Source organism: Misgurnus anguillicaudatus, chromosome 23 (genome assembly GCF_027580225.2).
Source record: "Misgurnus anguillicaudatus chromosome 23, ASM2758022v2, whole genome shotgun sequence".
Taxonomy (NCBI): domain Eukaryota; kingdom Metazoa; phylum Chordata; class Actinopteri; order Cypriniformes; family Cobitidae; genus Misgurnus; species Misgurnus anguillicaudatus.
The window spans coordinates 28,470,102-28,542,190 of NC_073359.2; the positions used below are offsets into that span (position 1 = coordinate 28,470,102).

Below are 72,089 nucleotides of genomic sequence, written 5' to 3' on the forward strand. Positions count from 1 at the left end.
GATCCATGTCCCTCGGTTGTAATTGATGCCTCTCGGCCGATTTCTATGGCTTTCGATGTTGAAACAAGTTTTCATTTCACCCTTTTCTGAAATGTAAGCATTTCCTGCAAAGTTAAACACAAGGGTTGCACAAAATGTAAGGAGATAAAGGGTCGAATTTTTGAATCCATCTTTTGGCTTTACGTAAACATCGGAATTTGAGCGTATAACACCTTTGGACCTGCAATCGTAACTGGATTTTGATGGCAAGTTCCAGCTTATGGCATAACTAACTCCACGCATACTCAACTTGATGATATCCATCAAAGACTTCATTCATTAATTTCCATAATAACGCGTGCCTGAATTAGCCGCCAGGACCGCCTAATTAGTTCGCGATCAGAAGCTTAACGCAAACGAAGCGTTGGACGATTTCTCAAAACGGCATAATTCAAAGCCAATCATCCTCTGAGTTCGCACTGAGGGGTGTCGGGGAATAAAGTGCTTCCCTGTACCGTGCCGGCACCTGTCACTCCCTCCCGAGTTTCTCCCCGGATTAAGGTGACATCATTGCTTAGCAACTGAACTGCGTGGAGTTTGGGATGGGGGGAAGACGGTGTTGCTAAATTAGAATGTGCTTTCCTTTAGTGCATGAATAATGCATGGTGCGAAGACGGACGTGAATTATTAAGGAGGTGGTAACGAGCTGAGCCAGAAGCCGAGTTTCAGAGGTAAAGGGTTGAGAACTCCACGCTCAAATGCACAGATGTGGGATCAGGAGGCATTTGGTCATCGTCTTGGTCTTACTGGAAAATAAAGAGGGAGAATAATTTTAATAAACTAGAATTAACTACACTGCCTGTTTTTCGAGAAAAAAAGCTAAGATGAGAGGTTGCTAGGGTGTTGTTATATGGTTGACAGTGCCGAAAAGGTGTGACGATACATTTACGCATTTGACCGATTATTTTGTCTTATTACATGGCTCATAGGAACGCTTGATTCTAATTGGCCAGTCGTGACATTTGCAGGTTTGTTATTCCCAGATAACAACCGCTCAAAACTAATAACACATGGTAACGCGGATGCTGCGAATCATTTTGACAGGTACAGTTTATTATATATGATATTAAAATTAACAAATAATTAAACCAAAAAGTGTTTTAGTGACATTTAAACATCTTATCATAAAACTGAAAGACTCGAATTCATGTCTGGTCATGATCCTACTGTCGGGGATTAATTCTGCGATAACAGCTGTATCCCTATATAATATACCTTAAGGGCTCATTATAGTTTTGCGTAGGTCCTAGTATAGCCTCAACGACGTAGGCTATGTGTTGTTTTTCATATATATTTCTGCGTTGTGGTCCATGTCAATGTGCAATTACGTAGAACCTACGTACGACAATAAATTACACTTTACATAGCAACATACAGTGCATTCAATCTATGTATATGTTTTATCCAACATGATCTCACAGAAAGTCGTGTTATAGTCACGCAAAATTTAAATAATTTATTCATGTTTATGGCACGAAATTCAGCTTTTTTTCGCGCCTTGAGCACGCATGTCTTTTTCGTGACACTTGCATGAATTTCTATAAATAGTTTCTCGTGTCCGTGGCACGACTTTCGTGTCATTTTATTTTATGTATTGCTTTCAAATCCCCCTCCCATTTTTAAATCATTGTCGTTTGGGGTTAGGGTTAGATTTGGGGATTGGGTTAGCATGTACTTTTATGTATTGGTTTCTACGTGGTTTTTATTCGGCTTTTAAAACTTTTCTCGCCTGGAGTTGGGGTTACAGTTGGGGGTTGGGTTATTGTAAGAAAATAGTAAAAAAACAATGGAAAAAAACAATACATAAAATTAAATGAAAAATAAAGTCATGTAACGCACACAAAAAACTGTTTCTATAAATTTCTGCGAGTGTCACGAAAAAGACATTCGTGCACAAGGCACGAAAAAAGCCACATTTCGTGCCATAGACACAAATAAATGAATCAAATTTTGTGTCACTATGACTTTCTATGAGATCAGTCTGGGTTTATTGCCTTTGCGCAATGCTCTTCCAGCTAAGCTACACAACTGAGCTACAGGAAGAATAAAAACCTGATTTGCATCAAGACGAGTCTGCTTCTGGTAACCAAGCAAAGGTTCACCAGTTTACGTCAGCAAGCCAACTCTTCTGAAACATAAAAATAGTTCTTGATATTCTTGAGTTTGCAGCCTACCACATTATATAAAACCAGCAGCTTCAAGGGCTGCGTCTTCATCACTGACGGTATATTTCTACCCTATGTTTTTCCTGTAATGGAAAGTCGGGCCATTAAATTAATGATTTAATGTGTTGATATGGAGAGATGGGCCTTGTCTATGCTATTAGTTTGATATGATCATTTACTGAGCTCCCTGCTCACAAAAATACATTGAAAGAGAGAAACACACACACACATATATAATATATTATAATAGTGAGGTTGGCACTTAGCATTGACTTAGCACTTAGCACTTGTTCTTACACAGGAAACAGATTATTTGAAGCCCATCTGAAGTTCAGTTCATACAGAAGTTCAACATAAAATAACAATTTAATGTTTACTGTTAAGTAATAAAGTGGTTACACAACAGTCTGGCAAACTTTTCCACACTGTCTTATTTGATCTAGAAACAAAAGCTGAACTGGAAAGAGCATTTTGACAACCATCCAACTTTGTGAAAATATATTCACACTTTATAACAGACCTCAGATTATTTGGTATGTCGGTCATGGTGTGAGGTATAAAACACAGGGTGAACACTGAGAAGGTTTTTCAGCACAACACGGCCTTGGGGGTCAACCTGACCCAATCAATTAGGATCCAACCGGGCAGAATAAAATCACAAGGTCAATTTTCAGCTTAGGGGACCCACTTTCAGTTCAACCCAATGCTTTCACCTGGAAAAGCCAGACCGCGATCCACGATGAAGTCGCAATTTTGTTTACACCTGCCTGAATGAAAAAGGTATTTGAGAATAAATTGCGTTTTGTAACCTTTTCATTGTGCTCTCTGCGTTTTGTGCTGTTGAAATCCTCATAATTGTGTGGTGCTTTTTGTGAACGGGCTACAGGCGGCAAAGCTGCAATCAAAACAGCTCTCAACGCAATTTCGTCTGTATAATATAAACCCTGAGAGTAGTGTTATTAAAATAGATATTAAAAGCCAGCCATGTCGCTAGGTGGTTTTAGTGTTAGCTTTAGCAGCTGTGCGACAGGATGGTGTATGTTTTGTGACAGATGTTCAACCATTTCGCCCCATGTCAATAAAACGGGCTCGCTGGAAAGATTCCCACACAGATGATAATTATTCCTCATTTCAAAACCTTGCTGCAGAATAAACCCATCAATTAAAATCTCTCTTGCTTGGATTAAACTCGCACGATAGCATTGCTTAGCATTAGCTTCGGATATTTTTCTGCAGTGTAAATAGGTGGTCACACTACACTTTTCATTCAATTGACTTCCATTTATATGTGAAATGCAAGCTTGTGCAAAGATATTTTGCTACATACCAAAGTTCAAGTCTGGTGATCTCGGCGTGATCTTTCTCTACATTATAAAGGAAAGATAGATGGAAAATTTTTCATTTTTGAGGAATGTTTGTAACCAAACCAATCAGAGGCCCCACTGACGTAGGAAGTAAGAATACTATGGAAGTCAATGGGAAAAACTGTGGAAAACTTTTCAGTTTTGGGTGAACTATTTCTTTAAGAGCTCCCAACATCACACTTGTTACTTTTGGACTTATTTGTAAAGCGTCTAGTTCTGACGCAAACTGGATTTGAACCTGTAACTCCCATAGGAAACACCAACGCTAAACATGTCCTGACCACGTACGCCAACCGCTAGGTCAGAGCTCTGACAAGCCTTTACGTTTGAACAAAAGCGAACTGCGAGGGAGTTTGGAAGCGGCGACTGTTTGGCGCTCTGCATTCAGGCAGATCCAAGAGTCGGTAGCCAGCAGAATTTGGCCTGAATTCCTTCACTATGGAGAACATCCATATCTCCCTGTGTGTTTCTTTGTCTTCAAACTCTTCCTCATTCCCACCAGTCGCTTAACAACACCTCTCAGTAGCTCTATAATCTGACACACGCGCTAACGAAATGATAAAATGGTCCAATATTCCGGCAGCGGCGGCGCATTGAGGAAATCCCCCACCGCAACCTGTCCGCATTTTTTTGTTTTATTGTTGTTATTTCAAAGTAATTCAGAGCACCGCTGACATCTGCAAATCCTGTTAGAGGTGAGGAGAAAACAATAACGTCTGTCACGAGCATCTAGATCTGCTGCTTGTTTTGCTGCTGTGTTGTGAGACGCTGGGGATAGACATCATTGAGATGTTATTGAGAACATTATACAGAGCTTAATGACATCTCAGGAGTTTTATGCTGCCGTTCACGTTGAATATTTTGGGTTACTGCCTTTGTTTTACAACACATTTATCTCTACAAAAACACACAAAAATAATAATTTAAAGAGTTGTCTTGAACTTTGGTTGGAAATGGATTTGCTGTATCATTAATAGCAATGAGACGCAATGGAGACTTACTGTAGGATCGGTTAACCCCAAAAATTAAAATTTGTAGTCATCTACATCAGTGTTTCCCAACCAGGGGGCCTAAGCAGATTTCCAAGGGCCTCAAGATGACTTAAAATTATAAAAAATTGGACAAAACAATTCAATTCAAATCAATTCAATTTTATTTATATAGCGCTTTTCACAATTGTTAATTGTTGCAAAGCAGCTTTACATGAGTAGATGTAGAGGAGAACACAGAAAATCAATAGATAATATAAGAAGTAGAATATAGCGGCTATAGATAAGCCAAAGTTGGCTGACTCTCCCTGGGACGAAAAAACCCCCTAGGAGAAACCCGGTGGGAAAAACTCCTAGAAGCACAAAAACCATTGAGAGAAATAGTGAATATACATCTGTTTAGTCATACCAAGTTCTATTTAATTTTATGTGGAAAGAAATTTAGTAAGTGGGGGGCCTTCAAATATTGTTGTGGGCAACTAGGGGGCCTTGAAGTGAAAATGGTTGGGAACCACTGATCTACACAACCTTATCTTGTTTCAAACTCATATACATTTCTTTCTTCTGTGGAAGACAAAAAGGATAATTTAAATATATATAAAATATAAAAAATGTAAATTCACTTGGGTTTATTGAATATATTATTAGAACATTATGAGTAAAGATCAAATGACAGTGAGAAAATCATAGCTTATAGATTTTTTCCACTCTTTTGGTGACTAAATGATCTGGTCATCTCACACAGTCATCCCTTGAGTTTCAGGAGGAACATAAACCATCTGTCCATCAATCTTAAACTCAAATGATTCGGTGTTCACATCATTCGGGCGTCTTTTTGTCAGTTTAAGCTGCACAAAAAGCTATAGGCCTCCTGTAGCAGTCTAATATGAAACTGCCTTGGCAGATGGTTAAAGGGGAGGGGCTTAAAATGACTTGGTGATGTCATCTGAAAAAATAAATAATTTCATTTTTCTTCTTGAGCTACAAAAGTGGATCTCTGAGCAATAAATGTATTTTCTATGTAATAGAAAATACATATGTGTATGAAATTATGTATGCATCTCAATATGAGACACTATTAAAAAAAACGTACACTGCTGCAATTTTTTACATTTAAAACTTAATCAGATTATGGAAGGTTTCATCAATAATTGCGTAACGCAAATAAGTCAGCATGCATTATTTTGACGCGCGTTTAGTATTTTAATCGCCTTGTTGTGAAAGCAGCTCTCAAGAGTCATACACCACGAGATATCAATTTAAAATAATTTCACATTACCTTTGTCAAGGGATGAGCCATTATTTAAAATAGGAATTTACAAATCCTTGGAAACTTTTTGGGATAATGTAAGAACACCACTGCATGAAATACAGTATTATAATGTAAATCAACTAAAATGCACTTTATATAACACTGTGCAATGGTTTTTGGATATTCTATTACATAAATCTTACATATTGTGGCTTTAAAGGAGACATATCATGAAAATCTGACTTTTTTCATGTTTAAGTGCTATAATTGGGTGCCCAATGCTTCTACCAACCTAGAAAATGTAAAAAGATCAACCAAGTAACTTAGTTTTGGTAAACCATTCTCTGCAAGCATGTGAAAAAATAGGTCATTGTAATTTGGCTCCCCTTGTGATGTCAGAAGGGGATAGTAATGCACCTTAATCTGCACTATCCAACCACGACAGAGATCAGGTCATTTGCATTTAAAAGGACACAGCTACAAAGTGGCAATTTTAACATGTTATAATAAATTATCCATGGGGTATTTTGAGATACACATTCACATACATACAGTAGATTTATTTGACACCGAAGATTTATTTGACATCTTTAACTCTTTCCCCGCCAGCATTTTTTATGATTTTCACAAAAGTTTAATGCCTTCCAGAAAATGTTCAATTGTATTAACAAACAATATAACAAATAAAAGAACAGACCCTCTGCTTTCAAACAAAAAAACCTTCATTAGTTCTCTTTTTATCACCTCTCAAATCTGGGTAGGTTTCTTTAAAAACACCCAATTTTGAGCAAAAAGCTGAAATAATTCAATTTTTTGAAGGACTTTTGATAGAGATCAGATGCAGAGTAATCTTTAAAATATACACAGAGTTCTTTCTCTTTCATGTGAGGCGCTACTTCCGAGTTGTATAAGTTGCGGATAATATTATCCTAGTGGATAATAGCGGTAGTGTGGAAAGCCGGAAATTCTCGTCATTGGCAGGGAAGCGTTTTCTTATAATTTATCTCGTCAATGGCGGCGAAACAGTTAAAAAGTCTATTGAAATGTCCCCTTTTAATAAAAGTCATTGTTAGGGTTTTGAAATGAATGACATAATTTCTTACATACTGAAAAATGCTGTGCTGTTTCATTGGGTGGGTAAAATATGCACAAACCCTACCAATGTTATATATTAAATAAAGATTCATATTAGACCCAAACATGGGTTGAAACATCCAAGCATAGGTTAATTTAAACCCAGCGGTTGATGCATTATAAAATATTACGCAATTTAAAATATGGGGTTGTTTGACCCAATCATGGTGAGACATCTAAAATCATCAGTTTCGTTGACCTGTTTTTGACTTTATTGTGGATAGACTGTGCCAAATTGATTATTTATGAAGAAATCCAATGTATTTGGGTCAACAATTTCTCTGCATTCATTCATGAAATATCGCCTGTTTTGTGTACTGCATTCTGGATTCATCCAGAAGTCTGCAGCGGTACAAACAGCAAAACTATACATACAACTCTGATTTGCCTTCACATTTTGGTTTCATTCTCTTCATGGCCAACGGTTTTCTAAATCTTTATAGTGTTTGCTTTAAATGCACAAAACCAATGATGACACATGGGCAAGACGAACAATAGAAACATTTCTTCGGTTATTCACAAGAATGCTATGTTAACACAATGCACTATGGGTATTTTTAAGAAACAAGGTCTCTGAGATATTTTTCTTCCATCTCTTTTGTTCATCTTTTTCTCTCTTGTCCTTCAACTGTGAAGTTGAAATAAATTACTCGTTAGGCCAAAATCATATCAGCAAACAGGTTTAATTATTATATACGCATGTCTGTTTCCAGCCGCAGTCTCACTATTGCAGTTGAATGCCAACTATTGCAACTGAAAAGAAAATCAATGGTTTCCATTCAAATAGTAAATTAAGTACACGGTCCAGCGTGAATGACCTAATATTGACCTAACCTTACATAAGCCCTTTTCACAAAGACATTACGGGAAATACACGGACAATGCATCCGAGATTGTTTGATTTTTGTTTCATTCACACTGCCAATGGTCGACTTCAACGTCAGCACCATAAAGCTTTCAAACTTTAATAAATACATTTAAAAACATGTTCCTTGATAAGGAAATAATCTGTGATTTTTTTGGGGGGGTTTGGGATTTTTTTTGGATTTTCAACCGTGATGACGTTTACAGTAGAAATCTGACAAACACAGAAAGCATATGGACAGGTGAAGTTAAAACTTTTTGGTAAAAGTTAAATATCCATATAAGCCCTCACTGTAGAGGAACAAATACCTCAGGCTCGATCGCTTTTAATTATGGAATATTTGATATTTGGCCGTCTAATGAGCTGTTAAAAATGCCTTGGCTGGCTAAAGTTAGAGATGTAAATACAGTACAACTTCAAAGGAAATTTAGCATCAGTGATAATGAGAGATGTTTCAGTCGAGGATTTAATAGGTAAACATCTAAGCCTGAACTGTCCATCACTGACACAGTGACCTATAACCAGTTAATGAACATAAACGCAAATATTTTTTATATTGGGTTAAAGGCATGTATTAATACCGAGTGGCAACCTTCCGGTCTCTCTGATGAAGCCAACACAGTGACTTAAACTGGAATTTATCGACTGGCCCCCAAAGGGATTCAATCCCTATAGACCTACATGTTAAAATGCTCAACTTTATACAAACTTAGCAGGCTGGTACAAAAAGTGTCTTTAGTCTATATAGCTCATTTTTTATAACTCATCCATTTAAATTAAGTTCCGCCTATTTGGCCATTTTCGATTATACAGGACTGGTAGGTGTTGATGCGTTTGCCAAGATGCCAACAACCAGCCCCACCCACTTTTCAGTTTACCTTCCTGCAAATATAGCAAGAGATCTTAAAGTCCCAATTAAATTGTAATGAAAAACCGTACTTTGTTTAAGAAATCTCCTCCCCTCCTCTCTTTACTTTCGGTCAAATGTTAACCATCCAATCAGATCTCGATGGACGAATTCAAATCCAGTTTCACTCGAATATACGTCACCCCCAAGGGAAAATAAGACAATCGCTACTTCCGTTTCATGGCGACTTTAATTGACCAGTAGCAAGGATGCTAATATACAGTAGCAGTGTCCTGTACAGGTGTGTGATCGAACAGCGGATGGATGCTTATCAATCTTTGCATCCTGTTGATAAGAGCAGAGATGCTTCAGAGAAGCTGTACGGATCGATAGGTAAACACAACACTCCACACGATTCAACCAATCAATAAACAGATGTCAGCTTGACTAGGGTGCACCACTTTTAAAAATACGGTAACACAGGAGAGCGGTTTAATTGAGAAATGGTTTATTATTAATGGTTACATACACTTAATAATGACAGATGATTTTTATTACAGATTTCCACTTATTAAAATAAAAACTGTAGTACATTTCTCCTGTTTATATATATGTATACTGTAAAAGTGCTGGGTTATTTTCAACACAGTGTTGGGTCAAAAAGGGGAAATGGATAAATTGACATTTATTGATATTGGCAAATATGCTTTACAATTTTAAAAATACATTTTTTGTCAGCGATGAAAATGAGAATGTTTACAGTATGAGGAAAAATGTGCTTCAATAAAATTCTGTAAAATAATGTCTCAACGAAGGTCAAAAATCTTTTTTAATTTCATTTTTAGGTAAATTTTACACAGACAGCTTTTCAAAAGTTTTTGTGAGATTCACGCCAAAATGGTCTACATAATTCAGATTTTTCCACTTACATAAAACACAAAAGCCAGAAACATAAATGTATTCAAGTGTCCTGTTTATAATGTGCTGTAACACTTACAAAAAGTAACCATGGTTTTACAGTTAAAACAAAAAAACATGGTTTTGCTTATAGTAATCAATACACCAAAAATCCATGGTTACTACACTTTTAAAACATGGTTAATTTTTGTAAGGGAAGCTAAAACAAAAGTGCTGTGTATCACATAATGCTGTCTGACCGCCTGAAAATAATGTGTATTTATCACCGCTGGTTCAGAGTTACGCCCCTCATTCGGCGAGTCTGGTATCCAACGTCAGATTCCAACCAAAATCCAACCAATATCCAACCAAAATCCAACGTCAGATTCTAACCAAAAACCAACCAAAATTTAATGTCAGATTCCAACCAAAATCCAACGTTAATCCAACGTCAGATTCTGACTAAAATCCAACCAAAATCCAACGTCAGATTCTAACCAAAAACCAACCAAAATTTAATGTCAGATTCCAACCAAAATCCAACGTTAATCCAACGTCAGATTCTGACTAAAATCCAACCAAAATCCAACGTCAGATTCTGACCAAAATCCAACATTAATCCAACATCAGATTCTTACCAAAATCCAACCAAAATCCAATGTCAGATTCTAACTAAAATCCAGCCAAAATCCAACGTCAGATTCTGACCAAAATCCAACGTTAATCCAAAGTCAGATTCCAACCAAAATCCAACGTCAGATTCTGACCAAAATCCAGCCAAAATTCAACGTCAGATTCTGACCAAAATCCAACATTAATCCAACGTCAGATTCAGACCAAAATCCAACCAAAATCCAACCAAAATCCAACGTCAGATTCCGACCAAAATCCAACCAAAATCCAACCAAAATCCAACGTCAGATTCTGACCAAAATCCAACATTAATCCAACATCAGATTCTGACCAAAATCCAACCAAAATCCAACGTCGGATTCTGACCAAAATCCAACATTAATCCAACATCAGATTTTGACCAAAATCCGACCAAAATCCAACGTCAGATTCTGACCAAAATCCAACCAAAATCCAATGTCAGATTTTGACCAAAATCCAACCAAAATCCAACGTCAGATTCCAACCAAAATCCAACCGAAATCCAATGTCAGATTCTGACCAAAATCCGACCTAAATCCAATGTCAGATTCTGACCAAAATCCAACCAAAATCCAACGCTGACCAAAATCCAACCAAAATCCAACGTCAGATTCTGACCAAAATCCAACCTAAATCCAACGTCAGAATCTGACCAAAATCCAACCAAAATCCAACGTCAGATTCCAACCAAAATCTAACGTCAGATTCCAACCAAAATCCAACCAAAATCCAATGTCAGATTCTGACCAAAATCCAACCAAAATCCAATGTCAGATTCTGACCAAAATCCAACCAAAATCCAACGTCAGATTCCAACCAAAATCCAACCAAAATCCAACGTCAGATTCCAACCAAAATCCAATGTCAGATTCTGACCAAAACCCAACCAAAATCCAACATCAGATTCTGACTAAAATCCAACAAAAATTCAATGTCAGATTCTGACCAAAATCCAACGTCAGATTCTAACTAAAATCCAACCAAAATCCAACGTCAGATTCTGACTAAAATCCAACCAAAATCCAACGTCAGATTCTGACTAAAATCCAACCAAAATCCAACGTCAGATTCTGACTAAAATCCAACCAAAATTCAATGTCAGATTCTGACCAAAATCCAACCAAAATCCAACGTCAGATTCTGACTAAAATCCAACCAAAATCCAACGTCAGATTCTGACTAAAATCCAACCAAAATTCAATGTCAGATTTTGACCAAAATCCAACCAAAATGCAACGTCAGATTCTGACCAAAATCCAACCAAAATCCAACGTCAGATTCTGACCAAAATCCAACCAAAATCCAACGTCAGATTCTGACCAAAATCCAACCAAAATGCAACGTCAGATTCTGACCAAAATCCAACATTAATCCAACGTCAGATTCCAACCAAAATCCAATGTCAGATTCAAACTAAAATCCAACGTCAGATTCTGACCAAAATCCAACGTTCATCCACACTGTCAACGTCAATCCAACGTCGGATTCCGACCAAAATCTGATCTCTTTTCAAAAGTTTTTGTGAGATTCACGCCGAAACGGTCTACATAATTTAGATTTTTCCACTTAAAAACACATAAAAAGTTTATAATGTGCTGTAACACTTACGAAAATTAAATATGGTTTTACAGTTAAAACAAAACCATGCTTTTGCTTATAGTAATCAATACACCAACAATCCATGGTTACTTCAGTTTTAAAACATTGTTAATTTTTGTAAGGGAAGCTCAAACAATGTGCTGTGTATCTCATAATGCTGTCTGACCGCCTGAAAATAATGCCAGCGAGCCTCTGATGTGTATCGACCGCCGCTGGTTCAGAGTTACGCCCCTCATTCGGCGAGTCTGGTACCTGCCTGCTCGTGTGCACACAATCCAAGATGACAGATTAAGTGCGTGTCCTTTGTGCTGGTTAATACGACAGGTCGGATTCCTCTTCTGCACGGAGCAGGCCGGTAAATGTTAGTGACCGTTTCAGAAACGGCACAGAACAGTGTGTTAAACTCAAATCATCAATCAACTTAAAGGTACAGTTTGTCGAAAATACGCAGGAATCAATTAAAAAAAGAATCAAATCTTTACTAACTGAATTGAACACAAGGGGGCACAATTAAAAATGTCTGTGACAGTATTACTGCCAGCTGTTTGCCAGTAACTTACTGTAAATAAAAAATAATAATTTTTGGTTCCTAGAATGCTTTGCATTAGGCTGATATTTTATAGTGTTATTCTGTTAAGATAAGATTTGTTAATGTTTAATGTTCATTTAACGTTGAACAATCTGTAACTAACATAAATTTAAATCTACAGTAAGTTACTGCCAAACAGCTGCATAACTACGGCAAATTACCGTTACTCAGCAAAACTATTTTTGGCCTTTTATGCTTCCTATACCAACATCATATTTTCTGGATTCTTCCACAGAGCCTCCATCGCTCAATCAAAGCTTAGACAGCTTCAATCTTACCAGAATTCAGTTAAAGAAAGCCAGAGAGCAGGTCAAACACAAAGCAAACACTTGTACGGACGCATTTGTCTGGACGCTTTGACAGTCGATGCCTGGGAGACTCCATCACCTTGACGGTTGGGCTTCACAGTAGAGGAGCTAATTGCTATGGGACTGGCATGCTTTCAGTATCCGTCAAAACATCCTACTCGCTCCATCCGCCTCCAGCATCACCCGACGCTCTCTTCCGAGACCCTGATGAATAACCTTCAAAACAACAAGGCTGACGCCCATCTTTTGGCTTCAAAGCAGGGCACCTCAATAATGGCTCACCAGTTTTAAAAGTCCTTATCAAAACCTTCACCGAACTCACTGTGCATTCTATTTGCAAGCATAAAAAGTTTGTTAAAAAATTTTTTGGTTACCCTAAGTTATATATATATATTCAGTGTTTTGGAAATTAAAGTCATCTTGAATATAAAAAATTATTCTATTACTTTTTGTGTAAATAGCTTGTCAATTAAAAACCTTCTTTAACACTGGTTGCATGCACATTATTAATGTGTGATTTTGCAGGTCAGTAATTCCTGATGCCACACAAATCAAAAGATTGCACTTTAATTGAATTTTTTTAGCGCTTCGAAAAAAACGTAATGACAAAAGCCGGATAAGATGGACACCAAACACGGCGAGTCTGTTCTGTCCTCTCATTCAGAAACAAGCCCACGCACCAGACTGCAGCATGGAGTCCCAGCATGGCGCATGTGCCCGTCAGACTGGGAAACACACTCTTCTTTTTATTAAAAAATACGTTCCCCTGCTGGTGCGCTAACAGACCTCCGTGATCTCACTTCCATCAGCTTTTGCGAGCGAGACATCCGGGTTTGTCAGGAGAACATAGCAAATGTTTCTCGCCCCAAGGCACATTTGTTTCACTGGATGAACTGAACTTTAGGGAGAAACAACGATTTGAGATTAATCTTCTCCAAATGATCATTTCATACAAACAAAACATAAAAAAAATGTATTCACCTTTATTTTATCCCAGCTCACTAGAACTGGAATGCGATCAATGTTTTAAAAAGTAAACAGGTCTATAAAACAACATATTAGGATTTGGTATGAATCAACAATTTATTTAATGGGGTCATATGACGTTGCTAAAAAGAAAATTATTTTGTGTATTTGGTGTTATGCAATGTGTTCACGCATTTAGTTCAAGTTCTTTTATTTTGTACCCGTAGGTAAATTAGGTTTCAGTAAACAAGTTCAGACAGTTCCTCATACATATAATAAAAAATAAAAACAACACAAAAAAGATAATATTAGATATTAACTCATTCCTGCCAGAGATTTTTTTGAAAAGTTGCCCGTCAGCATTTTTTGTAATTTTCACAAAAGTTTCCAAAAAAAAAACTTCCAGGAAAACTTTCTTCTAAAAATATATAAACATACAAATATATCAAATAAAAGAACAGATCCTCTGCTTGAAAACAAACAATAAACAAACAAAACGGGGAAAAAAACGTTTAATCCTATCTGTATATTTTTCTCTGCTTATAAACTCTTAAATATGGGTATTTTTCTTGAAAAAAAATTTTTTATCAAAAAAGCTGAAAAAATGCATTTTTGTGAAAGAATTTTGTTAAAGATCAGATTCAGAACGATTATCAAAACATACACGAAGTTAAAATGAATAAATAACGTTTTGCTTCAGTTTTTTGCTACCGCCATTGCGTATTACAGATAACCCTAAAAACTCATCAGTAACACCAATGTTTTCTCTTAAATGACGAAATATCTTGTCAATGGCGGGGAAATAGTTAAAGGGGTCATATAATGCGATTTTATGTTTAACTTTGTCTTTGGAGTGTTAAAAGCTGTTCATGCATATAGAAGATTCGTAAAGATTAAAGTCTCAAACCCAAAGAGATATTCTTTCCAAAAGTGAAGGTTCATCTTAAAACGCCTCATTTAAAGATGCAGTGGGTAAATTTTAGCGGCATCTAGTGGTGAGGTGCTGGTGAATTGCAACCAATGGCTCAGTTCACTGCTTACCCCTCATTTTTTAATCACATAGAGAAGCTACGGTAGCCGCCACCAGACAAACTTGTCATAGTAAACTTAGTATAAAGTTCCATGTAGGGGGACCCTCGGTATATGTAGATAAAAACGTCTCATTCTAAGTAATAAACACATAATGGTTCATTATGAAAGGTCTTTACACACCACTGATAATATAGTTTTGAATATTTTTTTGCATTTCTGTCAAGAGATCCTTCTAAAAATTACACACTGCACCTTTAAACACGTTTAAACGTCTGACAGAAATATGGTAAGGGGCGTAACCCTTAATTTGAATATTTATTACATTTTTTATATTAGCTTGGCTTCTTATATATATATGTTGACATTTTAAACAACGATAAAACATATCAACAAATCCCCTGCTATAGCGAGAATTAAAGATACACTTTCTTTCTTCGCGCATACATCTGGGCAACACCACGCAAACCTTCCCACAAAGCGATGTAGACATGCAGGGCCGTGTTTAAATGAGGTGTTTTAAGAAGAAATGGATCAACCTTCACTTTTAAAAAGAATCTCTTTGGGAGACTTCACAGATCTTCTATATGCATGACCAGCTTTTAAAACTCCAAAGACAAAGTAAAACATGATATCGCATCATATGACCCCTTTAAGATCCAACAATGACATCATAACATTGCACCTCACAGTGGTTCCTCCAGACCTGCTGGGGGCAGCAGAGAGACACATGTAGTTTTTTTATTTCTAGGTTTATTTTTGGTGCTTTATTCTCTTTTAATATCTGAATGTCATTGAGAAGAAAAATTTTTAGATATCGATCTCCATATGTGATAGATATCGGTTATACTCATCTTTGGTAACCTCCTCAGTAAAACAGCACATACTGTACAAAAACCTGAATGACGCAACTTGTATTACAGAACATGGATTAAAACAGGAAGACCAGGAAGTTTAATCATAAAACTACATCACTAAATGAATTTCTACATTCCTGCCCCAAAGCTCATGCGTGCAGGTCATCATCTACATTAATTACATTAACCACTCATGTAAAGATGTCCACGGCTTCTCCCCCCGGCAGCCGAGCTTCCCCATAACCTTAAAGAGCTCATATTGCAGTTATTATCTTTATTAATTTACTACTGATCCCAATTTTTTATACTAATTACACCATGCAATATCTAGAAACCAAAGACAACAGCAAGATTTATCATTCACGGTGACTTTCTGATAGATCTGTCATTTACGAGTTAAGCGCATGTGTTGAATACCAATGAGGGGCTAATGATGCACCACTTCACTGAAGTCTTACAACCAGTATTGAACCCTGATGCCAATTGGGATGCGTACATATACAGTACATAAAGAAAATATTTTACTTGATTATTTTTTGAAGAGAGATGGTTTGAGATTGTATAGTCACAGCAGCAATCCCACTGTTCTGCTTTTGATCAGAGATGATATCAGATTTATTCGATAAAACCTTCTGATCTCAAACTCTATTAATGAAGACAGATACTTGCTATACAATCACATTTGGTACCAGCTAGATTAGACAAAATCTCATTATCTTCACCCACATTTTACTTCTCAGACATTCACAGGTTGTATCCAACTGATTTAAAATGTAATTTAATTCGGTCTCGCTAAAAACCGTCTTCTGTGTTGTAATGAAATCTTATGATTTACTTTTCACAAGTCGCAGTGGTATTACTTTGTTAGAGCTTAGTAAGTAATATGTCATTTTTACTACGTACATCATAGGACGAATGTATTTTGTATAATTAAAAAACAAATATGAATTTGAGTTTTGAATTAAATGTGAAAAAAAAACTAAACAAAAAAAATTGACAATATTTTTAGGCATAATCAAACTTGCTGTGGAATTAATTTTTAGCTTACTGTTTAAACATTTTAATTAATAAGTTGCTCGCAGCTTTTAAATTTGCTAAATTTATTTTGATAAAAACTTTTTTTAGTGCGTCTGCCATAGATATATACACACATAGATACTGTACGCCATTAGTGGCTGTTTCAATGGGCCGCTATGCGCAAGTCACATAACACACACACACAGTTTCTGCAAATGTCATGTTAATCTTGTGTAGCTATAGTATTTAATTCTCCATTTTATGTCCAAAAAGTATTTTGTGTTGTCGGATTTATTAAAGACAGCGCAGAAGCGTGTGGTGGGAGGAGATAAAGAGTTACGAGTACAGCACAGCTATATTTTCATGTTGTTTACATTATATGCGCTGATTGCAAACAAAACACTTGAGATTAGATTTTGATTTACTTATTGTCTGTGGTTCCAACTCCTGAACGGGGGTCTTTTAATGTTGGGATTGCTCCATTACTCAGTTGTAAACGATTGGGAAATCCGGCATCGAACTGGGCCTTGCTTGTAAAGCATTCATCTCTGAAATGCAGGGAACAAACATAAACCCATGCGTAATTATCTTGCTTGTACAGAAAAAAACTAACTGCATACAGTGTTGTCTTAAGACAGGGTTACTTAGAAAGCTGAATAAGGTTTTCTTCGCTTTGTCCTTCGAAAACACTTTTTTTGTCGTGCCATTATTGATTCTTTATATACAAAACAATCTCAAGGCAAGTTGTGTTATAGTCACGAAATATTTGATTAATTTATTCCTGTTCATTGACACGATTTTCCGCTTTTTCATGCCATTGAGCATGAATGTCTTTTACGTGTCACTCAACATGAATTTCTATAAATAGTTTTTCGTGTCCGTAGCACGACTTTCTTTTTCGTGTCATTTTATATTTTGTTTTCTCATTGTTTTTTTATATTTTTAAATCATTGTCGGTTGAAAACAATAAATAAAATTACACGAAAAAGAAATTTGTGGCACGGACACGAAAAACTATTTATAGATGGTTTCATCGCGATACGCATCTGGTCGGAACATTACTTCCGGTTTCAGCTTTTTTAATGGTCTGACTAGTTGCTAACTGAAGTACCTCGTCGAAAATAACAAATGTTTTGGTTTCCTAGGTAATCTACGTGTTGTTTACTTTGCTTGTTATATAAATAAATTACGTTTAAAGTATTTGTTGTTATTTATTCTTAGCGGAGTTTATCGGAAATTACGTGTTGGCCAAGAAAGCTGTTTGTTTATGTTGTCCATAGAAATTCATGCTGAGTGACACGAAAAAGACAATAGTGCTCAATGGCACGAAAAAAAATTGTGTCTATGAACAAATAATCAAATATTTCGTGACTATAACACCACTTGCCCTGATATTGGGTTGCGATATAACAAAGTTGTCATGTGCAGTGATGCCTGTGACTTCTACTCAAAGAAACACTGCTAATGATAAGCATTCTCGCTCTCATTCTGATTGACCTGTGGGCGTGCATTTCCGAGGGAAGTGCCCATAAAAGGAAAAAGGGGTCTATGATAGGTAACAGTTATCCATGTTTTAAAAAAACTTTCTGAAGCTTGTTTTTTGACACTTTGCATTTGTTTTAAACTCTGTTATTAAGTTAGAAGATGCAGTTAACCCCCCCCCCCCCGCCTTAACCAGTGTTTCCAAGTCTGCAGTGATCATTTTAAAACTGGCTTTTCCTGTGTGGGTTCAATTTTGAAGGATTTTGTTTATCGGCTGTCAAAAAGGTAAGACTATTTTTTTAATGAAAATAAAGTGTTGGTATTAGCGCTGTGGTCAAGAGTTGGGCTAGATTTAATTAGCCATTCTGTTGGTTTGGTTGCACAAATCTGGCGACCTTGCCACGACGGTCCGTGAACACAACACTCGATAGCAAGTGACTGAGTGTCTGCCACCGTAATTATATACGTTTGATCAGATGTTGTAGAACCAAACATTATAATTGTTAAAGTAACATGATACACCAAGAGGAAAGTGTTTGCTAACACGACATTAAAAGTTACTATAGTTTAAAACTATTAAGTTAATACATATCCAAAAACAACACATTCTCACCTGAAAGGTGAAAGGTTAGCCCAATTTATTCGGGAATATAAATATATTTCGGAATCTGCAACGTTTACGAACCAGAGATTGCACAATGTCGTGGTAATCTGGAAAAGTGTGAGCCTGCATCCCAAATGTTTTTGCTATGGGAAAGTGTGTACATTTGAGTACTTAAGTACATACTAAATCTAATTTTGACGACTTTTTAGTACTGAAAGCATACGAATTGGGACGCAGGTTGACGTCTACAACTGTACAGCTCCAAAATGGGACCGGTCAAACTATGTATCTACAGGTATGCATTCATATCTGTGGTATCTACCACAAGACTAGAATTTAAATGACCTAAAAGCTAACAAACATGGATTCTTAAAATTACAACTGTGAACAATTCTGATTGGACATCAGCAATGCCTCCCAAGTCCCGCCCACTGAGCTGCAAAGGCTTGATAAAAGCTCAGACTGTCCTAACAGCCCTGTATCTTTAGCCATCTCTGTTGTCCTGATGTATTCTCTAAATAAACCAGTTCCTTTCCAGCTGATACCATCAGAAAAGATGGGACCAGCCAGATAGAGCAGATACCTCGCTGAAGCGAGCATCCCGGGACTCTGGCCAAATCATTCCTTCATCAAACTAAAGAAAAAATCTCATTCCCGGTAATGCCTACCCCTCCCTCCTCTCCCCCTCTCTTTATTTATCAACACAAATCCAGATGAACAGCAGCGTATTGAGACCGGAGGTCAGGCGCTGTCATGTTCGCGCCACTCGCCCGCATCGATACTAATTCCTGATTGGTCGATGGCCGGGGCTCAGGAGATCAGATGGGTCACGCTGATTCGAGGACTCTGAGAAATGCTCTTAGGCTGGAACATCAAACCTGCTTTTTTCCAGGTACCTGCTGAACAAAAGCCAGGGAGAGAGTCATACAAGGGTACGGGCCTTTTAACCTGCGTCACGGGGAGACGGAGAAAGACAGGCGGCAGATACCTGCAGTTCAGGGGATGGAGGTCTTATGCACTTTAAAAGCCAAAAAATAGCTCGGGAGAGATCTTTAGATGCCGCCGTCAGGAAACATTAGTTTGACAGACGTTCACTATTTGTCAATTTGCGCTGGTTTAAAAGTGATAAAGACACCGGCCACTCGTCTCGAGCGCACGTTTACTTAACGTTCTCGGCAAACGTGGCATTTAGGCCTGACGGAGAGCCGGCCGGATTTGTTAATTGGATTGTAAACATTTGGACGTGAGCTTGCTAAACATCCAGCCACGCGGGCTCATCTCACACACCAGGCCTCTGGAAGGCAACTTAATTGCTGACTCCAAATGTTAATTGGATTTCATTAAGTGTAATTTGGGTAGTTTTAGTCGAGGGAATCTGTAATAAAGAAGGACGGTGAACACCACAGAGAAGCGGCTGTGATTATTTCGCAATTTGTGAGGTGGTCGGGTGCCAACCACCTCAATCGACCAACATTTAAAACCAGTTTCAGTTAGATATGATAGATCAAAACCAATTAAGAGGCGAACAAATGTTTAATATAAGACAGTATAGCCACACCATACTGTAGCAACCACCCTAGTAACAAATATAAGCTGTGTCCACTCCAAATTCGAAGGCTGTGACCTCCGAAGGCCACATTCTCAGAACGGTTGCGTCATCGCAGTGCAACTAAAGGTTAGTATGACCGTCCCAATTTGAAGGATACTTACAACAATGCCGCCTCAAAATGCGTCTTTCTTTTCTCAAACCGCGAAAGATAGAACGAATGGATCCTTTACACCCGAGGTGATCCAGAGATTCATTGCGCCTGTAATGGCTGAACATAACAGCTGGATATTATTTTAAAATAAACATTTAAACCTTTGTTTAATAAATGTGTTTATTTAGCAAAAAAATTGTCACTGTTTTAGTTTTATTATGTTTTGTATTATAAGTCAGGAACGTCTCTGCTGTGTCCTGCTGACAGGCGCAGTTGGCGCGTACAGCAGGTGACGCAAATTATGGATCACCTGAAGGCTAAACTTCGAAAGCTGTGACCAAGTGCTTGCCTTCTGAGGTTGTGTTCGTAGAAGATCGCATCCTTCGAATTGGGACACAGCTATAGGTACTGCCCCAAACGGCGCATTTTACATGGAATTTCGGTCTCGTAGAAACGTCTCTGCTGTGTCCCACTGACAGGAGAAGTTGGCACTTACAACAGGTGACGCAAATTATGGATCACCTGAAGGCTAGACCATCTTATTTCAGTTCTCTTCGTAAACTTTGAAAGCTGCGACCTTCAAAGACCAAGTGCTTGCCTTCGAGGTCGTGTCCTTAGAAGGTCGCAACCTCCGAATTGGGACAGAGCTATTGGCCCTGTCTCAAATGGCGCACTTAATATGGACTTTCGGTCTCGCAGAAACGTCTCTGCTGTGTCCCACTGACAGGCGCGATTGGCGCGTACAGCAGGTGACGCAAATTATGGATCCTCAGAAGGCTAGACTAATTTCAGTTCTCTACGTGAACTTCGCAGGCTTTGACGTTCAAAGACCAAGTGCTTGCCTTCTGAGGTCGTGTCCTTAGAAGGTCACATCCTTCAAATTGGGACGCAGCTATATGCCCTGTCCCAAATGCCGCACCTCATGTGGACTTTCAGTCTCGTGGCCTTAAATCGTGCATGCTGGCTTAAGGGGATCGCCCACCGGCCGCGCAGCTCAGCGCCGCGCAGCTCAGCGCCGCGCAGCGCCGCGTCGCGCCTTGGAGAACTCGGAGGTATTGTAAACCGGAAGTGCACATTAAATAGCGCAAGCTTCGTCAGATAGCGTCTACTTCAAAATGTAAAATATACGTTAGCAGCCAATGTTAATCATTAATGATGTGGGACACTTATGATGTTATTTAATGTTAAACTATGTGAGTGCGATGAGATACAATGGGATGGCTGCCTCGAAGCTCCAGCTCTAAACAAAACCAGCAAGTCTGTCTATGCAGAATTAATGTGACTTCTTATCCACAGAATGGATAAAAAAATTACTCACATTCTTTGTTTTTTTACACTACACAATGTAATATAGATATAAAAACAGGTAAGACACTTTCACATCCTCGAGTCTGTGTGGGCTCTATATCTCGACTGAGTCACAATCCACCTCACCAACTCCTTGACGTCTCTCTTTTGTCTTCGTGACAGAATTATTGTAGCTTCACTAACAGCGCTGAAACGTTTGGCGACAAAGACAAATCAAGAGAAGTGGGAAGTTAAAACACTCGTCACCTCAGCCATATGAACATCTGAAGTATCACATACTGGTGTAAGACCATAAAGAATAAGTTTGTATGCCTTTCAGTATACTGTACCATATGATTTTAAAACAGACACATCTCTCTCTCTCTCTCTCTCTCTCTCTCTCTCTCTTTCTGTGCAAACATTGTTGCTATTTAGAATCGATTTCAGACAGGTGTTATTAGTATAAATTGTCCCAATCCTATTTAAGTGTTTTGTTTAAGTCAATATTGTGCCAAAAATTTGAATCACGTTGTCGTCTTTGTTATCGATTGACGTCACAAGGTCATGTAATTCTGCATTGTAAGACGTCGCTCTTTGAATTCCTCGGATGTCTTTCATGTGCACTGAGTGCCAGACAGAAATCGAGAAATCACATTCGCATCAGACGTCGGCTGCATTCTCTCCACTTCAAAGCAACAGAGCTCTATAAATAACAGCAGTGTACTACAAAGAACCAACATAGACTCACGTTCTCATCTTTGACATGGACAAACACAGTCAATCTAGCATGAGCATACATACACGTCGCCTGTCCATTGAAATTAAAAGTCTCATTAATATCTCTTACTGTTTCACTTAGACAGCAATCAAATGAGATTAGCTTGTGGTAGGCCTACTTGAAAAACGTCAGGAACAAAGCTATTAAAAAATGAGAACATCACAATAAAATATGAATGACATTGGGGAGACAATTTGTGGTGAATGTGTTTCCAAGTACGCGTACTGACACGCGTGAACTATATTAGCAAGTATGATTTTCTCAATTTCTCAGAGTCTCCTGAACTGAATTGCCGGGTATTTGAAGTTGTTGCTTAATTAAACATCTAGAACAATGTGAGCTAGATTTTTACATCTTATGAAGAAATTGTTAGTGGTGCAAAATTCAGTGCTACTGTATGATGGTAGCATGTTGCAAATGGTTGTAAAAGCGTTGACATTGCGTTGAAAATGTGTCTACTAGACAAACCAATGATCCAAATCCCCTCAGATGATAATTTGCGGTCTACGTATGGTTTAGGCCAACATGATCTCAAGGAAATTCGTGTAACAGTCACAACAAAATTGATTAATTCATTCATGTCTATGGCACAAAATTCTGCTTTTTCCGTGCCTTTAGCATGAATGTCTATTTCGTGTCATATAGCACAAATTTATAAAAATAGTTCCCTTTCAGTCGGTCACTACGACGTCACGTCGTGACCGACGAATTGGGAACCGCTTCGCGGGTGACCTATCTGCTTCGAGAAACCTTTAAAACGCCAATGAACTTGGCATGCAGATAATTGCATCTGCCGGCGCCGCCCCGCCGCACAGGTATTTAATGAGCGGCAGGTGCAGTTATCAAATCAGCTTTTTAGCTTCGAAAGCTGGCAGTGACACTGCTCACGAGAAGCTGCTCTACTGGAATAGATCTCTGCGTGTCAGTTGGTTGGGCGAAGGCACCACAGCGAGGCTCGCGAGTGTTTCCACCTCTTTCTTTTTTCACTCTCTTTTATTTGAGTGTGTGCGTTCTCCTCCCTGTGTGCTTCATCAACTACATAGCTAAAAGAGTGATTTCCCCTAAAAGAGCTGCAGTTGAACTTGCGTCTTTTTAAAGACAGCTGTTCACTGCTCACGGGCGTTAAAGCGTCTTTTTAAAGATCTCTTTTCGTCCGTGTTCCACTTCTGGATGCGGCAAGTACATGGGTCCTCGCGATGGACACGATCGTTGTCTCTCATGTCTGGGTCTCCAGCATGCTGAGGCGGCTTTCGTGGGAGGGACATGCTCCGCTTGCGAGAGCCTGACTCTTGCGGATCTGCGGGGTCGTGTGGCGTTTCTCCGGGAACGCCGCCCTCCGTTGCTGATCACCGCCAAGAAGGCGGCTGTGAAGCTACGGAGAGACGACCTCCGCCTCACGGTGCTGAATCGTCAAGCTGGTTCGTCCAGCGGCTCTCAGCCACCGGATCCGCAATCATCCGAGGTTCCGATGGAGACGGAGAGCGCGGGTTCTGCGTCGCTTTCTGCCTCTGTTGGACCTCCCGAGGATTCCCTGTCTGTCGTAACATCGGAGGGGGGGCCGTCATTTTCAGACGTGGATCCGGATCCTCTCCCTCCTTCGGGACGGGTTGCGGTTCCCGATCTCGACCCTGAGATGACGGCCATGCTCGCTCGGGCTGCGGAGACGGTCGGGTTGGAGTGGAGAGCTCCTCCCCCTCCCGTACCGTCCCGCCTAGACGATTGGTACTTTGGGGCTGCACCGTCCGTGTCAGCCGTCACCCCTCACCTCCCTCGATGGGGGGGCCGCTAAAGGGTATGCCGGTATCCCGACAGTGGAGCGTTCGGTAGCGATGCAGTTGTGTCCTGCCGGCGTCTCCTACTGGAAGGACCGTCCTGCCCTTCCCTCACGGGCCTGCAGGCATTCGTCAGCTCTGACGGAGTCTGCATACCAGGCTTGTGGGGAGGCTGCCTCAGCCATACATGCCATGGCTTTGTTGCAGGTTCATCAGGCTAAGGCTCTGAAGGATCTGCACGAGGGAGGTCACGATTCGGCGGTCTTTAAAGACCTGCGTGCGGCTACGGATCTGCCGCTACGTGCGACCAAGACCACCGCACAAGCTGTCGGTCGTGCTATGTCCACCTTGGTGGTCCAGGAGCGCCACCTCTGGCTGTGCCTTGCGGACATGCAGGATGCCGACAAAACCCGGCTTCTAAACGCCCCGGTGTCCCAGGCCGGCCTGTTCGGCGAGGCGGTGGAGGACTTCGCACAACAGGTCTCCGCCACCCAGAAGCAGACTGAGGCTCTTGCCAACATCATGCCGCGTCGGAAAAGACCAGCACCTGCCCCGTCGACGTCGGCACCTCAGTCTGCCCCTCGCCGAGGGCGTCCTGCAGCGGCGGCCGCCTCCGTTCCTCATCGGGGCCGTCCAAGAAAGCGAGGAACCGGCCGTCAGCAGCCCGCCCCGCCCGCTAAGCCTGGTGGAAAGCGAAAATCTAAGCGGCCCTGAGATGGGCGACCTGGAGGTGGAGGGGATCGCTCTTCGGGAGATGGTGAACGCACCACTCCCCCCCCGGAGGAGGACCGGGTGGGGAATCTTTGGTTTTCATTAATTTCCGTTCCGCCGGCTTTTCAGCCGGCACCCACAAAACCACAAAAAGAGCGAATTCTTCTTCCTCCTCCAGGTCATCAGAGGCAGTCGGGTGTGACGGATGGGCTCGTAGGGACGTTCTCCCCCTCCTCTCTCGCCAACGGATGTGTTAAGCGCACCGAGATATCTTCATCAGAGTCTTCCCCGCGCAGCCATCCATCAGCGGAGTCAGGTGAGTGCTCATTCTCACAGTACACATGTCAACGCAGCCCAAGAGAGCGCGTCATCGAGCACCGCCGTTCCGCTCGCCGCGGGTACTACGATTGTGCCGTTAATTCCCCTCGCCCGGTATCTGGAAGCTTGGCAGCAACTTCCCAGTCCGTCGCGCTGGCTTTTACGCACGATCCGTCTTGGCTATGCGATACAATTCGCCCGGCGACCTCCCAAATTTACAGGCATCCGTTTCACTATAGTGAAACCCGCCGATGCGCACGTACTACGTGCAGAGATTGCTGTCTTATTGGCGAAAGACGCGATTCAGCCGGTTCCTCCAGCCGAGATGAGGTCAGGGTTTTACAGCCCTTACTTTATCGTACCCAAGAAAAGCGGCGGGTTGCGACCGATCCTGGATCTGCGCGTTCTGAATCGAGCACTTCACAAGATGCCGTTCAAAATGCTTACGCAGAAAACCATATTTCAATGCATTCGCCCACAGGATTGGTTTGCAGCCATCGACCTGAAGGACGCGTACTTTCATGTCTCAATACTTCCCCGGCACAGGCCGTTTCTCCGCTTTGCGTTCGAGGGAAAAGCATATCAGTACAAAGTCTTACCGTTCGGGCTCTCTCTCTCTCCCCGCGTCTTCACAAAAGTAGCAGAGGGCGCTTTAAAGCCTCTCAGAGAGAGCGGTGTTCGCATCTTGGCATATCTCGACGATTGGCTCATTATAGCACAGTCGCGTCAAATGCTTTGCACTCATCTAGATCGGGTGCTCAAACACCTCGCCCGTCTCGGTCTTCAGGTCAACCGAGAGAAGAGCAAACTGTGCCCGACACAGAAGATCTCTTTTCTCGGCATGGAATTAGATTCGGTCAATCTTACAGCACGCCTCACGGAGGCGCGTGTTCAGTCGATTCTGGCTTGCTTGAATACGTTTTCGGGCAAGACTGCGGTCCCTCTGAAACAATTTCAGAAATTACTGGGGCATATGGCTGCAGCCGCGGCTGTAACACCGCTCGGTTTGCTGCATATGAGACCGCTTCAGCATTGGCTTCAAGACCGAGTCCCGAGGAGAGCGTGGCTAACCGGCTTTCACCGTGTCACGATCACACCGAAATGCCGTCTCACTTTCACCCCGTGGTCAGACCCAGCGTTTCTCAGGGCGGGGGTGCCACTGAGACAGGTCTCCAGACATGCAATAGTATGCACAGATGCCTCCAACACGGGGTGGGGAGCCACGTATGGCGAGCTTGCAGCTTCAGGAGTATGGACATCACCCCAGCTGCATTGGCACATAAATTGCCGAGAACTGTGGGCTGTATATCTTGCGCTCGTCCGCTTCAGCAGCGAGTTGAGAGGCAAGGATGTATTAGTTCGCACAGACAACATTGCGACTGTTGCGTATATCAATCGCCAAGGCGGAGTGCGCTCTCGTCATCTCGCCCGCCATCTCCTCTTTTGGAGTCAGAAGAATCTGAGGTCTCTTCGTGCCATTCACATCCCGGGGTCGCTCAACGCAGCGGCAGACGTGCTTTCCCGAGCAGCGCGCCCCGGCGAATGGCGACTCCACCCTCAATCGGTCCAGCTGATTTGGACACGTTTCGGCAGAGCGCAGATAGATCTGTTTGCATCTCCAGAAACAACCCACTGTCGCCTATTTTATTCACTGAACGAGGGGTCACTCGGCGTGGATGCATTGGCGCACAGCTGGCCGAGAGGTCTTCGCAAATACGCATTTCCCCCAGTGCGCCTCATTGCACAGACATTGTGCAAAGTCAGGGAGGACGAGGAGAAAATTATTTTAGTTGCTCCATATTGGGCCACCAGGAGTTGGTTTCCAGAGCTCACTCTCCTCGCGACAGCCCCTCCCTGGAGGATTCCCCTGAGGAGGGACCTTCTGTCTCAAGAAGGGGGCACATTATGGCACCCCCGTCCCGATCTGTGGAACCTCCATGTGTGGTCTCTGGACGGGGCGCGGAGGTTGTAGGTGATTTACCCCCGGCGGTATCTAACACCATCGCTGCAGCGCGAGCGCCGTCTACGAGACAGGCGTATACGCTGAAATGGAACCTGTTTGTTGTTTAGTGTACTTCTCAACGAGAGGACCCCCGAGAATGCCGGATCAGTATTGTGCTTTCATATCTCCAGCACCGCTTGGAGAAGAGGCTGTCACCATCTACTATTAAAGTAGATATCGCGGCAATATCCGCGCATCACGCATCCATAGACGGTAGATCTGTGGGTCAGCACGATCTGGTCATTAGGTTTTTAAGAGGTGCACGGAGGCTGAATCCTTCGCGTCCTCCCTCTATTCCTCCTTGGGACCTGTCCATGGTGCTGAATGCTCTCAGGGACTGCCCGTTTGAGCCTCTGCAGACGGTGAGTGTCAAGTTTCTCACTATGAAAACTTTCATGCTCCTCGCACTGGCTTCTATTAAAAGGATAGGGGATCTTCATGCATTTTCGGTCAACGATTCGTGCCTTCAGTTCGGGCCGGCTGAATCCAGCGTTACACTGAGACCCCGGCCGGGCTACGTGCCTAAAGTTCCCACTACTCCCTTTAGGGATCAAGTGGTGAACTTACAAGCACTGCCTTTGGAAGAAGCAGACCCAGCTATGGCTTTGTTATGTCCTGTACGTGCACTACGTGTGTATGTGGATCGCACTCAAAGCTTTCGGACCTCAGAGCAGCTCTTTGTCTGTTACGGTGGTCAGCAGAAAGGGAGAGCTGTCACTAAACAGAGGATGTCTCACTGGATTGTAGACACAATCGCCCTGGCTTATGAGAAACAGGGCATTCCTTGCCCTTTTGATTTGAGAGCCCATTCAACCAGAAGCGTGGCTTCATCTTGGGCTTTGGCTCGTGGTTCCTCGCTTTCAGATATTTGTAGAGCTGCTGGCTGGGCGACACCTAATACGTTCACTAGATTCTACAGTGTTCATGTTGAGCCGGTATCCTCTCGAGTTCTCTCGTCAGATCAGTGAGAACATCGAGGAACGGCTCCTGTGTCGGCTTGGAGCCTTTCTTTTTGGCTGCGCAGAAACCGCACCATTATGGAAGGCCATTAAGGCAAAAACGTTACAAAAAATGTTTTTTGTCTTTTCCACCGCTTGGTGACCGATGTTGCGGAGCATCGGCTGCCAGCCTCTCACTAGATGTATTCTTGACTATCTGGGTGAGGCTAGCGCCCACATTGCGCCCCCTAGTGGTTTCTTTGTGAGTATTTCCGTGGAAAGTTTATGATTTACCACGTTTCCCTTAGCGGAGTTCGTTCCGCGCCTCTCTAGTGTTGCTAAGAGAGTGTATTTTTATAGACCTCGTGTCTTTTTATCCATCACCTTAGTGGTAGACCCCTAGAGGGTTTTTCTTCCGCAGCGATCTTAGTCCCGCCTGACGAGTTCGCTTCCCAGTTCGCCTAGTCACTATCGTGGGTTAAGGAACAAGTAGTGACCGGCCTCTGCTTCAACCCCATTTCCGTTCCCTTAAAGAGGAGAGTCGGAGGGTTTACGCAGGCACTGGAAGGGTCAGCTTCAGTGGCGCTTTGGTAGGGATTCCCAATTCGTCGGTCACGACGTGACGTCGTAGTGACCGACTGAAAGGGAACGTCTCGGTTACATATGTAACCCTCGTTCCCTGAAGGAAGGGAACGGAGACGTCACGTCCCGTCGCCACAGTTTGCTGTTCCACTGCTGATATCGGCCGGACACTTTTTCTTTCTGTCCAGCTTTCTCAGCAAAAAATAGCTGATTTGATAACTGCACCTGCCGCTCATTAAATACCTGTGCGGCGGGGCGGCGCCGGCAGATGCAATTATCTGCATGCCAAGTTCATTGGCGTTTTAAAGGTTTCTCGAAGCAGATAGGTCACCCGCGAAGCGGTTCCCAATTCGTCGGTCACGACGTGACGTCTCCGTTCCCTTCCTTCAGGGAACGAGGGTTACATATGTAACCGAGACGTTTTTCCTGTCCGTGGCACAAATTTGATGTATTGTTTCTCATTTTTCCCCCCATTTTTAAATCATTGTCGCTTGGGGTTGGTGTTAGATTTGGGGTTTGGAAGTACTTTTATGTATTGGTTTCTACATGTTTTTCTTTCGCTTTTAAAACTATTCTCGCCTGGAGTTGGGTTTAGAGTTGGGATTTGGATGTCTTAAAATGTAACATAAAGTGACTCTAACCCCAACCCAAAGCGACAATGGTAAGAAAATATGGAAAAAGAATACAATACATAAAATGACACGAAAAAGAAAGTTGTGCCAGCAGCACGAAAAACTATTTATAGAAATTTGTGCGACCGACACAAAAAGGACATTCGTGCTCAAGGCAAAAAAAAAAGGACGACTTGCCGTGAGATCAGTCTGATTTAGGTTCTATCTTTAATGTAAATCTATTAGATTTTACTATAGACCGTTTCAGCAGTAACAACATAAACAAGCAGCTGTCGCGGTCCACACGTAACTTCTGGTAAACTCCGCTAAGAATAAATAACAACAAAGTTCTTTAGTTTATTTATATAACAAGCAAAAAACAACACATAGATTACATAGGAAACCAAAACATTTGTTATTTTCGATGAGGCATTTGTTCAAGAGGTCAGTTTAGCAATTAGTCAGGCCATTAAAAAAACGAAACCGGAAGTAAGGTTCGGATCCAAACGTGTATCACGTGTATCAAAAATGTGATAGTTCATTACCAATAGACTTCAATAACACTGTTATCCTCACAATAACAGAGCATTAGATACAATGACAGAAGACACGTGCCCTTCAGTTTTAACTGTGGAATGGCTGATGGAATCTGGCGTGATATCCGGGGCTCGTGACAGATGCACCTAACCGACCTATTTGATGCGGTAATTGACTCGAGAGGTGATAAGAACGACAACAGAATGGGAGGAAAAGCATGGGGTGGATTTGAGATTAGAGGGATTTGGTTACTTGTAAGGCTCAGCTTGTTGTAGCTTTCACATAAAACCTGCAGCAAAATGATTCATGTTGTAGGCATCTACACAGCTTTAAGATTTCTGCACCAAACACGGTACCAAAATGTATGTGTTGTAGAAAAGTAAACCAAAATCTATGTTATTTAAAAAAAAAGTTTAACTCTTTCCCAGCCATTGACGAATTAACTCGAGAAAACGCTTCCCTGCCAATCCGCTTCCCTGCGTTTCCGGCTTTCCGCAATACCGCTGTTATCTTCCGCAACTTATAAAACCTGGACATATCACTCTTGGGCAAACAGCTGTATGTCCGTGTAAGTTTTGAGGATTGCTTCGAATCTGATCTCTATCAAAAGTTCCTCACAAAAATTATCTATTATCTCAGCTTTTTGCTAAAAATTTTGTGTTTTTGAAGAAACCTACACTGTAAAAAAATTCCGTAGAAATTACAATGTTATTGCAGCTGGGTTGCCGGTAATTTACCCTGGATTTGAATTTATGTTATTTACTGGCGAAAGTTTTTTCAAAGTTAAATCAATTTTAAATATTAACAAGTCTTTATCTTTACAGAATAAAACTATACAATAACAACCTTATGCGAAGCATTCTGGGAACCAGAAATCATCATCAACCTTTTTCTGTTTTTGCTTCAGATTTTGTTTCCCAGAATGTTTTGCTTGATGCTGTTTTTTTGGTTTTACTCTGTAAAGACACACTCAAAAAAATGAACTTGGTTGAAGTCAGTTTTACTAAATAATTTCTTGTTCACTTTACTTAACAAACACAAGCAACGGCATATGATTAATTTAACTTAGTAATTTCAACAAAAGACTGTGTCTTGTCAGCTTTACTTCAAAATTATTTGTTCAGCCAAAATAACATTGTTGCGTAAAAGTAAACCAATACAGACTTGCATCTCATTGGCTGATGATGCTGCAGTGTATTATGGGTAAATTGTTGTTCTGGCAGAATTGTTGTACCCTCTTGCAAAAGTGTAGTACGATTAGATATGTACCTGAGTATTAAATGGGCAAGTATAAGTTAATTAACTTGTTCTGATATATTTTAGAACAAAACAAACCAACAAACGGTTTGAAATGTTACATTGCATTTCAAATATGTTTGTGATATGTTTTTTAAACTGTAATTAAATAACTTCGTTAACCCACTTGACAAAGTTTTTTTAAGTAAATCCAACTTTTTATTTTTTGCGAGTGCAAAGACTTGTAAATGTTTAATGTTCATTTAACTTTGAACAAAATGTTGCCAGTAAAAAACATACATTTAAATCTACGGTAAGTTATCGGCAACCCAGCTGCAATTTCTACGGAATTGTTTTACAGTGTACCCATATTTAAGAGGTGATAAAAAGAGAACTAATGAATGCAGGATAAAAAGGTTTTTTTTAAAGCAGAGGGTCTGTTCTTTCGTTTAAAGAAAAATGTTATGTTTATATATTTAAAAAAAAAACATTTTCTGCAAGGCATTAAACTTTTGTGAAAATCATGAAAAATGCTGGCGCTGGCTGGCAACTAAAAAAAATGGAAAAATTTATTTTTAATGTAGCAATCTGTAATTTTTTGGCTCTCTATCGCCACCTCTGTTTGAAAAGTAAAATTGCAAGTTACTTTCTAAAATTGCATTTTCTTTACGTGGATTGATATACGTAAGTCAAATAAAGTCAAAGTGACAATCATACCTAACAACTTGAATGATAAATATTTATTATAAGCTTAAGGTAAGTGGACAAGGACACTATTTTTTATTTAATTGCTCAATAACTTATTTTCAATTATTTTTAACCAAAAAAGTTACATTTTTTCCAATTCATCAAAACTTTAATATTTATTTATTTATTATGCATTTGGCAAACTTACAGTACATTACAAGGTACACATTACCTTGTGTGTGTTCACTGGGTTTAAAACCCATGACATTTAAATTAAGATGCTTTTTCTTATTGAGCAAAACAACCCAAGAAAATACGTCTAGTTTCTAGACCAAAAATATCAAATTTCATAAAACAAGCAAAAGTATCTGCCAATGGGGTAAGCTAATACCCCATTGGCAGATATTTTTGCTTGTTTTATAAACAAAATCACTTAATTTGATATTTTTGAAACTAGACTTTTAGACTCAAGTTTTTTGGTTCGTTTGGCTCATCAAGAAAAATCATCTTTATTTAAGAATTTTTAGATATTTTTACTGAAAACAAGACAAAAATACTAAAAAATTTTTTTCTTGAAAATCATTGTTTGCAGTGTACTAACGCAATGCTCTACCAACTGAGCTATACAGGAAATATGTCAACACAGAAAAATATATAATATAATAAAATATAGTCAAACATAAAAATTTCTTAAAAGTAACATCATTATAACATTAGCATGAACTGTGAACACACAAGCGTTACGTTCCTGTATCTAGATTTTCACCGGCTATGATATTAGCTAATGCAAAACTCCACCTGTTGGGATTATTTTCCGAATTAATGAAGAAAAACATTTGCATGATTCCGCGCCAGGCGTCCTTCCAGAATAGCCTGGAGTTAATTACACGACTGTGCTAACTGCCGAGCGCTTGACATCGCGCATTGTTTCAGGTAATGGATTCTAATTGGTCGTCATGACGATTTCAAAGAGCATCCCTCACATCCGAATGCTTTCATTCGTACTGATGAATGTCGTTTGACATGTTTCATTACAGTTTACTGCAGGTAAGAGTGTTTATGAGGACTCTTGTGGATTTGTCCTTGTCATGATGTGTTTATTTCATTGTAGTCACACTGTGAGCCAAATCACAATTATGAAGTGGATTGTTCTGGTTATGAAATCTGATCTGATTAACTTGCCAAGTTTGCCAAATTGTTATTGTACATTTGGTCCATCACTAGGGTCTCTTGTGATTCAGAAAGAATGAATATCAGGTGGTGAATAACAGTGGTAAAAACAGACATTATATCAGCAGTGAAGGTTTATATGGGTGAACTGCATCATTAGGTTTTTCAGTTATTGGGTCACAGACGTGATTTAGGATACGTCTCATCTTTAATGATCCTCGTGTGTATCGCTAAATTCTCAGTATTCAGAGAGAAAGAGAGAATAGTATGCGCAGGGACGCTCGAGAACAAATTATCACTTGACTGTTCCCAGCACAGCCAGCCAGAGACACCAGCTGATGAGTCTCCATTTAAACACCTTTTTTTAACTCTGAGTGGAGAGGAAGCTCTTCTTGTCTGTCTATCCATCTATCATATGTTGTCTTTCTATCAGTCTTTCTTTCTGTCTGTTTATTGTACATTCTAAGTCTGTCTGTCTGTCTGTCTATCATTGTCTGTCTGTCTGTCTGTCTGTCTATCCTACGTTTTAAGTCTGTCTGTCTGTCTGTCTGTCTGTCTGTCTGTCTGTCTGTCTGTCTGTCTGTCTATCTATCTATCTATCTATCTATCTATCTATCTATCTATCTATCTATCTATCTATCTATCTATCTATCTATCTATCTATTGTCTGTCTGTCTGTCTGTCTGTCTGTCTGTCTGTCTATCCTACATTCTAGGTCTGTTTGTCTGTCTGTCTGTCTGTCTATATCTATCTAACATTATCTATCTATCTATCTATCTATCTATCTGTCTGTCCTATCTATCTGTCTGTCTGTCTGTCTGTCTGTCTGTCATATCTATCTGTCTGTCTGTCTGTCTATCTTATCTATCTATCTGTCTGTCTGTCTGTCTGTCTGTCTGTCTGTCTATCTGTCTGTCTATATATCTGTCTGTCTATCTATCTGTCTGTCTATCTATCTACAGACATTGTCTGTCTGTCTGTCTGTCTGTCTATCTATCTATCTATCTGTCTGTCTATCTATCTACAGACATTGTCTGTCTGTCTATCTATCTATCTATCTATCTATCTATCTATCTATCTATCTATCTATCTATCTATCTATCTATCTATCTATCTATCTATCTATCTATCTATCTATATCTGTCTGTCTATCTGTCTGTCTGTCTGTCTATCTATCTACAGACATTGTCTGTCTGTCTGTTTGTCTGTCTCTCGATCTGTCTATCTGTCTAGTGTCTATCTATCTATCTGTCTGTCTGTCTGTCTGTCTGTCTGTCTGTCTGTCTGTCTGTCTATCTATCTATCTATCTATCTATCTATCTACAGACATTGTCTGTCTGTCTATCTATCTATCTATCTATCTACAGACATTGTCTGTCTGTCTGTCTGTCTGTCTGTCTATCTATCTATCTATCTATCTATCTATCTATCTATCTATCTATCTATCTATCTATCTATCTATCTATCTATCTATCTATCTATCTATCTATCTATCTATCTATCTATCTATCTTCAGACATTGTCTGTCTGTCTGTCTATCTATCTATCTACAGACATTGTCTGTCTGTCTGTTTTTCTGTCTGTCTGTCTGTCTGTCTGTCTGTCTGTCTATCTATCACCTGTCTGTCTGTCTGTCTATCCTACGTTCTAGGTATGTCTGTCTGTCTGTTTGTCTATATATCATTGTCTGTCTGTCTATCCTACGTTCTAGGTATGTCTGTCTGTCTGTTTGTCTATATATCATTGTCTGTCTGTCTATCCTATGTTTTATGTCTGTCTGTCTGTCTGTCTGTCTATTTAACGTTGTCTGTTTGCCTGTCTATGAATCTATCATATGTTGCCTTTCTGTCTGTCTGTCTGTCTATCTATCTTAAGTTCTATGTCTGTCTGTCCTTCTATCCTGAAAGATATCCTAAACTAAATAAAAATTTGATATAATTGCCCTTCCTTCATAATATAATACAATTCAACATTTTTTTTTAATTTTTTGTGCAAGGAAGTCATTATTATGTTGGCACAATTCAATTTTTCTCTTCGTAACTTATCCACGCATCCATCGAGTGAAACTTTTCTAGTTTTCAGAATAGTTTGCCATCTTGCACTTGTTCAGCGCTGTGAAAGTCTTCTGAAAGGCCATCGCTGTGGATTCGTCCTTCACACCTTCACCCTGCCCTCTAATTTATGACTTGCTGTTGCACCAATTAGCGGTGTGGGCCGCGCGGCGCCGTGCAGGTGGCCCGGCTCATGTGTGCGCTGAAGAGAAGAACACGTTAATGACTGTCTCACTGCTCCGCACAAGTGGAGATGACATCGGCGTCGTGGGAGTTCACACAGCACCGAGAAAACACGCAAGCCGAGAAGGATCCAAGGGACTGAGAGGAGGTCTGGGATGAAGGCCTGGTCGTTCCATCGGTGATTCAAGAGCCAAGTCAGTTAACCTTTGGCAGGGTTTGGGGTGTACATTACGTCATACAGAATGTTCGTTATACATTACATATGTGTGTTCTTCAAAAAAAAGCTCTGGCAAGGCAGATACAATTATGAATTTCATATTTGACATAGATTTCTTTGGTGATGCCACTTGCTGTGCTTTTTGTAATCTAATGGAATACCCTTCAGATATTTTTGCATGTAACTTCAAGATGTATATTTTGTGACTAGCTGATAAAAAGTGAAAAAAAACCCTCAGCAACATGACCTCATACTCCCATCTGAGCACACCGTCAACAATACCGTCAGTCCATCTCTCCTGTGCTGACTTCAGCAGAATCTAAAGAGTCTGGCTGTGTTGAAAGCAGAAAACCCACAGGTAAACACACACACGCAGGTTTCAATCTGAACCTCAAGACCTGCCCTTAATGAACCCCGCCGACGAATCGAGAAGGTACACTTGAGCGAAAGCGAACTTCTCCTCCCCGTCAGCCCCTCGATTCGAGACTCGATCTCTTGCATTTTTAACGAGTTGGAAATGTTATCATCTGTCATGGTGGTATCTCTCCTCCGGGCACCGAGCTGACGAAGTGTTTAATATTGGAAATGTAATATTAAAAACCGCTAGGTTTGGAAGTATCCATTAAACCCGAGAGAACGACTGCTGTCACGCCTGGCAAAGCCACTTAACCGGCGAATTCATAAAACAGACACATTGACTCGCCGATTCTCAATCAAACTCCGAGACTTCAACAGAGGAGCAGAGCTTCATTACGACGTATGAAAATGTTAACATTAAAAGTGCTTTTCCCTACAGGTGCAAGATGGGTTTAGTAGATCAAGTTAAACATATCAAGAACAACGGTATGAAATTGGCAATCTGATTGTTACATTTATTCAGCGGTAAAGACGATATTTTTTACTTATAATGTTAAAGCAGCCGTTCGCTGATGCCGGTCTTATCATGTTATAAATAGGGCTGTTTACATTTGAAAAAATCTAATTACATTATTACAATAATTACATTATGTGACAGTTAATTAATCTAATTAATCGCATATAAATATTTACATGTAAATAAAGAAATTAGCTAAAAATTGAATCAAATAAACAGTGCTTTTCATGTTTTTGTTTGTGATTTAAAGTGGCCTACAGAAATTGAATTAAAGTAATCAATTTTGAAAAATAATCAGACTGATCTCACAGACAGTCGTGTTATAGTCACGAAAATTTTTATTAATTTATTTGTGTCCATGGCACAAAATTCAGCTTTTTTCTATGCCTTAAGCACAAATGTCTTTTTTGTGTCATTTTACACTGCAAAAAATTATTTTCAAGAAAAAATTCTTAGTATTTGTGTCTTGTTTTCAGTAAAAACATCAAAAAATTCCCAAATCAAGATGCCTTTTCTTGATGAGCAAACGACCCAAGAAAATAAGTCTAGTTTTTAGACCAAAAACATCAAATTTAAGTGACTTTGTGCATTAAACAAGCAAAAAATCTGCCAATGGGGTAAGCAAAAAAATCTTGAACATTTTTCTTAAACACTAAATTCAAGAAAAATTTGCTTACCCCATTGGCAGATTTTTTTTGCTTGTTTTATGCACAAAATCACTTAAATTGTATATTTTTGGTCTAAAAACTCGACGCTCCAGCCGCGGCCCCGCGACCCACCGGCCCCCCTGGAGGGGGCTGTCGAAGGAGGCGCGGGTCCGATCAACGGGAAAGCGACCCTATGTGTGTTCGAAGTGTCGATGATCAATGTGTCCTGCAATTCACATTAGTTCTCGCAGCTAGCTGCATTCTTCATCGACGCACAAGCCGAGTGATCCACCGCAAAGAGTTGTCAGTTTTACTGTATAGAAATTGTGACACGAAAAAGACATTCGTGCTCAAGGCACAAAAAAGCTGAATTTTGTGCCATGGACACAAATTAATATTTTTTTGTGATTATAACACGACTTGCCGTGAGAGCATGTTGAAAAAACATACAGTTTTTATGTTATTTTTAAAGAACTACACATTTTAATATATAATATCTATTATATAAACTGCATACTATATCTGTCACCACCCTGCTGAATAAAAAAAATAAAACCATTATTCTAATTCTAAATTGGTTTTATTGGGAATTGTAATGGTTCTAATGGAATATGGCCCAAAACACACTACAGTGTATTGGTTTTTGTTGGTCTCTAATTGTATGTATTGGTTCTATTGGTTTTATGTATTGGTTCTAATGGAATATGGCCCAAAACACACTACAGTGTAATGGTTTTAATGGTAAAATCTAATGGTTCCTATTGGTATTTTAATGGAAACCTTTAGAATTTTCTGTAATGGTTTTATTGTTTTTCAGCAGGGCACTGACTGTATAAGCACCAGTGACAGATCAGCACTGGTTTGGGTGCCGTGCACAAACTCTGAAGTCTTATCTTTCGCTTTCAGCAAATCCCAACTGTCTCTGCGATCGTTTCTGACCGCTAGCATGGGACGGGATGACACGCTAGTATTTGTCGCTGGCTAGCCGGACCTCAGGAACAATGGCTGTTCTCATCCTCAGAGGTCCGAAGACGCCCCAAGCATGGCCCGCGGCAGCTGGCGTTGGCACCCGTGTGAGGATGAGAGCCTATCGGTGGAGGCAGACATGAAGGACAATTCCTACGGTCCCCACAGAGGGACATACGGCACGAAAACAGAGCTTGAGTTCTGAAGACCTTTGAAGATGGTTCAGGTAATCTAAAATGAAAAAAACACCAAATTTGTGGCTTTTAGAGCTTCTTCATGATTAATAGCGTTTTTTAATGTTTAAAGAAACTACTAACCCTTGATTACACTTTATTTGTATTTGGCTGGCAATCTAGTTAACATACAGCAAAGTTCACACAAAGTTCTTTGACTTTCACGAACACATTAACCAACACTCACCAAATATTATCCAGCTGTACCATGATGCATTATGGGTAAGGATCGGCCATTCCCCCATCTGACGGACCAACAGCAGGAGCCACACAGGGAAGGTCGTGAAAACTCAACCATCCTCTCCAGCACCAAATAATTTTTTATGGCTGCGATATATCATAAGCGGCTCATATTTCTCCTCCAGCCATCTGGAACGTTTCAGGACTTAGAAAGACGGCAGAACATCTGGCGTGTAGCGGCAGTTTATGCAATTAAGCTTTGAATAATTGTGACCCCAAATCATCTGGGAAGACAGACTGCGACCGTCCGAAAAAATCTCACAGTTTTCGCTGCTATGGTCAGGGCGAGATTGCAGAGGTTCATCTTAATGCTATACTGCAAAACAAGATTTTCAAGAAAAAACAATTCTTAGTATCTTTGTCTTGTTCTCAGTAAAAAAATCTTAAAATTCTTAAATTAAGATGCTTTTTCTTGATGAGCAAAAAAAGTTTAGACCAAAACTATCAAATTTAAGTGATTTTGTGCATAAAACAAGCAAAAAAATCTTGAACATTTTTCTTAAACACTAAATTCAAGAACATTTCAAGAAAAAATTGCTTACCCCATTGGCAGATTTTTTTTTTAGATATATGTACTGAAAACAAGACAAAAATACTAAGATTTTTTTTTGCAGTGTATATTATATAATATACACTGCAAAAAAAAAAAAGATTTTCAAGGAAATTAAAGAAAACAAATTCTTAGTATTTTTGTCTTGTTTTCAGTAAAAAATCTAAAAATTCTTAAATTAAGAATTTTCTTGATGAGCAAAATTACCTAAAAAAAGTCTAGTTTTTAGAAAAAATTAAATGAAAATTTAAGTGAATTTGTGTTTAAAACTGCCAATTTGTGTTTATATCTGCAAATAGGGTGAGAAAAAAAAATCTTGAAATAAGTTTACTTTTTTCTTAAACATTTAATTCAACAAAACATTTCTCACCCGATTGGCAGATATTTTTTTGCTTATTTTAAGCACAAATTTTAAAATTGTATAGTTTTGGTCTAAAAACTACACTTATTTTCTTAGGTCATTTTGCTCATCAAGAAAATAAATCTTGATTTAAGAATTTTCTGATATTTGTACTGAAAATAAAACCAAAATACTAAGTCATTTCTGCAGTGTATGCATTTTACAAGGTGGCTAATTCGCATTCATTCGTATGATCCATATTTGTACGATTTTGCCCGTGTGACATGGGATTAGGGGCGGGGTTTCATTATTGGGTTTTTTATGATGATTGTATATTTTTGTATGATTCACTTCATACAAATTCATGCAAATTAGCCAACTTGTAAAATACATACAACATTTTGTGACATCATGCTGTTAATTTTTATCATGCATTGTAACTCTTAGATGTCATCAGTACCTTCGCATTTTCACATTTTGACGACACAAAGTTTGAATACATGACTCCGCCTTTAAGGATGCTTTGTGTATGTGCTGCTGGGATTGCATATCAGTGGTCAAATTGAGGAGGGGCTGGGGAGGTCCCGGACCCTCTAAAGAGCACAAAAAGAGTTTTTTATTCAAATTAAAATACTACATGAATTTAAAATTCTTATGCTGCGCTGTCATAAAGCAAAACTGTCCATTATTTTTCCCAATTTCGCAATAAACTAATCCAAATGATTTCTGTCTGAAATAAATGTAAACTCTCAAGTGTCCTTCCAGTTGTTTTCTGGAGGAATTGACAGATTGTTCGATTTAGATTTATGATTGGGTTAGGGGCTTTTAAAACTAAACAAAAAATGTTGATCCAGGATCACCTTACTTTGTGAAATCATAGTGACCTTATAATGACGGGGCTTGGCCCCCTTGTGAACCCCCTTACAATCTTTCACACACTTCGAACACTTGTTGCATATTATATAATGCACATTTCATAATCAGATCTGATTAATAATTTTGAGGATTGTTGCCGCCACAAACCAAATTCCCAGTGTTCATAGCTCACAGTGACTCGCCATCACCATTAAAATTTAAAAGCACTCAGCTTGGGAATTTCATTTGCCGATAACAGCGGATGTCAATAAAACACAAAGACTTGACTTTCTCTTCAGTTCACAAACTGTGAGACCCTTAAACCAAACCGCACTTCAAATATAATTTTCTTGTATCCCACAATCCCCCGCTTCAACATCCACAGGGGTGATGGACAGCACAGTAGGTACTGTATAGAAATCGTCTGAATGAACAAAGGGCAACTGGTCACCACAATCTCTTCAAACACACAACCCTAAAGAGAAATAAGATAAAGAGAGAGAGAGAGAGAGAGTAAATTTGTCTTTCATCTACAATGTCTTGAACGACAGCAGATTTTATTTACCTAAATCTCTCATAATGAAAGCTTTAGTGATTGGAGCTTTAATTCAGCCAATTATGCACCTAATGAGGTCATTTACAGCTCAAATGAAGCACATCTTCACAAATACAGATTGTAAACGGTCCAACGCCTCAAATCTATGAGCTAATGAAAACTACATGGAGTACTGTAGGTCAAGCTCACAAAACATCCAGTACATTTTTCTCCCCCCTTCCGAAAATGAACCATGGTTTTACTACAGTTTAAACACAAAAAACCATGGTTGCTGTAGTAAAACCATGGTTTTGCTAATACTTATCAATACACCAAAAGAACATGGTAAATTTTTGTAACGACCAAACTGTCAATTTTAGACTACAATGAGTTTTATTGGTCACATACACAACCATACATTGTAAGACATACTGTATAGTAAAATGCCTGATACGACTTTTCCCCTTGTTATTATAGGAAATTAACAAAAAAAATAATAATTAACTAAAAATAAAAAGAAATCAAGCAGTTGTGGAAAATACTATAGTCAATGGCAATCCAAAAAACAAATAGATAAATAAATAGATAAATAAATAAATAAATAAATAAATAAATAAATAAATAAATAAATAAATATTTATAAAAATAAATAGATAAATAAATAAATAAATATTTATAAAAATATTTATTAAAAAAAAAAAATGTTTAAATATAATACCACATTGCAAAAAGAAAATCTAGCTTCACTTTCCTCTTGAATCATTTTGCTCTCATGAGATGCTCACATTTGTGTATCCATTGTTATGTATATGCAGAACATAATGTTGCATGTGGGGTTATAAGGTTATTGTGCATTTTTATGCTTGAATATCAAAGTTTTATTCGTTTCATCTTTCAGGCGGCTCGCTCAGGTGCTCACAAGCGCTCGGGAGCTTCGGTTAATGAATGCGTGACTCAAAATTAAAATTCTGTTACATTACGTTCAGGTCACAGCAAAGCAGCGCTTCATAAATAAAACATACAGCGCTGTTTCCATGGCAATGGCTTTCTGACATCAACACCGTCGTATACAACATATAAGTATACAATAATAAAGTGCAATGCCAATTAAATCCTAATATATAGCTTACTTCAGCATGTAAAATTATCATCCTCAAAAAAGATTGTATTTAAATAATGAACTTTTTGAGTGTTTTCTCATCTGCAATAACTCATATAGACATTTAGAAGATGTCTGTAGATGTTCATGATTTAGAATGTATGTAAAATACGTTTATTGGATGTTTTTACACAGGAGATCTCCAGATACGGGAGTACCTGTGCCATCTGGGTTGGTTGTAATAAAAGACAGAAATGATTTGCATGTTAAATCTGCGAGGGAGGGAAGCCCAGAAAACGTGTTCAGATGAAATAGTGACATGTATTTACATCTGAATAGAGACGTTACAAGAAGTTCACCTGTCACAGGTGCTTAAAGTGACAGAGCGGCAGACATTGTCAGGTGACATTTAAAGTCTCTGTCTGTAGTGTTCGGTATCTGTCTAAAACAAGGTCAAATTCTGTCCAAACGGATGTAGTATTCCTTCAAATTGGAATTTGGCACAGAACTCCAAATGCTGTCTGTCTGTCATAAAAGCAGAATGCTAGTCTATATCACTATAAAGTGCCTTTTGCTGTCCTCATCAGAATCACTCCGTCATCATGAATATAATCCAAAATAATGAAATTCTAAAGTTTTATTATAAATGGCCAAACATTTACACACATACAAGTCTCTTAAAATATGTTTTATCCCATTTTATACCATTTTCTTTCATTGGATGCATGCGACTTTGGCATTTCCCAGACCCTGCTCAGCTAACTTTAGTGAGTGTAAAAAAGTAAATAAATGACATAAAATTCAAAAACTTTTAAAAATACTTTTATCTTTTTTGCCCACAAAATGTTTTTTCATAAAACAAGTCATTTTTATAATTTAAATAAATTTTTCATAATAATATTATTAAGCATTTTCCAAGTGTCCCTAAAATTGCTGTCCACCCTGTTATTCAGTGGAGGTTAAAACATATCAAATATAAAATGTTTTATAATTTATATAATTTTTCATAATAATATAAACTATTTTGCACGTGTCCCTGAAATTGCTGTCCACCCTGTTATTTTGGTATTGACGCCCCTTTAAGAAACCAACTGATGTATTCAGTGACATCCCGTCCCCCATTTGGTCTTAATTCAGTGGAGGTTAAAACATATAAAATGTTTTATAATTTATATAATTTTTTTTCATAATAATATTAAGCATTTTGCACGTGTCCCTGAAATTGCTGTCCACCCTGTCATTTTTGCCTTAAACGCCCCTTTAAGAAACTAACTGATGTATTCAGTGACATCCCGTCCCCCATTTGGTCTTTATTCAGTGGAGGTTAAAACATATAAAATGTTTTATCATTTATATAATTTTTTTCATAATAATATTAAGCATTTTGCACATGTCCCTGAAATTGCTGTCCACCCTGTCATTTTGGGTAAACGCCCCTTTAAAACACCAAGTGACGTAGTCAGTGACATCCCTTCCCCAATTTGGTCTTTATTCAGTGGAGGTTAAAACATGTAAAATGTTTTATAATTTATAAAAATATTTTATGATAATATAAAGCATTTTGCACGTGTCCCTGAAATTGCTGTCCACCCTGTCATTTTTGCCTTAAACGCCCCTTTAAGAAACTAACTGATGTATTCAGTGACATCCCGTCCCCCATTTGGTCTTTATTCAGTGGAGGTTAAAACATATAAAATGTTTTATCATTTATATAATTTTTTTCATAATAATATTAAGCATTTTGCACGTGTCCCTGAAATTGCTGTCCACCCTGTCATTTTGGGGTAAACGCCCCTTTAAGAAACCAACTGATGTTTTCAGTGACATCCCGTCCCCCATTTGGTCTTTATTCAGTGGAGGTTAAAACATGTAAAATGTTTTATAATTTATAAAAATATTTTATGATAATATAAAGCATTTTGCACGTGTCCCTGAAATTGCTGTCCACCCTTAGCCTGGTTAGCCAGACCTACATCAAGATGTAAGGTCTGGCAACTCTTCACACAAACGGCTCAATGCAAGGGGCGGGATATAAGGTTGTCCCTCAAAATGCCTCTGTACGCAATAGGATAGCGCTATGACCAATCAGAGCAACGAAGAAGGTGACGTATGAGTCCCCTGCGTTTCCCCACCAGTGGAGCTAATTGGTATATCAAACTTTTACCGTAACCAGTCGGCAAAACTCCAAACACATCTTTCTTGCTTAAAAAGGACTTCAGTAGGGTTATTTGCTCTTCTCTCAAAGAAAAACATAAGTCTAAGTCCTCCAGAGTCGCGACCAAAGCCGCTTCAAAAGAAAGCTGTTCGCCAGCAGCAGCAGCCATTCTTTGTTTTCAAGTAGGAACCGTCGCAGGCAGTCATCATGTTAAGCCCGCCCCACAGACGCTACACACGATGTGATTGGCCTGACCAAATTTTGGTTTTTGGAGCTGTTAAGTGTATTGTGAGTGCCTAGACTAAACCCTGGCAGCAAATATATTTTGCGGCCGCTAGGGTGCGTCTAGATTTCTAGGCTAGTCCACCCTGTCATTTTGGTGTAAACGCCCCTTTAAAAAACCAAATGATGTATTCGGTGACATCCCGTCCCTTATTTGGTCTTTATTCAGTGGAGGTGAAAATATATAAAATCTAAAATGTTTTATAATTTATATACATTTTTCATAATAATATTAAGCATTTTGCACGTGTCCCTAAAATTGCTGTCCACCCTGTCATTTTTGTAAACGCCCCTTTAAAGAAACCAACTGATGTTGTCAGTGACATCCCGTCCCCCATTTGGTCTTTATTCAGTGGAGGTTAAAACATATAAAATGTTTTATAATTTATATACATTTTTCATAATAATATTAAGTATTTTGCACGTGTCCCTGAATATGCTCTCCACCCTGTTTTTTGGGGAAAACGCCCCTTAAAGAAACCAACTGATGTTGTCAGTGACATCCCATTCCCCATTTGGTCTTTATTCAGTGGAGGTTAAAACATATAAAATGTTTTATAATTTATATAAATTTTTCATAATAATATCAAGCATTTTGCCCGTGTCCGTGAAATTGCTGTCCACCCTGTCATTTTTGCCTTAAACGCCCCTTTAAGAAACTAACTGATGTATTCAGTGACATCCCATCCCCCATTTGGTCTTTATTGAGTGGAGGTTAAAACATACAATGCACACACTGGAAATATCTACAATTATTTTTCCTTATTTTCATCATATTGTGTTTGTAGTTGCGTGTTGTCAAGCTTAAAATGTCCACTCTGTCATTGTGAAATATTAATTAACATAAAACTTTGCAGAAAATCTGTATTTTAAACATGCAGTGCACAGTCAGCTAACTGCAGCTATCATGTGTTCATTAAATGCTAAATTTAGCTAAAAAGTCCACCCTGTCATTAAAATGTACATTGAATTTGCATGACAGGGTGGACATACTTTATAGGGTTGTCTGTATGGTGGTGTCTGCTTGCAGTTAATTTATAAAAAGTGCTGGAGCTTGACCAATATGCATTTCTAACAGCCTAAGGTCTCCTTAATACAAAATATAAGAAGTTAAATGAAAAATCTCTAATTTTTTGTCGGGAAATCACTTTTTAGTGATATTAACCCTCTACAAGAAGACAGTGCTTTTAGTGTAAAACTGTTGGCGAAAGTTAGTGGGACATTGGTTCGCTCACCAAAAAGCCAATAATTTTTTCCCATTCGAACTTTTGTTCAAGACAATCTTTACATCTTTTATGAATTTTGAAGTCCAAATGCATGTACTAGAAATGTAAAGCTAACCTTAGACTACAAGCGAACTACACCAGCTATCTCTCAACATCAACGTCATCACCACCAGGCTTCCGACAGCTCTTTCAAACTTTATTAAACACATCATTACAAAACTTGATTTGGTATGTTGATGTACCGTACCACGCAAGACCATTCAACAGTTGCCATGGACACTACACAGTACCGCTGTGAATATATTCAGTTAACCAGCTGTTAACATGTTGACAGCGGCTCAGTGAGAGTTTATGTCAGCTTGTGTTACGTTATAAACGATAATCTGTAACACAAAAAATGCAAGTACTTAAAAATGCATGTCATCTATCTGCCCCAAAAACACTTTCTAGGTAGACTTTTGGTTAACTTCTGTAACAGAGACAGAATCTCAGCTAAAGAAGTGAAAAAAAACCTACTCCCCCATAAAAGCCCTCAGGCAGATTTTCAATAATCCATTACTGTGTGCATAACTTCTTAACGTCTATAAAAGCTCTTCAGACTCTCTATCAATGCGAAAGAGTGAAAGACGTAAGAGACTACATTTGCTTTGACGCTGATAAATTCAGAACAGCTCGATTTGCCTGATTATAAACATTTATATTCAAAACATTGAAACTTGATTGTATGATGAAGATTCTTTACAAGGTCAATAGTCTCATTGAAGATCAAGTGGGCTGCCAATCTCTAAAGCAAAGACGCAGCCAGACACTCACCAGATAATGAATATTTACCACAACACCGAGGTAAAGCCATACAAAATACTCTTCTCAAGCCCAAACAAAGCTTTCACTAACAACCAAATGTAAATTTATTGAAAGGAACATCCAGTCCACTACTATAGTTATACTTCACTGTAAATACAGATAAAGACCATTTCAACTGTATCTCTGTATCTATATCTGTCAGCCTTCTTACATTCTCAAATATTTTTCAATGCGAAATTGTTGATAATGAGGTAAAGCTGCAGCGGAGAGCTAAATGTTAAGCGCTTGTTTTAAAAGCAAGGAAAAGTCATGGCACGCTGAAGCTTTTTCTCCTCATTCGCCCTGTCACGGCACGGACTTAATTACGACGGTTTTCACCCAGCCGTCAGTCTGATGCATGCTCTGGACGCTGATCTGGGATCTGCACTTAGCACGGGAAAACTCGCACTGACAGACCCCATGGCTTGAAGCTGGTTCAATGGCCTGCGGCTCTCGCACCTCTGACGGGAATCCTAACACAGCCCAGAAACATCGGCCACTGAAAGTGACCTTCATACGGAGAAGAAGAAGAGTACGCTTTACTGAGATTATCACGGTTGATGTGAGAAAAGAGGATCATTCATTTAGTGCCTCTACTGGTGACCAGAGGTCAGAGGTTTGCAAATGACATCCAGTTATTATTTTAAAAATATTAAAACTATTCATTTAACTTTTGGGGTGAACTATTCCTTTAACTTTTAAGGGGAACTATTCATTTAGCTTTTGGGGTGAACTATCTCTGTAACTTTTGAGGAGAACTATTCCTTTAACTTTTTGGGTGAACTATTCATTTAACATTTGGGTGAACTATTCCTTAAACTTTTAGGGTGAACGATTCCTTTAACTTTTGGGTGAACTATTCATTTAACATTTGGGTGAACTATTCCTTAAACTTTTAGGGTGAACGATTCCTTTAACTTTTGGTGTAAACTATTCCTTTAACTTTTGGGGTGAACGATTCCTTTTAACTTTTGGGGTGAACTATCCCTTTAACTTTTGGGGTGAATTATTCCTTTAACTTTTGGGGTGAACTATTCCTTTAACTTTTCGGGTGAACTATTCCTTTAACGTTTGGAGGGAACTATTCCTAATATCTCTTTAACTTTTGGGGTGAACTATCACTTTAATTTTTGGGGTGAACTATTGCTTTAACTGTTGTGGTTAACTATTCCTTTAACCTTTGGGGTGAACCATTCCTTTAACTTTTGGGGTGAACCATTCCTTTAACTTCTGGGGGTGGACCATTCCTTTAACTTTTGGGGTGAACTATTCCTTTAACTTTTGGAGTGAACCATTCCTTTAACTTTTAGGGTGAACTTTTCCTTTAACTTTTTGGGGTGAACTATTTCTTTAACTGTTGTGGTGAACTATTCCTTTAACTTTTGGGGTGAACCATTCCTTTAACTTTTGGGGTGAACCATTCCTTTAACTTTTGGGGTGAACCATTCCTTTAACTTTTAGGGTGAACTTTTCCTTTAACTTTTTGGGGTGAACTATTTCTTTGACTTTTGGGGTGAACTTTTCCTTTAACTTTTGGGGTGAACCATTCATTTAACTTTTGGGGTGAACCATTCCTATAACTTTTGGGGCGAACCATTCCTTTAACTTTTAGGGTGAACTTTTCCTTTAACTTTTGGGGGTGAACTATTTATTTGAATTTTGGGGTGAACTTTTGGGGGTGAACTATTTCTTTGAGTTTGAGGTGAACCATTCCTTTAACTTTTGGGGTGAACCATTCCTTTAACTTTTGGGGTGAACCATTCCTTTAACTTTTAGGGTGAACTTTTCCTTTAACTTTTGGGGGTGAACTATTTCTTTGACTTTTGGGGTGAACTTTTGGGGTGAACTATTTCTTTGATTTTGGGGTGAACCATTCCTTTAACTTTTGGGGTGAAGCATTCCTTTAACTTTTGGGGTGAACCATTCCTATAACTTTTGGGGTGAACCATTCCTTTAACTTTTAGGGTGAACTTTTCCTTTAACTTTTGGGGGTGAACTATTTCTTTGACTTTTGGGGTGAACGTTTGGGGGTGAACTATTTCTTTGATTTTGGGGGGAACCATTCCTTTAACTTTTGGGGTGAACTTTTGGGGGTGAACTATTTCTTTGACTTTGGGGTGAACCATTCCTTTAACTTTTGGGGTGAACCATTCCTTTAACTTTTGGGGGTGAACCATTCCTATAACTTTTGGGGTGAACCATTCCTTTAACTTTTAGGGTGAACTTTTCCTTTAACTTTTGGGGTGAACTATTTCTTTGACTTTTGGGGTGAACTTTTTCTTTAACTTTTGGGGGTAAACTATTTCTTTGACTTTTAGGGTGAACTTTTTCTGTAACTTTTGGGGGTGAACTATTTCTTTGACTTTTGGGGTGAACCATTCCTTTAACTTTTGGGGTGAACCATTCCTTTAACTTTTAATGTGAAGTTTTCCTTTAACTTTTGGGGTGAACTATTCATTTAACTTTTTGGGTGAACCATTCCTTTAACTTTTCGGGTGTACTATTCATTTAACTTTTGGGATGAACTATTCCTTTAACTTTTGGGTGAAAATATTCCTTTAACCTTTTAGGGGAACTATTCCTAACTTTTGGGGGTAAACAATTCATTTAACTTTCAGGCTGAACCATGACTTTAATTTTTGGCAGCCCCATTAAACAATCAAAGAGCAGAAAGTCACTTCCAGTTGACTGCAATGCTTTCTAGGATATTCGACTTCACAAACAACTCTGAGGTAGAAATAATGTAGTGTGTCATGTCTTACCGCACTAGAACGGTACTCCATCATGACCTGTACTAGGTGTCTGAGAGGGTTAATCTCATGAACACTTGAAAGGAAGGAGCGTCGCTGTATTTCCGTCTGTAAGCGAGCGTGTCAACCAGGTTCCATTACCCCTCCGACGGTCGTATCTATGAAATATAAAAAGCTTTAATGCATGGCTCTGCCCACAGGCAGCACAAAGACCCCAAGCACAGAAGAGCACAAGAGCTGGATTGTTAATGGTGCTGTTAAAAGCTGAGCGTGACCCACTTCAATGTGATACATGAACCGGACATTAAAACTAGACAAATGCACACAGACCTACAGATCTCTATCACTCTCTCTCTTTCCCTTTCTCAATCTGTCTCTTCCTTATGAAAATGAACTACAAAATGAAACACATATATATTATAGTTAAACCATGATTACCACAAAAAATGTAAGGGTTTCTTCTCTCTCTCTCTCTTTACTTTTCTTCAGATGAAGACTTTATTTTAAAGCAGTTAACACTTATCTGTGTTTCTATTACCTGACTGTCTCACGCTGGTCGACGTAATTGCTGTGAAAACACGTTTAGTGTTCCCCTTGAAACTCAGCTGTGCTTTGCACTATTTCCTTTATAACCAAAGGTGACAACCGCTCATTTGCATACATGTTTATTTAAATGAATAAATCAACACTGAAGTAAGTATAATACCCAGCCATTGTGTGATTATTGCTGACAATGTTTGCATTTTAAAGAACGCAAACAAATATCTGCAAAAGGATTATGGGGACAGGGTTTAGATTTATCCAGGACTAGACATTTAAGTAGTTTTTACAAGCAAACCTTACAAAAAACAAGACTGGTGTGCATCTTGAGACAAAACAATTGCGTTGATATATGTTAAGATGTTTTTAAATTAAGGCAGCTCTTGGTCTGGGACGAGGATAAGCCCTGTCCGGGAAACCGCCCCATTGTGTATTTTAGAAAACAGGTGCCTGAAAATGTTTACATGCACGAATATCCTTAAAATGGCATCTCGTGTTTTGCAGCTCATCTTAAAGGATGCTGGGAAATAATTGCGTGACGCATCGCCCAAATGTTGACACAAATGTCCGGGTGTACTGTATCTCTAATGAATAAACAGTGTTGAGTTTATCTTCAGCTGTCTGCTATTATCGTCCATGTCTTACTAACAACCTGAGGTGCCACCATCTTCAGTGTTTGTTGACAGCAGCATCTCACCAAATCACACCCATACAGTACGCTGTAGGTGACGTGTTGTGCCAAGAATGGGAATTTGTTAATGCCAAACTGCGAAACGAAAAGCAACTTTGGAGAAACGGGCGGACATCTTAAGGAATATAAAATGGACAGTTTGGTAAATGGTAGCGCAGTAAAAGAAGACAAATCAGGGTTGTCCTTTTAAATATTAAAGTGTAATATTAGGCTCCTATTTATTTATTAATTTCCAATTAATATCGGACTTTTTTCATGTTTAAGTGCTATAATTTGGTCTCCAGTGCTTTAATCAATCTAGAAAATGTGAAAAAGAAATACGTCATTGAAATTTGGCTCCCCTTGTGATGTCAGAAGGGGATAATACCGCCCCTTAATCTGCACTCTATCCAACCACAGCACTGCCATTTACTGCAGAGATCAGCTCATTTGCATATTAAATGGAAACAGCTAAACAATTACAGCAACCATAGCCTTAAAAAAAAATTGCTTTGTTTAAGCCAAACTTGCTTGCTGGGTATTTCTGTAAATTTAGGAGAAACATTAAAGGCACCAATTAAACCTCCATAAAGTGTCTCGAGCTACAAATGTGTGCATTCGGACTGTTTGTTTCTCCCACAGATCATGTTTAGTAATGATACCCGGGTGTCAAGCGATGGCCAAGTATTTCATCAGAATCAGCAGAAATCAAAGCTTCGGGGATGTCCAGCAGGCAGACGGATTCACGGGCTTTGATGTAGAGAAGCCCAGGGGCTGCCATGACGCGGACGGCCGAGCCACTCGGGATGTCGAAATGTGTTTGAAGTGCTTTAAAGCATTTTCAGCAGGGAGCTTTAAGAGTCTTTAAAAGTATGTACAGAATTTATAGAAATGTAAATGAATGCAAACCCCGCCCCCGTGGCCACCCTCTTAATATCTTAATATGCATAAAAGTCTAACGCAGTTAATTTACGGCGGTCTTTATCACGCAGCGGGCCGTGACGGGGGAAGCGCCGATGGCAACGGCACTGCATTACCCAAATAGCCAAATGACTCAGCTCAATTCTCTACAGAGACCTTCCCTTGATGCAGCGGGGCGGGAGGGGGTTTGGCTATTGGCGGTGTCACACTTGCATAAACTATTAAATGAGTTTTCGTAACGAGTGCGACGGTACGGGACGTCGGACATCAGCCAAGTGCAGGGTAGATTCATTCACAAAATGAAACACTCTTTCACTAAATTAAATTACTGCAGGAGAGGAATTATGAGGGCGGCGTGCACCGTACCAACCCACTGCTGGAAAGCAATACAGCTAAAAGCCTTTCAGTGGATTAATGCATGTGTCTGAAAGTAAAAACCACCCCACCAGACCACACACACACGCCCGCACGCACGTACAAACGCATCAGTGTACCTTTAGGTTTGGTGCTTAGAAATGGCATGATAATTCATGTTTTTCTCATATCAATGGCATGCAAGTGCTTTTTTTTAGCTAAAAAGGAACATTCAGCTATATTGCAAGCTACAGCAACACGCAGCTCAATTATACAAATTTTTTTTAAAGGGAAAGTTCACCCAAAAATAAATATTCAGTCATAATTTTGTAATCCTCATGTTGTTGTAAACCTGTTTGAATTTCTTTTGTCTGATGAACACAAATGAAGATATTTTGATAAATGATGGTAAGCACACAGTTGGCGGTACCAAGTGAATTCCAACATATTTGTTTTTCCTACTATGGAAGTCAATGGTTACCATCAGCTGTGTGCTTACCATCATTTATCAAAATATCTTTATTTATGTTCATCAGAAAAAAGAAATTCATACAAGTTTAAAACGACATCAGGGTGGGACAATAAGTGGAGTTGAGTGTCATCCGCATAGCAGTGGTAGGAAAAGGCATGTTTTCGAATGACAGAACCCAGGTATGTCATGTATATCGAAAAGAGCAGTGGTCCAAGCACGGAGCCTTGAGGCACCCCGGTATCGAGACGTTGAGGTTCGGAGATGTCACCTCTCCAGGATACCCTAAATGACCTGCCTGAGAGGTACAAATTAAACCATAGAAGTGCTGTGTCAGAGATACCCATAGCCATGAGGGTCGATAGGAGGATGTGGTGATTGACAGTGTCAAAAGCGGCAGATAGATCCAGTAAGATCAGTACAGATGATCTCAGTCAAAGCACAGTCTCAGTGAAGTGACCACACAAGTGTGTTTTGGTACTCGACCTTACTCCCTTTTCCAAAGCATTTCTCAAAATCATGCACCCCGCCTTTAAGTTATGTCAACTTGTCACACATCAAAACTTAAAATAGTAGTAAACTTAAAACCAAGTTGTTTTAACTTCATATTGCATTCTTTTTAAAGTGTGACTCAATGGCTAAATAATGGGAGTTTTAGATTTTTTTGAATAAAACTTTCAATATTTAAGAGTGTTTAACAAGCCGTGAAGTTGAAGAAGTTAAACAAACCAAACTTTTTTTCTTTTCAAAAGACTTCAGATGCCTAAAGATGGAAAAATGAGACAGACGTTTATGTGCAATCATTTCTGCTTTAATAACCAGCGCGGGTGCGGCAGCTGTTTTCTGCGGGATGCATAATACAAGGACAAAACGATTCAAAGATCAATTTTTGCTTAACAACCTGTGAACAATAAGAGTATTTTTTTATCTAAAGGAATATCCAGCTTTTGTGTTGGTAAGTTGTTTAGGCAGTGAAAGAGAAACATTTCTCTAATAAACAGACGTACGTGAACGACGTAATGACGGAAAAACTTAAATAGACTGTTTCGATGCAGATCGGACGATTACGTGGCCTTCAAAAATTCTGTCTACAAAAACGCTTTGTGTTGTTTTTGAATAGAATTTTTTTTTTTTTCATTAAAAAACTATATTTTTGTTTGCTGGTGACAAAGGCAAGATATATTGTTTGTGACAGCTCATTGAAATCGCACGTCTGGGTGAAAGATGAATGTTTGGAGTTAGCCAGACATCATCATAGTGAGCCATGAATATCAGAATAATGATAACTTGGACAGTCTGACAATCTTTAGTCTTTTGGCACACAAAGATGCTGTCAGAAACTTAGTCTTCAGCACAGACATTTTACAAGAATTTTATATTTAAAAAAAATCTAAGGTTGTGTAAAAACAGGCAGGATTTTGGAGATAAACCACGATAAACTCATATCAAGTTTTTGTAATCTACACAAAAGTAAGTACGTTTATAAATAAAGTAAAGTACAATATTTAGATGTCTGGAATATAAAGCAGATTAAATATAAAGTTTACTGAAAAATAAAAATTCTGTCATCATTAATAAATATATTATATAAATCAATAAATCATATTATATTCATTTCTTGGTTTTACTGAACACAACAAAGATATTTTGAAGATTTTTTGTAACCAAGCAGATCTAGGGCACCATTCACTTCCATAACAGAAAAAAATAATACTATGGAAGTGAATGGTGCCCCAGATCTGCTTGGTTACAAACATTCTTCAAAACATCTTCTTTGTGTTCAGCAAAAAAAAATTATACAGGTTTGAAACAACTTGAGGGTGAATAAATAATGACAAATTTTTTTTCTGTGAACTACACCTTTAAATCAGGCAGTCACTTATTTATAGATACATGACTTTTTATACATGCTACAAAATGCTGGATTTTGTTATTATTATTATTATTATTATTATTATAAGTGCAAAACATACAACAGATAGTTAAGCGGAACACTAAACAACAAAACAGACAACAACAAAAAACAACAATTGTGATGATGGTATTGTTCTGAAGCAATGATAATAAGCAAAATAATAATAATAATAATAATAAAAATAAAAGAAATAATAATAATAAATTAAACTGATAATAATACATATTTGTATAATAATATACATTATAACATGTATATTATGTAATAATAGTATGTACAGTAATGATAGCAATAATAATTCTAGGTGCCTAATAATAATGCGGCTGCATTATTTTAAAATATGTTAAAAACCCAATTTTAAGGGTAAATTCACATAGAAAATGTACATATTTGATCCATACATGGGAAAAAAAACAGCCCATGCATTAAGCTTGCATAAAAAAATATAATTTTACAACCCTAACAAAGCTATCCTACCATCAAAACCTCTTTATCTGTGATTAGCGTAGAAACAAAAGGATGAAGTATTTCAAGTTAGCAATTATTACAATAGTCGCTCCGTTTCGAAACTTTCCCGAACGCGTTTTTAAAAACTTTCTTGAGTAATTACAGATAATTGTTGCAATCACAGTCAGTTCGGCACCTGCATTATCTACGCAGGGTGATTTCAAAATCTGCAATATTGCTTTGGAGATGGATGGGAGAAAATAGATTAAATAAACGTTGCAATACGGAGAACGTCTTTGTTATGCTCTGTACCTGTGTACTTGCATAATTACACAGCGAACGGCGAGAATCATCGTGGAAAATGAGGGCCGTGTAATCGCTACCCCAATCACAAGCGACATAATTGCTCTGACAATCAGGGCGGCACTTTTTGGGAAGCGCGGAAGAGGAAAAAAGCCCGGCGTGACGGCTCAGAAAGTATTTGCATGAAATTGAGTCTCTCTTCTGCGCGCGTCCTCGAAAGCCAGTTTGGGTTAAATTGCTTCAAATTATATGTTTCCCAAAGCAATTTGATTATATTGTATGTTATGTAACTTTGGCTACATGAAAACAAATATTTGTAAACTTAATTATCAAGGTTTGACGATGTTTGCTCGTAAAAGCCTCTCTTGTTAAGCGCAGAACCGACTACTTAACAGTGCTGTGTGCAGGCCTACTGTAAAGATTGAATGGGTTAAATGTGATCTTTCTCTCTGGTCAGATCTTGAATCTAACCTCTTTACTTACTATATAACCGAAGGTAACACTAACAAAAGATTTTTCAATGTCTACTGTTTGATTTCAGTTTATCCTCCTCTTCTCCTGGCGAGGTGTTTCCCATCTGCCGCGGGGAACACTGTGTTTGTATATACATTTGGAAATCTGTTTCCCGCACCTGCTGTTCTGTTCCTGACAGCGTGTCTGTGAATCTTGTTGGCTAATATAGTGGCAGCAGTATATCTGTATTTCAGGATGTTCAGAGGTTTGATGTAAAACAAAAGCGTAGGGTTTTGCCAAAATTTACAATTAACTTGCATAAAGTGATGTGCATCAAAAACAAAATTGATTTTGTGGTAAATAACACGTGGTTGTATGTGATCGGATATTTGAAAAGTGAGGTGTGATGTTGTTGGTTAAAAGAGATCAGAACTAAAATTATAGTAAAAACAAACAATTTAATCAATGTAGTTTAATAAAAAAACAGGAATCGAGAAGCAGTTTAGGAAATACATGACATGTGGCCAATGAGTGATGTGGATGTAATCACATGACTGAATTTTGGTTCGTTTCAACGGTGCAGACCAGAGCGATCAGTGTGGTGTGAAAAGAAACCAAAATTGCTAAAAAAGCTACAGTGTATAATTTTTTGCTTTTGGTCCAGACCAAATGAACCGAACTACAGATGTGAAAACACATGACATAAACAAAATTGATGTGATTTTGTGCAAAAAATATAAATATTAAAACTTTACAAAAAAATAACTAAGCTTCCGGTAACGACTATCCTGATCTCACAAGAATTCGTAAGAAGTTAATCTTGCAAAAATGTACAATTAATTATCCTGTCCTACCAGAGAAACAAAATTTTTGTGATTGTTGCGGGCAAAAATCCTTGATCGTTTTCTTAAAAAATGTGATGGAATATGCGGGATATTTATGCAATTTTATGCAATGAAATTGCAGGAACTTGCAAAAATTGCAGGAACTTGCAAAAACTTTTTTGCAGCTTTTTAAGAAAAAAATTCTTAGTATTTTTGTCTTGTTTTCAGTAAAAATGGCAAAAAATTCTTACATTAAGATGCTTTTTCTTGATGAGCAAAACGACCCAAGAAAATAAGTAGTTTTTAGACCAAAAATTTAAGTGACTTTGTGCATAAAACTTTCATAAAAGCTTACATTGCAGTATATAACTAAATATCTGTAAAAAAAAAAAAAAGTTGCAATACACTCCCGTGTTTAATTAGGCAAATATTTTTATATTTAAAGAATAAAACATTCACATAATTAGACATCACTGATGGTTGTTAGATTTGTAATTATGTTTTCCAAAGGGACATCAGCTGCGAACTATTTAATGCTACAGGCTAAGGTCAGACAGACAGGCTCCAGAAATGCGTCCATTAAGCTTTATCTCCATTGTAACAACGCTGCTTGCGCATCCACTGTCCAAGCACAATAAACACGTGAACTAATGAACAACAACAGTTTGTTTTTATATATTTTAAGTGTAATGCACAACCAAGTACTTGCATGACCCACTTTATTCCCCTGTGCAACGCACTTATTGGGAACCCCTAATATAAATTATCCTTCCAAGTGAAGGCATAGCGGAAGAATTGGAGCAGTTTAAACATGATACGTTTGGAAATAAAGTTGCGGGTTTTGCACGGGTTTGATATAAAATATAGAAGCTTGAATTTAGTTGTTTGCAATTTGAAATATTTTTACCAGATATTCCTAATAAATTGAACTTGAACTATTTCTAAAATGTTTCTTTAATAAAGAACACCCCTATCTCATAACGCAGCGAAACCTATTACATAAAGTGAATAATTGATTGTCGAGCAATTGATATCAACCTATTCAGCACCTCCGCCATGGACAGCACCCGCTAAGGTCGAACTTAAGAAGGTTTACCTTAAGCAACATCCTAAGGTATAGTTCGGAGAACACACGTAGGAAAGGTATACCTGTAGTTAAGGTGTACCTTTTGAGTCTTCGTAGCGCGCTAAGAGATAACGTTTCCGGAGAACGCAGCCCAGATTTTTATCTCACGTGGAACACACCATTCGCGCTTACCAGGATGCCTATTTACGTCTTTGCATCTGGTAACAACTAGCCTGATCTCACGAGAATTCATACATATTTTACGAGTTAGCTAATTTGTATGAATTCGTAAGAAGTTAATCATGCAAACATGTAAAATTATGATAAAAAACAATGACCCCATTCTTAGCCATTAGCGCTTACCGTGCCACAGGATGCCTATTCGCGTCTTTGCACATGTAAATCACGTGTGCTTGAAGCCTCTTCCGCGTCTGGTGTGAACACACCATGAAGGATGGATGGACTTTTGGGGTTTCAAATCAGAAGCACCATTCACTACCATTATTAAGTGCAGCCAGGACATTTTCTAATATTACTACGATTGTGAAAAAGATAATCATATACAGCGAGGATGGCTTGAGGGTAATTAAATCATGGAGTAATTTAAATTTTTTGGCTGAACTATCCCTTTAAGACTTCTGCACCATACTCTATATACCAGTGGTTCTCAAACTTTTTTAGCGTGCGGCCCCCCTTGTGTACCATGCATTTCTTTGCGGCCCCCCCAAAGAAAATTTATGACAAATTTGTTCTAAAATGTAACATTTGAATTAAACAAAACATAAAATTGTTCAAAGTAGTGCTGTTGGTTAGTGGCCTTGTATTTTTTGGTTTAATTGCACAGAATTCATGATAAATGTATGTATTTTATAAAATCTCATAAAACTGGGGCCCCCCTGGCACCATCTCGCGGCCCCCCTGGGGGCCCCGGCCCCCAGTTTGAGAACCACTGCTATATACAGTACATTTTAATAGCAAGCTAGCATTAATCGTACCTTGTTTGGCAGTTGTGTGAAACGATGCTTGTTTGTAACAGCAGATACGGCCGCGTCTTCTTCCACTTGAGCACTTGGGTGACGTCCTCAGTCAAGTGTGACTAATAAGAGCCCATCAGCAGCGATTACAGACGAATTTGCCAGCCAGATCCCCTCCAGTTTTCTACTGGCACCGCACTACAGAAGCTGGCGAAGGGCCACAGTCATCCCAAGCCTCCTTTCTGTCGACCCCTGCAGGGACGTTTTTGGGAGACAGGAAAGCACGTGGTGAACAGAGATGATGTTATGGAAGGGAACACGTAGGAAATTTAAACATTTAAAGGATAGTTGCCCAAAAAATAAAATTAAACAACTTACCCCTCTTGTAGGTCTAAAACCACATGACTTTTTATATGTATTCATGCCTGAACTTACCGTATATATTCTGGCCTGGTGCATGATGGGTAAAATTTTCAATTAACCCTTAACTTAAAAAATATTTAAAAATCATCTGTCATTATTTACTCACTCTCATGTTGGTGTTAACCTGTATAAGATGATATTTTAATAAATGAGTGTAACCACGAAGTTGATGGTACCCATTGACTTGATGACATGATTTTCATTTTTGCGTGAACTATCCCTTTAAACCCTTAATCTCAGGCTGGTTTGCTCTTCTAAATCAGTCTAGCTGGTCTAAATGCCCCAAAACCTTCAAATACCAACAAACCAGCATTTACAAATGAAATGAAAGCAACATAGTGCGTCATGATTAATGCATACTGTTTTGGTAAAGTGTACACTACAGTATATTTTATCTCTCAATGTCATGGTTGTATTCTGTCATGTCAATTATCACCACACAGAGAGAGAGAAAGAGAGAGAGAGAGAGAATTGTGTGTAATTTATGTAAAACTTACAGATGGTCAGTTTGCCAGTGTGTTTCCTCTTGACAGTAAAATTGACACAGTAAAAGCCTAGTATTTCAACCTCGCACTGACCGGCGCTCTGCTAGCCCAACGCAGTATGCATACCAATAGGACGGTTCGCATGGAAATGACCTGTGAATAATTCACTAACATGACGGGAATGAATTCTTGCTAAGCGCACTTCATCCTACAGCTCACAGTAGCTAACATGACGCGGCTTGCATCAGCGATTACATCGTCGCCTGGATTTTCAGAGACAGGCCGATATTTCTGGACAGAGATAGTTCACCCAAAAATGAAAATTCTGTCATCATTTACTCACTCTCATAAACCCGTATAAATGTCTTTGTTTTGATGAACACAAAAGAAGATATTTTGAGGAAAGTTTGTAACCAAACCAATCGTGAGCCCAATTCACTTCCATAGTAGGAAAAAAATATACTATGGAAGTGAATGGGGCTCACAAACAGTGGCCGCAACACATGCTCCGGTCTTGCATAAACGTAATTGTCTGACTCACACTAGGTTATTTGCATAAGGGGAACTGATTGGCTGATGCACACGTTAGCGCTTGATAAGTTGAGAAGTGTTTAACTTCTGCAGCGTGCAACGGCAGTGACGCGACGTTGACGGATCCTCAATTCAGTTCGGCAACGCATGACATCACCCATTAAAAGTAAATATGAAGCATTAACGCTTTCGCCCTGTGTGAATGCACCACGAGAGTGAATAAATGATGTAAAAATTTTCATTTTTGGGTGAACTATCCCTTTAAAGTGTCAGGTTTAGTACAAATGCAAACTGTTAACGATAACGTAAACAGTGATGTACAGCTCAATTTCAACTTACTCCAGTGGTGGCCGGTGACTTTTTTTCGAGGGCGCTCGATGCGAAGTTAATCACAACATGTATGTAGCCCGTCATGTGTGTGGTTCGTAATTTCAAAATATGTGTTCTGCGCGTCGAGTGATTCTATGTGTATCACGTGTCTTGTCAAAATAAGTGCCTGCTGCAGACGCGTCTAAAGGGTTTATGATAAAAGAAGCGCTCTCCTTTGCCAGATAGTCGCATAATCTGTTAAGGGAGTGTCTTGCGTGTATTTTGTAAACGTGAGCATCTCTCGGATCATGAACGGTTTTGACGCGTGTGCAGCGGGCACTTATTTTGACAAAACACGTGATGCACATGGTTCACATGACGCAACAAACACATATTTTGAAAACTCAAGCAACACACGTGACACTCTGAACACTTATTTTGAATTAGCGCCCCTTTGATGATCAGTCACGAGCCGGCACTGTCTTACTCTGCTATTTTTGCGCGACAAACTGACCGGGTTTATGTTTGTTTTGTTTTAACATCTTGTGTTTCATGTGAACACATACTATGCATGGGGCCTACCCACCTGAAGTCACTTTTATAGTGATTTACATAACATAGGTTTTCTACATAACATAAACCCATCTTACATCCCAGAATGTAAACAACTCCGGGCTGGATCCGCACCAGAACTGCACCGGAGCTGCCGACTGCGGCACAAATCTGGCGCGGATCTGGCCCAGAGGAATAATGTAAAGAACATTTTTTGAAAATATATTCTGAATTAATCTTTAATTTTGACTGAGTAAAGTCATATGAAATCAGTGATTGATGCGAATCAGAATCTCAAAATTAAATTACATGACTTTTTTTAATAATGACTCTGTAAACGTCAGTGCATTAATTTACATATTGAGCAATTATTATTATAGCTTTAAAAAAGACCCTTACAAAAATTAGCCATGGTTTTACTACAATTAAAAGCCATGGTTAGTGTAGTAAAACCATAATCAAAACACACAAAAAACATGGTTACTACACGTTTACCACAGAAAACATGGTTCATTTTCGTAAGGGGAGATTGTCCAGTTTTGATGAGAAATAAATGAGTAGTAAAAGAAAAAAGTGAAAGTAATGAAATGCAGAGGAGATCACACTTGTTAATTAATTTGTCTGTTGAGCCGTCGCAGTCAGACGGGTCGCAGGCTAAAGCGCTAAAGCTAAGCTGCAGAAACCTCGTAATTACATGCCTCTCTGCTCGCCGGCCATCACTTATTCTTTTTAATTACTTCATTTCCATTTGTGTCCAGGCTAAAACAGAAGCTAAAATTGCTAGCTCACAACGTTGTCACCCGTGCGCATCTGGATGTTATGATAATTTCGGGTTTGCGGTGAATGGCGTCTATTATTTAGCCGTGCGCGTTGTGGTACACATCCAAAGGTCGAGCTTGATGATTGTGGTGGAATTTATTTGATTTTTATATTTTTTAAATATTGTTACAGGGTGGCCTAAGTTTAAAGATAATATAATATAATATAAATAAATAATTTATTGCAAAATATAAATAATATTTTTCTCTCTATATGTCATATATTCAATGATAAACTCCCCAATCTCTAATTCGAGCAATGGGAAACAGAAAAAAACTAAGCAGCATATTTAATACAGCATGAATAACAGTAGATGGGAATTTTTCGCTTATGTTTACAAAAACGTGGATAACAAGACCCTGAGCATATTTTATTGACGCACCATATTGATTTCTTAAAAAATCTAAAACAGCGCCCTGAGCTCTTGTTTGCCGTTCTGCCGCACTTTTCAGACCTGCTGCAGGTGATATGAGCTCCCCTTCAGCTGACACCCGTTCTCCGCTCGCTCCTCGTTCTCCTGCTATTCGGAGTCCCAGCATGGAGACCCAATCCTCTGCTCGCGTGGAGGCGTCATTTTGTTGAGAGCGAGCCGACATTGACCTTCAGTTTTCATCCTACCAATTTTCGCTGTACTTTCAAGGAAGCATGAATCTAATTTAGGCCTGGGAGCCTTGCAGTGCGAGTCTTTGATCTACAGCTTTTGACGTGTACAAAGAAAGAGAGAGAGAGAAAATAGTCATACTTCTTAATGTCCGCATAGTACCTGTAAAATGTACAACCATGGTGTGTATAGAATATATTGGGGTATATGTTTTGCATTATAAATGTGATCTTTGTATAAACTCTCAGCTCTGACTCTATCCGTGAGGGTAACGCCCCACTTTTTACCATCCAATCATTCCCTAATGGTAACCTCTGGTTCAGGTTCACTCTTGTGAACATCAACTTATATTTACAGTCACAACAGACTTATGTGCAGCAGTATGTAGTTTTTTAATCTAATATATAGATAGTATCTGAGCCGTTGATATCATGGACAAGATCTTTAGTCACAGAAGTGCACTGAATTGTGTTTAAGCAGTAATGCGGTAGGCAGCAGGGTGAAACGACACCCCACACAGAATACAAAACACACGCCGTAATGCATCTCAGACAAATAGCTGCTCCGTCCCGCCTGGGGTTGAACGGGGACCTTTAAAAATTCAAGCCTGCCTCGTGTTGTAAGGTAGAGTGGGGTTATTGGTGAATGATGCAGCCTCCTGGGTCTTAAATATGTGTGCTAGGGCCTTAAGACATCTAAGATGGATTCAATGCAGAAAACAGGACGGTATTATAAATTCTACCTGACATAGAGTTGAAGAAAGTTAAGATTGATGCCGGTTATCAGATATTCCAAACCAGCCAAGTCTCACAAAGTTGTGTGTCTGGACTAGCGGTCTGTTTGGGAGACTCAACACAACTAAAGTCAACCAGTACAGACACATTTCTGATGAAATCAAACCTAGACACACTGATTCACACTGTAACTATAGTGTTTCAGTTACAAAAACCATATATAAACTTTCCCAATGTGAAAGCTTCTCTTTATCAGACAGACCTGATTCATCTGAACCTGATTTGTCTGCACATAAATCAGCATGTGATTCATAAGAAGTTGATTCATCTACACCTAAATTAATTTATCAGCATGTGATTCATAAGAACTTGATTCATCATGCACCTGATTCATAAAAACTTGATATATCTGCAGATCCATGATTCGTGGGAAGTTGATTCATCTGAAGCTGATTTATCAGCACACGATTCATCGTTACATGATTCATAAGAACTTGATTCATCCGCCGCTGATTTATCAGCGCACGATTCATCGGAACATGATTCATGAGAACTTGATTTATCTGCAGCTGATTTATCAGCACACGATTCATCATTACCTGATTCATAAGAACTTGATTCATCTGCAGCTGATTTATCAGCACACAATTCATATGATTCATAAGTACTTGATTCATCTGCAGCTAATTTATCAGCACACAATTCATAAAATTCATTAGTACTTGATTCATCTGCAGCTGATTTATCAGCACACGATTCATCGGCACATGATTCATGAGAACTTGATTCATCTGCAGCTAATTTATCAGCGCACGATTCATCGTTACATGATTCATGAGAACTTGATTCATCAGCAACTGATTTATTAGCACACGATTCATCAGTACCTGATTCATAAGAACTTGATTCATCTGCAGCTGATTGATCAGCACACGATTCATCAGTACATGATTCATAAGAACTTGATTCACCTGCACCTATATTATCAACATCATCAGTACATGATTCATAATAACTTGATTCATTTGCACCTGATATATTAGCACATGATTCATCGTTACATTATTCATAAGAACTTGATTCATCTGAAGCTGATTTATCAGCACACGATTCATCAATACCTGATTCATAAGAACTTGATTAATCTGAAGCTGATTTATCAGCACACGATTCATCAATACCTGATTCATAAGAACTTGATTCATCTGCAGCTGATTGATCAGCACACGATTCATCAGTACATGATTCATGAGAACTTGATTCATCTGCAGATGATTTATCAGCGCACGATTCATCGTTCCATGATTCATGAGAACTTGATTCATCTGCAACTGATTTATCAATGCACGATTCATCAGTACATAATTCATAAGAACTTGATTCACCTACAGCTATATTATCAACATCATCAGTACATGATTTATAATAACTTGATACATTTGGACCTGATATATTAGCACATGATTCATCGATACATGATTCATAAGAACTTGATTCACCTGAAGCTGATTTATCAGCACACGATTCATCAATACCTGATTCATAAGAACTTGATTCATTTGAAGCTGATTTATCAGCACACGATTCATCAATACCTGATTCATAAAAACTTGATTCATTTGAAGCTGATTTATCAGCACACGATTCATAAGAACTTGATTCATCTGCAGCTGATTGATCAGCACAAGATTCATCAGTACATGATTCATAAGAACTTGATTCATCATGCACCTGATTCATAAAAACTTGATTTATCTGCAGATACATGATTCATGAGAAGTTGATTCATCTGAAGCTGATTTATCAGCACATGATTCATCGTTACATGATTCATAAGAACTTGATTCATCCGCAGCTGATTTATCAGCGCACGATTCATCGGTACATGATTCATGAGAACTTGATTGATTCATCCGCAGCTGATTTATCAGCACACGATTCATCGTTACATGATTCATAAGAACCTGATTCATCTGAAGCTGATTTATCAGCACAAGATTCATCAATACCTGATTCATAAGAACTTGATTCATCTGAAGCTGATTTATCAGCACAAGATTCATCAATACCTGATTCATAAGAACTTGATTCATTTGAAGCTGATTTATCAGCACACGATTCATAAGAACTTGATTCATCTGCAGCTGATTGATCAGCACAAGATTCATCAGTACATGATTCATAAGAACTTGATTCATCATGCACCTGATTCATAAAAACTTGATTTATCTGCAGATACATGATTCATGAGAAGTTGATTCATCTGAAGCTGATTTATCAGCACATGATTCATCGTTACATGATTCATAAGAACTTGATTCATCCGCAGCTGATTTATCAGCGCACGATTCATCGGTACATGATTCATGAGAACTTGATTGATTCATCCGCAGCTGATTTATCAGCACACGATTCATCGTTACATGATTCATAAGAACCTGATTCATCCGCAGCTGATTTATCAGCGCACTATTCATCAGTACATGATTTATAATAACTTGATTCATCTGAAGCTGATTTATCAGCACACGTTTCATCAGTACCTGATTCATAAGAACTTGATTCATCTGCAGCTGATTTAGTAGCAACTGATTTATCTACACCTAAATCATCAGTTCTTGATTCATCTGTCCCTGTTTTGTCTGCACATGATTCATAAGAACTTGATTCATTTGAAGCTGATTTATCAGCACACGATTTATCAGTACATAATTCATAAAAACTTGATTCATCATGCACCTGGTACATAAGAACTTGATTCACCTGCAGCTATAGTATTAGCACATGAGTCATCAATATATGATTTATTGCTATTTGATTCATCTGCACCTGATTCAAGCACATAAGTCTGCACCTGATTCATAAACACATGAGTCATCTGCACCTGATTTAGTAGATTCATCAGTCCGTGTTTTACCTGCACATGATTCATAAGAACAAGATTCATCTGCATTTGATTCATCTGCACATGATCCATAAGCACATGAGTCATCTGCACCTGATTCGTCAGTACTTGATTTATCACCAACTGATTCATCATCGGTGCATGATTTATTAGTGAACCTGATTCATCCACGCCTGATCCAAAGCATTTATGTGTGCAGTACTCTGGGTCCAGTTTTGGACCACTGCGCTACAGTAGACCACCTAAAAACCAGCATGGCCTGTTAAGCTAAACCAGCAAAGAAAACAAGACCTGTTTTTTTCCGGTTTACAGCAAACTTTTCTTAAGTTCGTTTTTCTACCCAGAAGTCAGCTTGTTAACGTTTGTCTAATTAAGTAAAGATTTTCTTCATCTATTGAGGAGGCTGTTCTTCTGTTATTGCTGGTGTTTTGTGCCAAACCACCTACCCAAACAACGTGTCATCATTTAAAAGCAATGAAGCAAAAGCTTTTATCTGGCAGAAATGTTTCCTCGCCGTTTTCCTGCCACTCAGCACGCCAACAAAGCCCCGGCCGACTCCTTCTGCTGCCAGACTGGATTGATATGTCTTTCAGATGGACGACTCCATGACAGCCGTTCTCCCTTAGGTGCGCCAGAGAGTCCAAAGGCAAAGATTAAAAGGGCTTTTTGAGTGGCTGTCCACATCTCCACTTCACAAAGAGGGGAAAAAATCACTTTAATGCACACGCGGACACACACCTGTGGGACTCGAGCGGCCCAGCGTGCTTCACACTCCACACCGACCAGCATGCATACGACGACGACAACGTGCAAACCCTTTTCACACCAAATTCGCTCATGGTCTTGTTCTCTTGAGAGACTTTTGTACTATAGAGAGCTTACAGCAAAAAATGAGAGGAACAAGTGACGTTAAGATCTCATGGGAGTATAAAAGCGTTGAAAGTTTCTGAAACGATGCGGTTTTGTACAATGCCTAATGATCTCTCATACATACAAACATGCATACATCATAAATATATGAAATAAAGTCAATTTTAGTTACACCTGACAGCGCTGTTTCCAATCTGAATTCAAATCCTTTATGTTTTGTCAGCTAGCATCCTGTTAACTTAGAAATACATCAGGTTAAGGAAGTTAAATTGGCTGTGAACGTACACTACATTCAGCACACTTCTGTTTGATCCTTGAGCGCCTCTTGAATTCTGCGTAAGTGCTACAAAACCAAAAGAAGGTCAGTTTGAAGTTCAGGATTGATAGACTGAATCTCACGCCTAAAGCTTTTCCATGCCTGTGCCTCCATTAAAGTCACTCCATCCAAATTTTATTAGTGTTTCCTGTGGAGTCGAACCTTCCTGCACCCAGCGTCTCGCAGCAGGACCGAACATTTGGAGATATCTGCTCTAATGAGAATAATGGATATCGAGTCTGGATTCACAGATCCGCGCTGCTTACCGCTGCTCACCGTGATTACGATGTTGTTTACTAAAGAGAGGTTTAATGAAAAACACTTAGAGCATTTAGATACCATCATGTTGTCTTTGAATAGGTGGAGGTTTCTGCTGGGTATCGGCTATGGATAATTGATAAACAGGCAGGGAAGCATCAACCTCAGAGGTGTAATGAACTTCTAGAACGTTTAAAGAGGCCAATACAGGCAAGTGGTATAAAATTACAATTGGAGTTGTTTACTGCTTCATACACTGTAAAAAGTAAAAGTTGGATTAACTTTTCTCACTTTAAGTAATAATAGTTTAGGTGTTACTAATTGAAGTAATTAAAAAAATTAATTAAGTGAGAAAATTTAAGTTAACAAATGTCAGATTTTAGGCTCTACAAATTGAAGGAATTATTCAATTTGATCCAAATTTTACTTTTTACAGTGTTATATATGGGCGTAGATTCAACTCGCCAACAACATTCCGTCCATCAATTTAGTTTTTTACTTAGATTTTACTTACATTTAGGGTGCATACACATCTGTAAAAACTTTGCAGTGGTGGCCGGTAACTTTTTTTGAGGGTGCACGATGCGAAGCTTGTAACATGTATTTCAGTCCCTCCAGAAAAACGCGATTATGCCATTGCATGATTTAATGCATATTCAGCCAAAGTCTGCATATTTATGCGGGGGACGCATTTTTTCAAATACGCCGCACTTTCGCAGCATAAATTGCAGATTTTTGTGCGCTAAATATGCGGGGCTTGCATTATTTCATAATCCCTGCATTTTCGTAGCTATAATCGCATATATCTTAGCAGAAAGTTAAAAGTGTTGCATTTACCTCGCACAACCGCAGCCATGTCCCCTGTTGCATGGGAACGTTATGGGTGACGTGATTATGTGACGTGAACATCACTAAAAAGCTGCAAAAGCTGAAAACTGTTTTTGCAAGTTTCCGCCGTTTTTGCTAGTTCACGAAATGTTGGCAATTTCACGCATTTTTGCAAGCATTTTTTAAGAAAACGTGCCGCAAGAACAAGGATTTTTGCCCGCAAAAAATCACAAAAAAACTCCGCATTTTTCTAGAAGGACTGGTATTTAGCCCATCATGTGTGTGGCTCGTCATGTCAAAAAATGTGTTCAGGGCGTCATGTGAACCTACTGTATGTGCATCACGCAACATGTCAAAATAAGTGCCTGCTACAGACGCTTCGAAGGGGTTTATGATAAAATGGACGTTAGTGTCTGGCGAGTATTTTGTGAAAGTGAACATCTCTTTTCCCATAAACCTTTTCGACACATGGTATTTTGACATGACGCATGCACATAGATTCACATGACACAACAAACACACATTTTGACATGACGAGCGACACACATGACACATGAACACATTTCGCCTCTCGGCCACCATTGGTGAAATGGGAACAGCGCAGAACTGTCACTTGCCTAATCAGGTCAGTGCTGCGTCGCCACAAACGTTTATTTCACATGTTTTTAGGTAACGCGTGCCTGGAAACCTGCATCTTAATGCAACAAACAGGGCATTACACCTTAAAGTTCTGCATAATTAAGGGCGTGGCCACTTGAGTGACGGTTGAACAGCCACTGCTGTCACTAGAGTCGTGCTTGGCGGGCGTGGTTTCAGCAACCAGCCACCTCAGCTTCACCCATGCCTCTTTACCAATTTTTGAATATCCACGAGTGATGCGCGGCCAAGATGGGAACAGCAGGCACCATCTACTAAAACGATCTTCAGAAACCTATGGCTGACGTCACGGACACTACATCCATATGTTTATTTATAAATTGTTATTATTTAAAAATGCCTTAAAAATCCTAATACCGGTTTAAACTAATCCCTGTCCGGGAAACCAACCCAAAAAGCAGTGTTTATTTGTATGCTTATTATATTATAATTATATGGGCTATTGATCATAATTTGTTATGCTGTTTGTTCTATTATTTATTAATTATTTGTATTCTATAATGACCATTTACTTTTCTTTAGAAAAAAGAAATTTGTTGGGTATAATATGTCACTGTTTACTTTATTTTGCTTTACTATATGCATATACATGTCCCTGTCCCCATCACTTTTAAGATGCCGGCTTCGCCTCTGATGTCATTCAGTGCTATCAAACATAGCTTTGTTTGCCGCTCTTGTTGACTTTAAAATTTTTTAAATGCAAAGTCTTCAAAAGACTTCAAAGTCGCTCTAGATGAAAGCGTCTGCGAGATGAAAATTTGTAAATATTCCAAACCCAAACTACTTTAATGCGACATTAAGGTGAAAAAATAAGGACAGTACATGTGAGCTGTGTAGTAAAATATTAAAGATAACAAAATAACAGATAATAACAAAGTAGTTCATCATTTCTGCTCCAACAGCAAAAATTTTCGTTAAACTGGTTTATTAAACATTACGTCATTGGCCGAACAAAGCAAAAAAAGAATAAAAATCACAGTGTTACAAGTTTTTGGTATCAAAATCAGCCTAAGAATGGCGTATGTGTCGTTGTCTCTGCGTATTAAGCTTTCTTGTAAATATAAACTTGATATAATGACAAATTTTACACATCGCACATAGTACTGCAAACATGCAAATTTTCTTATCACTTGCATATGCATTCATGTATTAAAAGCTACTGCAAATGAAAAACATAAATTATTCGAGCCAGACAAGCAGCATTGACCGCCATTCATAATGAAACCCCCCATAAAACAGGCCAACGGTATCCACGGCCCATAAAAAAACCTGCTGCACCTACAGCAGACATTACAACAATCATTTACAAACTTGCTCTGTTACATAAAAACCAGAAGAGAATGCGATCACTTTTAAGATCCTCGCTTATAAAACTACACATAAAAGGCGATCCTCTTACCGTCACCTCGTGCTGTCTAAATTGGGGAGGGTCAAATCTCACAATAACAGATTTAATAACGTATGCAGGCCGTAAAACAGCAGAGCGTGTATTTCATCATGACGGGGACGTAATCTGCCCGATTGATTTTCTGAATCGTCTGCCACAAATTGCGGGGAACCGTGTGGTACGTTGCAGGCTTAAACAGGAGCGGTGACATTCGACATGCGCTCGTAAATCTGACCCCCCTTGCCACATCTGAATGGACGAGATTCCCAAAATACTAAAAGATTTATTGCATACAGCATTCTGGGTTGTCGAGTTTATGGTTCGTTATTATTTCAGGTTGAAATAAAACAATGGGGGATTTTAATGTGTTAGCCGTATTTTTGCAGATTTACTGTAATTGAAAAAATCAAACTAGCAAATCAAAGTTGACAATTTACCTCTTGACCTTATTGTTATGTAAATTATGAGAGCACAGTTTGACCTTATTATCACCATCTCATAATCATTATTATGCACTTATCGAAGTATAACAAGACTTTTTATGTGCTTGCTCAATAACAGATTTTAGTTTATTTTTTACAACAGAAAATTAGGATTGTACAGAGCCTCTAAGGTGACATTTACATGAGTAAAAAAATCAAAAGTTTAGTTTCGCGTGCTAACGTGAAACTATCGCGCGTGCACATAAAAACTATCGTGCGTGCATGTGAAAGCTAAAGTTTCACGTGCGCACGCGATAGTTTCACGTGAGCACACAAAACTAAACACGGTAGTTTCACGTTAGCATGCAAAAGTTTCACGTGGGCACGCAAAAGTTTCACTTGAGCACGCGAAACTAAACGCGGTAGTTTTACGTGTGCACGTAATAGTTTCCCGTGAGCGTGCAATAGTTTCAAGTGAGCGCGCGATAGTTTCAAGTGAGCGTGCAATAGTTTCAATTGAGCATGTAAAACTAAACTTTATAAAATTTTTGCTCCATGTCCCCTTAGGGGCTCCGTAGGTTTGCAGCTTAAAAGGAAAAAAAGTATTGTTACTCAAACATTAAACGTAATACTAGATAATTTATTATAACATGTTGAAATTGACACTTTGTAGGTGTGAGCAACAATGTGCCATTTTGGGTGTGTTCTTTTAAAATGCAAATAAGCTGATCTCTGCACTAAATAGCAGTGCTGTGGTTGGATAGTGCAGATTAAGAGACAGTATATCCCCTTCTGACATCATTCTGACCTATTTTTTTTTCACATGCTTGCAGAGAATGGTTTACCAAAACCAAGTTACTCTGTTTTTTTACATTTTCTAGATTGATTTACACAATTATAGCACTTAAACATAGATAAAGTCAGATTTTCATTATATGTCATCTTTAAAAACAAACTACTTCGAGTATTAGCTTCAAAAGAAAAACTGCTGAAATAAAATACAAATCTTTAAAAATTGGCATGTATTTGCTTCTACAAGAAACTATTTAGTTTAAAAAAATTAATAAATATTTTTCAATGACATTTTTTAAGATACTTCCTGTATGTGTCTGAACTCTCAAAAATGCTTTTGAGATTTAAAGAGAGTCGATGTGGAAGCCTGACTGACCACACTCGAGAGAGGAGTTAAGGACGGCGAGTGCTTTGCGAGGTGTTGGCAATGTAACGCGAACACAGATGGAGGTAGGAATGCTGGCATGTTGCTAACCACCCACCAGCGTGAAACCACACAGAAGAGACTTAACCCTCCATCATCTAGGCTGGAACGCATCATTCATACATTGCTTATAGGGACTTATTTTGGTTCTGTGTTTTTCCAAGCAAAACGCACAATAAAGCGCAGAGTCACTGTGATACATTCACCTACAAAAATGAACCATGCCGTATTGGTTACCATTGGCAAACCATGGTTTTAACAAGCTTTCTGGTGCAAAAATTTTACCAATCATGTTTTTTATTGCTTTATCTGTAAAAAAAAACTTACTTAAAAAATAACTTCACACAGCAAAAAATTACTTTCTTTCTTACACTGCAAAAATGATTTTCAAGAAAAAAAATCTTAGTATTTTTGTCTTGTTTTCAGATGCTTTTTCTTGATGAGCAAAACTACCCAAGAAAATAAGTCTAGTATTAGACCAAAAATATCAAATTTAAGTGATTTTGTGCATAAAACAAGCAAAAAACTCTGTCAATGGGTTAAGCAAAATTTTCTTGAATTTTTCTTGAATTTTGTGTTTAAGAAAAATGTTCAAGATTATTTTGCTTACCCCATTGGCAGATTTTTGCAATTTTGACATTTTTTATGCACAAAATCACTTAAATTTGATATTTTTTGTCTAAAAACTAGACTTATTTTCTTGGGTCGTTTTGCTCATCAAGAAAAAGCATCATAATTTAAGAATTTTTAGATATTTTTTTCTGAAAACTATACAGAAATACTAAGAATTTTTTTTCTTGAAAATCAT

General features: G+C 38.7%; 1 long non-coding RNA gene and 1 pseudogene across 1 annotated transcript; both read right to left on the bottom strand.

Annotated features, from left to right (window-relative positions):
* Positions 1 to 37,103: 37,103 nt before the first annotated feature.
* Positions 37,104 to 37,261, bottom strand: LOC129454357 (5.8S ribosomal RNA; annotated as a pseudogene).
* Positions 37,262 to 39,283: 2,022 nt separating this feature from the next.
* On the bottom strand, positions 39,284 to 58,387 carry LOC141359586 (uncharacterized). Its single transcript, XR_012366101.1, has 3 exons — positions 57,990 to 58,387; positions 49,045 to 49,190; positions 39,284 to 40,617 (listed from the first exon to the last, which is right to left on the bottom strand). It is a non-coding gene; the product is annotated as an uncharacterized lncRNA (long non-coding RNA).
* Between the last annotated feature and the right edge of the window lie 13,702 nt (positions 58,388 to 72,089).